At 39.7% G+C, this 72,089-nt stretch overlaps 2 protein-coding genes and 1 long non-coding RNA gene across 6 annotated transcripts in view; 2 read left to right on the top strand and 1 right to left on the bottom strand.

Annotated features, from left to right (window-relative positions):
• The window catches only part of sec63 (SEC63 homolog, protein translocation regulator), a 14,001-nt gene extending 2,563 nt beyond the window's left edge, over positions 1-11,438 (top strand). Inside the window, exons 4-20 of the mRNA XM_040017049.1 lie at positions 116-228; positions 338-399; positions 1,360-1,418; positions 1,617-1,667; positions 1,763-1,871; positions 2,014-2,108; positions 2,367-2,499; positions 2,792-2,881; positions 3,017-3,162; positions 3,286-3,433; positions 5,600-5,682; positions 5,862-5,930; positions 6,070-6,225; positions 6,355-6,540; positions 6,696-6,896; positions 8,179-8,283; positions 9,810-11,438. Of these exons, the coding sequence (XP_039872983.1) occupies positions 116-228; positions 338-399; positions 1,360-1,418; positions 1,617-1,667; positions 1,763-1,871; positions 2,014-2,108; positions 2,367-2,499; positions 2,792-2,881; positions 3,017-3,162; positions 3,286-3,433; positions 5,600-5,682; positions 5,862-5,930; positions 6,070-6,225; positions 6,355-6,540; positions 6,696-6,896; positions 8,179-8,283; positions 9,810-9,947 (1,944 nt within the window). The 3' untranslated portion in view covers positions 9,948-11,438. The remainder of the gene's footprint in view (positions 1-115; positions 229-337; positions 400-1,359; positions 1,419-1,616; positions 1,668-1,762; positions 1,872-2,013; positions 2,109-2,366; positions 2,500-2,791; positions 2,882-3,016; positions 3,163-3,285; positions 3,434-5,599; positions 5,683-5,861; positions 5,931-6,069; positions 6,226-6,354; positions 6,541-6,695; positions 6,897-8,178; positions 8,284-9,809) is intronic.
• A 2,045-nt stretch (positions 11,439-13,483) lies between these two features.
• On the top strand, positions 13,484-32,192 carry scml4 (Scm polycomb group protein like 4). Of its 3 annotated transcripts, XM_040017050.1 has the most exons (7): positions 13,484-13,594; positions 18,790-18,985; positions 22,847-23,049; positions 26,311-26,440; positions 28,612-28,824; positions 29,930-30,075; positions 30,443-32,192. In XM_040017050.1, the coding sequence occupies exons 2-7, from the start codon at positions 18,829-18,831 to the stop codon at positions 30,566-30,568; spliced, it is 975 nt and encodes a 324-aa protein (XP_039872984.1). In that variant the 5' UTR covers positions 13,484-13,594; positions 18,790-18,828; the 3' UTR covers positions 30,569-32,192. The 3 variants fall into 3 exon arrangements, with proteins under 3 accessions (XP_039872984.1, XP_039872986.1, XP_039872985.1); XM_040017052.1 differs by lacking the exons at positions 13,484-13,594; positions 18,790-18,985 and adding an exon at positions 21,787-21,958; XM_040017051.1 differs by lacking the exons at positions 13,484-13,594; positions 18,790-18,985 and adding an exon at positions 21,789-22,005.
• A 13,631-nt stretch (positions 32,193-45,823) lies between these two features.
• On the bottom strand, positions 45,824-54,074 carry LOC120725569. Of its 2 annotated transcripts, none has more exons than XR_005694144.1 (4): positions 53,907-54,074; positions 52,404-52,473; positions 48,743-48,822; positions 45,824-46,309 (listed from the first exon to the last, which is right to left on the bottom strand). It is a non-coding gene; the product is annotated as an uncharacterized LOC120725569 (long non-coding RNA). The 2 variants fall into 2 exon arrangements; XR_005694143.1 differs by having other exon boundaries at positions 48,743-48,795.
• Between the last annotated feature and the right edge of the window lie 18,015 nt (positions 54,075-72,089).

The following is a 72,089-nucleotide window of genomic DNA, read 5'->3' as shown; positions in this document are numbered from 1 at the left end:
ACATCTCACTCAAGCTCAAAACGTCTTTCTGGATTTCTGGGACTTCTCAGTCTTCTTTAAATTAGGGCTGATTGTCTTTGTTACCTACATTACATGTGGTGTATTTGTGTTTCAGGGTGCATCGCTGTCAGAAATCAAGAAGCAGTACCGTGTACTGTCACTCAAGTATCACCCCGACAAAGGTGGCGATGAGGCCACATTCATGAGAATTGCTAAGGCTTATGCTGCGTAAGTATCATTGTGGTTTTGACTTTGTTCATGCCAGCCAGATTACATCTTCTAGCCCAGAGTTCTGGGTTGATCAAATAATCTGTTTTTTGTTTTTTTCCCCCTGCAGTCTAACCAATGAACAGTCAAGGCAGAACTGGGAAATGTATGGAAACCCTGACGGCCCAGGAGGTAAGTGAAGCTTCTCTAATGCACACCAGTTTAATGCATTGGTGCACCTTCTCCACTGATGCTGGTGAAACAGTTACCTGTTAACTTGTAGTAAATCATTTGAAACAGCACAGTCCAGTAAGAGCAGGGATGATACGAAAAAGAGTTTGCTCCACTTTCACACACACTCTTTGTCTGTGCGGCTCCACTAATGGAATGAAAGCACACTTTTGGATTTCGTAAGTGGAGTTTTCTAGTTTTAGTTTTTTTGAGGAGGCTTGGCTGCATGCAGACAAACAGAGAGGAGAGCAAAAAAGAGACTTTGTGCTATCTTTAAACAGTCACATCATCTGAAAACAACTTGACTTTTTATTAGCTTTTTAAAACTGTATCCGCATTTGTACACAATCATGATGCACAGAACAGGAAGTCTTGATCCATTATCTATTCTCTAGACATTCCGGCCACACCTGAAGCCCCAGAAAATTAAACCGTTGCCTAGTCTGAGTCATCAGACTAGCTGATTACTTCGATACTGCCTTCAGTGAAGATCAATTTTCAACATGGTAGAACAAGATTGTGATTAGATTACAGGTTGTCCCAACAGATTCCCTGCCAACTTTGCATTCAGTTACTGAGCATCCAAATCATTTCCACACTGCAGAGTCATCTTCACCTGCCATTCTGTCTTCTGTTTGCTATTCAAGTTGCACATCAGGGATCAGTAGTGCACCCAGTGAGCATCACTCTCATTGTGTCACTACCAGCCATGGTAGACGTGGTGTAGAAAAGTTTAACTGAGCTGATTATACTGTTTCATATGCCAAATTTAGATCATCAACAACACAGTATCATTAGATTGCTCACCCTTACAAGTAATGTGCGACACAGAGGAGTGCTTTTGCAGAAAGGTTGCTTTCAGCATGTGTAAAGGGAATTTTCCTGTTTAATTCCATTGCCTCTTATGTCTCCCTTTTCTAGCAACCAGCTTTGGCATTGCCCTGCCTGCCTGGATTGTTGACCAGAAGAACTCAATGCTGGTATTTGTCCATTATTTCATTGTAGAGTTAACTGATAAATCTCATTTGTGATTTTTATTTTTTCTTAATAGCAGAGAGCCCCTATATTCCAAAAAAACAACAACCATACTTTATTAAAAAAAAACAACACTATGCGGGCTATTGTAGATCAAATTGAAAGACTTGGTTGGATCGAACTGCTTTATTTTCATTTTATAGGTGCTGTTGGTGTATGGACTTGCCTTTATGGTTATCCTTCCTGTTGTTGTGGTAAGTGTTCATCATGATTTCATATAGAAATAGAAGCCTTGTATTGTTATAATCTGTGTTTCTCATACTGGTTGTTCTTTTTCTTTGTACTTTAGGGGACATGGTGGTACCGCTCAATCCGATACAGTGGAGACCAGATCCTCATTAACACTACCCAGCTCTTTATGCATTTCATGTGCAAGACACCGAATATGAACATGAAACGTGAGTTTCTGGTTCACATATTGGGACGTTCTGTAGCATTACACATGCTTTACTTTATTCAGCAAAGGTTATGTTGATATAAATTCGGTCTTCTTCCTGATTGCATTAACAAATTGTAATTTTGGCTGACTCTGGCCTCCAGGGTTAATCATGGTGTTGACGGCAGCACTCGAATTCGATCCTCGCAACAATAAAGAAGCAACCATAAGACCCACAGACAACGTTGAAGTGCCGCAGGTAAAAACAGAAGTTTGCTTGTGTGAAAGAAGCTTCATAAGAGAAGAAACTTGGTTTGAGGGGGGTGTTATGTCCAGATGTTGTTTTTGAGATGGCAGTTTTGGAGATGAGGAAGGAAAAGAGCGTTCTCATTGCGATTTCATTTCCTGTGTGATTGAAGTTCATTGCCAGTAACCCAGAATTCAGCACGCAACGTGGAAGATGATATTTTTGTACAATACAGTATGTTATAATGACTGCCTCCCAACTCTCCCATAGTTGATCCGTGAATTAGGAAATATCAATGTGAAGAAGAAGGAGCCTCCGTTCTACTATCCCTACAGTCTGAAGGCCAGGGTGTTGGTGTTAGCTCACTTGGCCCGCATGGACGTGTCTGAGGAATTAGAGGAAGGTAGGACACATGCTGAATGATACTCACTGGAATTTACATTTTTACTAATTATGCTTGTTTAATTATTTTATTAAAAAAAGAAATCTTCAAGTAGATCTGGCCTAGTTGTTCAAAAGATTAATGAAGCCTCATTTATCAGGAGCTAATAAATGAGGCTTCATCTTAGAATAGAATATAACACAAATAATAATATATCCTTCTCTACATCAGATAAACAATGCAGCGCTTCATTCAGTGCTTTTGATAAATTTCACTGGCTCTTTAAATAAAATGTTGTATGTTTCTGTTCCAGATCAGAGGTTTGTGGTGAAAAAGACTCCAGCGCTTCTCCAGGAGATGATCAATGTGGGCTGTCAGCTTATTTTTATGGCCAACAGCAGAGGTTTGCATATATACTACACATTATTACAGCTCTTTGACTACTGTTATACATTTTTTTTTTTTTTATTTCTATTGGTGCTACCAACATCATGAAATCTTTGTATACTTTTCCATAAATGCTAATGTCTCTCCTCAGGTTTCAGTGCTCCTCGCTTGGTGACCATAGAGAACTGTATGAAATTGACCCAGATGATAGTGCAGGGCCTGAAGGAGTCAAAGTCACCGCTGCTGCAGCTGCCTCACTTTGAAGAGGAGCACCTCCGATACTGCATTTCTAAAAAGGTATCTAACGAGAGTTTGCATGTGCCCGCATACTGTGTGTAATATAATGGGAGATAAAGATGTTTTATGGTCGACAGGTCACGTATTCTCTCACTGCCATCCTCTTCCTCCTCCCTACTTTAGTATAAGGTGCGAACCCTCCAGGACTTGGTGAGTCTGAAGGACTCCGACAGACGAAACATGCTGCGTTTCCTTGGAGAGGAGAAGTACGACGAGGTCATGGCTGTGCTGGGCAGCTTCCCTCACATCACCATGGATATCAAACTGCAGGGTCAGTCCTTAAAAACACACTTTGTTTGTTCATAGCAGACCTTTGATAGTCTGATCTGCTGTTTTTTAACAGACTGTTCTCTGGCCATTAGTGCCGTAGATCCATTAACCTCCTAAGACCCGAACTCTTTCATGGCATGCATTTTTAATTTGTCTTTGCTATTTGGGCTGTTTGGGATCTGATGAATGTAAAAAACAAAGAATTGCATGTTTTTTTTTTTTTTTTTTTTTTTTTGTACCTTATTTTCGTTTCTGAGAAAAATGAGATCCACATATGAGGATATTCGCTTTAAATTTTGATAGAACAGTGACAGCATAATGTCCTGGTAAGTGGATATCAGGCCCTTGTAGAGTAACATTTAGTATTTTGGTCTAGACAACCCAAAATGCGATGTCCACATATGTGGACGCCAGGTCCTAGGAGGTTAATGTTGCTTTGGTGTGAGTTGCTCATTTTTTTTAAATTTATTTATTTATTGGATGTGTTGGATGTAAATATGGAACTGTGCACAGCCCAAGTGTGAGGAAATGCCATTGACATCATGACATTGTTACTGAACAAATCTTGTTGTGAGGAGTTTCATGTAGGAACCTTTTCTTTCTACCAAACTACAACTGCCAACAGTATCACTGTGCAGAGTCAAGCATCTGTCTACCTGTGACAAGAGGCTCATGCTTGTGGCAGTGTGACAGGCTGTAGATGTTGTCATGTCTTGTGGGGGCCTCAGGGGAATGGGAAGCTGTAACCGGAAAGGGAGGGGGGGGGGGAGTGTAACATAAACTCACTGACCACTTTAATAGAGACATCTTGTGAGCATTGTTTTGGACTCCTTCGTCCTTTAGAACTGACTTAACGCTTCATGTCATTGACTCAATGCTGGGCTGCACATTCATGATGCTCCTTTTCACAATCTCAAAGGTGTTCTGTTGGTTTTAGATCTGCTCAGTCAACTCATTGTCATACTTAGTAAAGAAATCTGAGATTATTTAACCTTTGTGACATGGTGTGTTGTCCTGCTTGGAAGTAGACGTCAGGAGATGGGTACACTATGATCATACAGGGTGGACATGGTGAGCAACAATAGGAGGCTGTGGTGTCTAAACAATGTTCAGCTTGTACTAAGGGCCCTAAAGTGTGGCAAGAAAATATCCCCCTGCACCATTACACCACCACCAGCAGCAGCATGCATCCATACTTTTGTGTTATTTACAGCAAATCCCAACCCTAACATCTGCATTGCGCAGCAGAAGCAGAGGCGAATCAGGCCATGCAACATTTTTCCAATCTTCTATTAGCCCATTTTGCTGAGCCTGTGCAGGCTGTGTAGCTCCAGTTGTCTGTTTTTGGCTGACAAGAGTGGCACCCTCAGTCTTTTTTTTTTTTTGCTATCGCTCATCAGCTTCAAGCTTCAGCGTGTGTGGTGTGTTGAGAGAAGCTCTTCTGCATACCTTGCTTGTAACGGGTGCTTTATTTGAGTTACTGTTGCCATCCTATCAGCTCAAAGCAGTCTGGTTATTGTCCTCTGACCTCGGGCATCAACAAGGCAATTTCTCCAGGAGAACTGCCACTCACTGGATATTTCCTGTTTTTCAAACCATTCTCTGTAAATCCTAGAGAGTGCTGTGTTGGGCATCTGATCTGAAATACTCAGACTTGCCTGTCTGGCACTAACAAAGTCACTTAAATCACCTTTATTCACTAATTCTGATGCTCAGTTTGACCATACATGCCCAAATCTACTGAGTTGCTGCAATGTAATCAGCTGATAGAATATTTGCATTCATGTGCAGTTAAACAGGTGTAGCTAACAAAGTGGATATCGAATATTTGTATATTTTCTCATTTTGGTAAATGTTTCTAAAGCTGATGCTTACAAAACCGACATAGAAAACAAGGAAGACGCATAATTACACTACAGGGTAGGGGAAAAATATGTTACTTTGATTTCGACTTCAGTTTCATGTTACTGTAGATGTGGAAGATGGATTAATGAAGAAAAATTATGGTTGTTTCTGTATGGCTGTAAGAAGAAGTATTGTAAGCTTTAGTCCGGTTTGGCTGAACTGCTGATCATTTAGAGTTTTCTCTTGTGGCACAAGTGTGTACATTATGTTTTTCTGTGTTCAACTTTTAGACATTAATGTTTTTGGGTTTGTTTTTTTGCAGTCCTTGATGATGAAGACAGTAGTAACATCACGGCAGGCTCAATCGTCACAGTAACCGTCACCTTAAACAGGAAACGGATGGCGGTAAGAAATGTTTCCGTGTGACTCAACACCTACATAATACTTGACATAACAATAAGTTACTAGAAACCAGGTTCTGCTGCCTTGCACATGCACTACTGCGGATCACCATTAGAGTGCACTGTTGACTGAAAACATGGCTGGATAGCATCAGTTAACTCTGCTTGTTGATGTGTGTGTAGGACATGTTTGAACAAGAGCAAGAGCCAGTGCCGTGTCAAGGAGATGAGACTGCCACTACAGAGGAAGCGGTAAGATCACACATGCAGAAACCATTTTGGCTCAGATTAGTTTATGTTCAGTTTGCTTGGGCAACTTAAAAGCTGTAAAAGTTTAATGGTTCAAAGAATCATGTTCACGTTTTCTTTTTTTTGTGTGTCTGATCTGAAGCAAGGAGACACAAGTAAAGCCAAAACCAAAGTGTGGCAGAACAAGAATAAAGGGGCTAAAAAGACAGCCAAGTCCAAGAAGAAAAAGTTAACCAAGAAGAAAGCCACTCCTGCTCCTGCCAAAAACAAGCAGGCCAATGGCACCGTGGCAGGAAATGTAAGCAGCCACTCACTCAGTCAGTTACACCTGAATTAAACTAGCACCAGCATCCACCTGCTGTCAGATGATTATTTAAAACAACGGTGCTTTCAGCATAACTTTTCATTATTGATACTGGTGTCGCAGGAAGCCGCAACAACAACAACAACAGCAGCAACTGTGGCGACAAAGGAGGAAGATGATGATGGGTCAGACAAAGGCAGCGAGTCAGACGAGGGCGAAGCCAACAAGGATTCTCCGAGCGAAAGAGACGAAGACAGCGACAAACAGAGCGACACAGAAGTCGACGAGATGGCTGGCGACGACGAGGAGGTCAGAGAGCGTTAATCGGATGCATATGTCATTCGTAGGATTTAGCAGCAGGAGCTTTATCACTTAAAAGCCTATAGTGTTAAGGTCCAGCTGATAAATGGAAGGGAAAGGCTCTATCCAATCTAACCGTCACTCTTTTCTCCCCTGCCTGTCAGGAGTGGGAAGCGTTGCAACAAAGCATCCAGCGGCGAGAGCGGGCCCTGCTAGAAACCAAGTCAAAGGTGACACACCCGGTCTACAGTCTCTACTTTCCAGAGGAGAAGCAGGAGTGGTGGTGGCTCTACATTGCTGACCGCCGAGAGCATACCCTCGTCTCCATGCCCAGTCACGTGTGCACGCTAAAAGACACAGAGGAGGTGAGATTGCCGCACTAGAATTTTAACTGACACACAGGAAGTGAGTGTGTGCCTGTGCCAGATGACTCTTTGGAGAATTTGGGATCTTTTCATAGAAATAATTTGACGCGGTGACATCATGGTCGATAATTTACACTTAATTAATCAGCACAATTGTTATTTTAAATTGTATGATTTTATATTGTTATTGTTTTTAATTAAAAAAGTAGAAATGTACACGATCATCAGATCCAGCACTGTACAGTCAGTTCATTGTTTGTATCAAAATACTTTGTGAATATCGTTTGGATTACACAGTAATGCATGTGAGGTAAAAAGGTCTTAATAAGTTAGTGTGTGCTTATGTTTCTTGTAACCCCTTGCACATGCTGTTGCTAAGCAACCCTTTGCACTTGTGTCACTTGTCATTATTTCCTCAGAGTAGTGTGTGTCTGTGTTTGTTTTGCACAATTTGCACCACTGATCCTGGTGCTCAGCAGCACCAGCACAGATTGATGTGAAGGTAAAAGCTTAACAAGGCCGTTTTTAAGCGTGCATGACTGGCCACCCCCGCTCTCAAGGATGGTAATAAGAGGCGTTGCAGGTCACTGTCAAGAAATCCATTAGCCTGTCACTTCAGCAGTTCCTTCTGTTGTTTCTCGCTGCATGACTGTTAATACGCCGTGCTTTCATCTCTGGCCAGGACAGTTAATAGCGGCTATGATCACAGCTCATTCTCTGCTCGCACGCTGAATAATAATTAGGTTCATTGTGCTCGTAATGAGCTGTTTTCCATATGTAATTGCGCAACATAGTAATCATAGCCTGAGGCAATGTTGGTCTAATATTTACAGTTGGACCCCATCATCGTGCGGCAGTTCATTTGTAATTACCTACCACGCTGTGGCCCTCTGCTGCTAGATGATTGTACATCATTGGTGACAGCAGATTGCAGAAGTTTATAATATTCACAGCGTTTGTCCTTTGCCTCCTTTTGGTGCTTGCATTAGTGGTTTCTATGGGGATGGAAACAGGTCGGCTTTGTTTACATGGAGACTATTGTATTTTCGCATCAATCGCAGGATTTTGGCCACAATCCAGCATTGCAGCTATAATTAATACATAAAACAATAGTGCTCTGAGTCATACAGTTATACACTGCACATTGAATGCTTCTGTGATTAGATTTGGTTAAAGGGAGTTTTAATCTCTCTTTTACACCATCAAATCAAGAAACATGAAATTAACATGTTTATATGTGTGTGTGTGTGTGTGTGTGTCTCCATGGGTTTTTTTTTTCCAGGTGGAGCTCAAGTTTTCAGCCCCCTCCAAAACGGGCAACTACCAATATTCTGTTATCCTTCGTTCTGATTCCTACCTAGGACTGGACCAGATCAAACCACTCAAGGTGTGTATGTGTGTGCCTTTTATTAGTGTGTGTCTGTGTGTGTGTCTGTGTAAATAGAGGGGCCTTCCGTCAGCCAATCAGTTCAAATTGTCCTGGATATGATGGGTTTTCGCTACCAAAGTGGCTGGAATAATAAACCCACCAGCTGCAGCCAAATGTAGCTGAGGCTCACTGAACAATGGTATTGATTGCTGCCAAGATGTTAGGAATGAGGGTATTGACTGCTAGCCAGAAGCAATATGATTTGTATTGTTGTAAGCAGTGCACTTTAAGTGCACTTAAGGTTTGGTGTTTCTTCTACCGGTCAAGAATTTATTTATTTCATAGCTGCTCACCTTTATCTTAAAATGCAGAATCTTCAAATCAATGTTATTCAAATTAGACTTGAACCTAGTATGTGATTGGTTTCATTCTGAAAGCATGTGGTGCTTGCAGTGGAAAAAATGTCAATGCCAATGTCGTACAGACATACTATAAAATGACTTGTTTAGTACCTAATTTTCATCCAGTATTTGGATGTGTATTTAGATGTTCTACACAAAAAAATGTGTAGAACATCTTTGAATGGGGATTCTGGTTAGCGCTACATCTTTTATATATATTTTTCAATGACCTTGTGTTATATGAAAGTTTGTCAGCCATTGTCAGTGGCCAATAGCGCTTCTGCAGGCAGAGAGGAGGTTATCCATAATAACCATAAAGCACAACATGTGGGCCAAGCACTAAATGCATAAATTAAATGATGCACTGGCGAGAAAGAGTTAAAACACTTGCAGGCTCTTTACTAGAGCCTAACACAAAGAGAATTTTTAAGACTAATATATTTAAAAAATCAGATATATTGGAGAATATATACTCTATATTGCCAAAAGTATTAGCATGCGGACTTCTAACAACATTTTTTTAAAAACAACAAAAAAAAGGGGGTCACTCTCACGAGCTCACAGTGTTTTGATACAGTGATGGCACAAGTCCATTCGTGAAATTTAATCACTACTAAATATTCCAGTCAGCTGTTAGTGGTTTTATAACAAAGTGGAAACGACTGGGAAAGACAGCCACTTAAAATCAGAGCGAGGTCAGATAATTAGTTGGCTTGGTGTTAATTTACTTAACAGCAGATATAATACTGACTCTGATAGATCAGCAAATATTGGCTGATATACTTCATACATTACACCAATATTTTTAGCTGCTTACTTGCCACAAGGGGTCGCCACAGCAGGTAACTGGAATTAAACCAGCAACCTTTTGCTTAATTGACATTTTAAATGCCGTAAACCAGGAACCGCTGCTGTACATTTCCTAGATTCCCATGTGATCCTTAACATTTCATGTAGGTGCACAGGTCATTTTTCCCAGTATTGTATTACAATATTTCCTTATCGGTTTTCCAAGAGCATCTTAAGTCATATTGAGGCACATGCTAGCATTTGTAATAATCTACAAATCACCTTAAATAATATGCACAGACTCGAAAGTGTTAATTGCAATGATGATAACACAAGTGCTTTGTGTTTGTGCAGTTGGAGGTCCACGAGGCCAAGGCCATTCTGGACAACCACCCGCAGTGGGACATCCCCGACACAGAGGAGGAGGACGAGGAGCAAGAGGACAGCGACGGCATCGAGGAGAGTGAAGATGACGATGAGGACAACGACTGAGCGCGTGCGTACGCGCTCAGCCCTCCCCTCCCTCCTCCCTTTACCCTCTCATGGACTTGGCCACACATTCACTGCTGACCCCGCTCAAGCCAGAAAGCAGTCAGTGAGGAGCAGCGAAGCCACAAACACTCACAGAGTCACCGGGGACAGTTTCTACACACAGAGCCCTCCTCCATTTAACCTTTGCAAAGTCATGGACTGTGACCTGAACCCCGACACCCCGAAATTCTCTTTTCTACAGAGACTTGTTTATTCACTTTCCGCTGCTGGCGGAAGAGAATTCTGTGAATACTAACAGGCCTGTTGTGTGTGTGTGTGTGTGTGTGTGTGCGTGTGTGTTTGTGAGCGGGTGTGCGTGCGAGTGCGTCAATGGTATGTAACCTTGTGTCTTTGTACAGGTATGGCAAATGGACACACTGTGGACTGGAGGACCTATTGTTAGAATTCTAATTATTATTATTATTATTATTATTATTATTATTATATTGGCTCTTTTCTTCTTTTCTTGACAGGGAGTGGGGATGTATAACCGCCAATTCCATCTGCAAAATTAAAAATGCTGATCTCCGTATGGAAATCATTCTCAACACACTTTGCTCCTGTTTTTAATAATGCTCAGCACCGATGTTTTCCACAGCAGTGATGCTTTCTATTGTACATTTATACTGCAGAAGCGCGAAGTTCAGTCCTGCTTTTGGACATCGCAACCAAGTCAGCCATTTGGGATATTTACTTAGTTCCACTGTCAAATCAGCCATTCGTTTGTCCGTACACGTATTTTTGACCGAGATCTCCACAGATGGATGCTGATCTGCAGCCAGTCCTGTAAGTGATGCCCCTTCTCCCCGTGTGATTCACTTTAAAATGTTTTTTATTTTTCTGAAAGAGAAGATGGTTGATTGAAAGCAGGTGGAGCTCGAGTTGAAATGTGATCTCAAATGTAACTGGAGGGGAAGCTGAAAAAACTTGCAGTGTTAGGGTTTGTTTGAATGAGTCATCTTTTAGTTTAGCACTAAAAGGTGTGTCTTCGGTCTTTTTTGGAGATAAGATACTGATGTCAAAATATATATATATATAAATGTATTAGAGAGAGAGCGTTACATAGTTACTTACCTTATCTCAATCTTTTTTTCCTTTTTTTTTTTTTTTTTTTTTTTTTGCTGCACATTCCAGTGTGTACTCCTTGTCTGAAAAAGGCCTTACGAATACAACTAAAATACTGCAACATACAAGTCCTTGGGTGCTATGCACCACTGGTTCCTGAGAGAGAAGTAAAAAAAATTTCTTGTGTAAGAATCTTTAGTGTTGGTTTTCTTTTTCTTTCTTTTTTTTTGATAACCTGTAGCTCATAAGTATTGGGATACATATCACTGATTTTGTCATCACAATACCTCCCATAAGTACAGTTATTTTGCAGTTGTATGTGCATTGTGAGTGTAAAAGGGAGTATGATATCCCCGTTAGAGAGACACACACAGCACTCATCTGGGGAAAAAAAAACTGTTAAACTTGCGTTTTGTTTTTTTTCTTAAGCAGAACAGGCTTAGGTTTGCAGTTACTGCCGTGTCAGATTGAGTGGTTTGTTTTTGTTTTTTTTGGTTTTTTTTACCAAACCTGGGAGTTTTCCATTTTTCTGAGGCACACAGCAGCTCAGGCTCCCACTTTCATTGATAAATTTTCCGTTAATCATGTAATACATAAATGTGTGTTTGGTTTTGTTGTAATCTAACCTTGATTTTTACATGTGTTAGACTTTGGGAAGGAAAAAAAAAAAAGAACAGAGATACTTTGAGTAGTTCTGTGGGCTCTTGCTGTATCCTGGTAACTTGGCAGTTTCAGTAATGTGTAATCTATCACCACAAATATCCATACAGTTGGTTGTTTTTTGTTTTTTTGTTTTGTTTTTGTTGTTTTTTTTTACAGTGCTTACTAGTGTATCATGTCAGTGTGGGAGAGATGAAAGTTTAAGCATGCTCTCCTCACACCACATACGCATTCACACAATCTCACATGTGCAAACTATACCCATCTGTAGTTGTGTTCAGAGCAGGTGTACGCTAACAAGTAATATTGTAATCTGAGTATTTATCACTCTGCAATAGAATGTAGCATCAGTGATTTATGCTGTGGGGGGAGAATGCAGTGAGGTAAAATACGCCATCCCACCCATGACAGACCTTATCCAGGCAACTGGCCGGCAAGTTGCCTCAGTTTGGACAAATGACTACCCAATGATTATCTGCCACTTTTGTTTACAAAGGAACTGTCATTGTAAATGAAAAACTATATTATTTGTATTTAAAAATCATTTCAAATAAAATCTTTTAAATGAGCTGGTTTATTATTTTATGCATTGAACAGGATTTAATTTTGTATATATTTATATTTGTAGTATTTGGTCTTAAAAGGAATATTGCGTAACTTATTGCAGATTGACGGTGTTAGCTTTAGCTCAGGTTCTTAAATGAACCCGGTAGCTAGAAAGTGAACATGTGACCACTTTATATAACATCATCATTTGCATAATGAAGTGAATATGAGAAAAAAAATTATGTGAGAATAAAAAGAAGGTGGGCTGATAGTTTTGTATTTCTTAAGTAAATACAGAAATAAATATATTAATATTAAAACGAAAGTAAACCCAAATGAATTTGAAAGCCAGTTAAACCTAAAATGTCTATAATCAAATAAGGGCTTCATTTATTGTCAAACTGTGAATTTATTATGATAATTTTCGTACATTTGTCGGCAGTCTTGGTCCTCTATAAATACACTCCATTTTCAGTGAGTGCCACTTGTTTCTGGAAATGTAACTAGTTACTTTCATATCACTAAAGCACCGAATAGCTAAAATCCTGTGGCCTAAATAACACTTGATCACCAACTGCCACACATACTGGTTTCCTCCTCATAGGAACAGGTGGGAATTCCCTGTCAGTATAATTTGCAAATTTGGAGTCAGTTCTCTATGATAGCATCGTGATTTGGATAATATCAATATGTAGCCATGTGTAACGGCACTGTGGGGGTAAATTATGGTTACATCAACATGAGCCTGACAGAAGCCTTATGAATATTTAAAGCTACTCAGGCACGTGAAATGTTAATCAAATGACTCATTAGACCCGTGTCGGTTGTTTTTGTCTGGACTGGGCTCACACTCCCGCAGTCCATGCCCACCGAGGGTTGTTTTTGTGTTGTCAAAGGGGGCTGAACCTCTTCAGTTTGAGTGCTACTACTTTATTTACCATGCCATCTCTCCCGCTCTCCTGAACCCGGTGGAGATAAAACGCAATAGGCAACAGCTTTAAGGCCAGATAGGAAAATTATGCACACCACCAATTCAGTCGCACTTTCCCCCTCAGCTTCCGCCCTGCAGGATCTTTCAACTCCTGTCTCTGAAAAGCATCGGACGGCGCGTTAGGAAGGTGAAGTCTGCCGCTCTGCTTCCCGCCGGCAGCCCGCTGAGCTCGCTCGCCTCCCTGCCGCATCTGCAGGGGTGGAACCCGGACTCGTGCTCCCCCCTCCTCCTTCCCCGGTGTTTGTGCTGCATCTGATGCTCCGCGCACCACCTCTGCACTGTGTGCTCAGCCAGCCTGCTGTGGAAAAATTGATTCCCCGCTGATGAATCAACCGCTTCGACATAGGTAAATAAATCCTACCACAGACTCGACCCTCTCACATCTTGACGTTACTGGACTTAGAGCGCACAAACGCACGGGTGCTAATTTCATTAGTCTAACCTGCAAGGTCAAAATACACTCACACTGGGCCAACAGAGATCCGCTAATTATATTAAAGCATTGTTAATTACAGGATCATGCTCCTTTGATTGTCCTTGTATTGACAAGATAATGATAAACTATATATATATAGCCTGTGTGATATAGTAATGGCAAAGTAATTATTTTCCCATCATGCATCACAAAGGTTGATTGCAGTGGGGTGTGGGCCCCCATGTGCCCCCCCATGTGGGCCCCCATGTGCCCACCTTGCAGGCAAACAGCTTTTTTTTTTTAGTGTAAGTGGTAACACAGCATAGCTGTTCATTTGAATATGCTTTCAGTTATCTGTTAATCCCTTCATCAACTAAAGGAAAGAAGTAAGGATGACTGGAGGGAAAGCGTCCAGTAATGAAGGCTTCACCTCTGCTGTCATGACTGCCTGAACATCTTGGAGTTTTTCTTTAGGGTTGAAGCCAGGTCAGCTTATCCGACTGAAAATAAAAGTTTAATACGTGGCAGCTTCACTTAGAGAAGCAAAGTCTACAGATTTTCTCGCGCTGTTCCCTTTTATAAACATGCTGACCCTGAGCTAAAAAAAAAACAACCTGTACAGCGGTGGGTGGAGAAGCCAGGGAAGCTAGGGTCTGCGATCAATGACAGAAAGTGTAATTAAAGTCGTCATTGTAGCAAATCTCCACTGTGGACTGCTCGAGCTCAGTCTGATGATTTAATGCCTAATTGTTAAAGATCACTTAGTGTTTTAATAGAGTACAGAAGGACATTAAACTCTCAGCTTTTTTAAAAAAAATAATGAAAAGATGGTCACCTGTGAAATGCGTTGGGAAATGTAGACATTGTGGTTCTTTAACATTAAATGCACTATTTTTTTCATATATACATATATACATATATATACACACACATACATATATATATTTATATAGGGCAGCACGGTGGCACAGTGGTTAGCACTGTTGCCGCACAGCAAGGAGGTCCTGAGTTCAATTCCATCATCAGGCCGGGGTCTTTCTGTGTGGAGTTTGCATGTTCTCCCCGTGTTTGCGTGGGTTAACTCCGGGTACTCCGGCTTCCTCCCACTGTCCAAAGACATGCAACTTGTGGGGATAGGTTAATTGGATAATCCAAATTGCCACTAGGTTTGAATGTGCGAGTGAATGTGAATGGTTGTCTGTCCCTGTGTGTTGGCCCTGCGACAGACTGGCGACCTGTCCAGGGTGTACCCCGCCTCTCACGGCTCCAGCACCCCCCGCGACCCTGAAAAGGATAAGCGAATGGATGGATATATTTTTATATATATATATTGTCCAAAATTCCACATTGGCTACCAAAAAAGCTGGCAACGCTTGGCAGAGCTGAAAATTATTTTAAAAAGTTATCTTTTGATTTGGTTTTTAAGCTTTTACATTTTCTAAGACAGCAAACCATTATTTAATACACAAACACAATAATCCAGTTCTGTTTCTTCTGTCTTATTTTCTGGTGAGATTCACTGGCAAATCAAATAAAATACAGATGCCTTCTTTGAAATTCCACACTCTTAATTTACATATTCAGTGTTCTTCTTTTGAATATCAAGGCTTTTTGTTCTACCATAACTCATAAGCAATAACGTATTTTGGTATCACAGGGATTCTTTACAAAAAAATATAATCTCAGGCTCCTTGTGTGAAAAAAGTAGTAATTATAATCTTTTTAACTTTTACGTATTAAGCAGCCTATTTATGGATGTCTTACTCTGTTAAAATGGATGGGGTGGATTTGCAGTGCAAAGGGATGGAGTGTGACACTCGTAAAGCACGAGCAGCACGTTTGATGATTATGTGCGTGAGCAAAGCCGCAGCCTTTAATCAAAAAAGACCTTTTTTAAAAAAAAATCAGAGCCTTTCTGGTGCTTTTTCCATCGCTACATGTGTCTCGCTCATGGCTTACCTGAATAAGAACAGCTGTGTGTGTGTGTGTGTGTGTGGTTCTGTCTGTGAGTGTATGATTTAAAAAATAAAATAAAATAAACCCAGCAGCTACACTCCTGGCGAAGCTCCAAAACACAATGTTTTGATAGAGTGACAAGGTAAAGGAGCCTGCTGCTCTTATGGGACCCAGATCCTGTAGACAGAAACAGAAGCATTCCCCTGTGTGTGTGTGTGTGTGTGTGTGTGTGTGTGTGTGTGTGTGTGTGTGTGTGTGTGTGTGTGCGTGTGTGTGTGTCGGTTGCACTGCATTTCATCAAATCTGAAGGTTTTTTTTCCATTCGAGTTGTTTCATGGTGCATGATTTGTGTGTGTGTGTGTGTTTGTGTGTTTTTACAATAACTATTTGATGTTTCACATTTTTTTTTGTAAATGGGAATTTTGAGGTTCAGGGCAGATTTTTTTCATCTGCAGCCTGATTGAATCCGACAGTCTGACACTGAAGAGTGTTTTATCGTCTCCCACTCCTTTTTTTTGTTACTCTCTTCCTCCCCCCCTCCCTTGTTGTTTTTCTACATTTTTCCTTTGTTTTTTATTCATTAATTTAAAAAACTAAACAAAAAAACATTAAATAGCTGGAATTTGTTTGTGCTTTTTCAATGCTCCTATAACATTCATATCACTTTTTAACCCTTTACCCCTTACTTGGAGTAACCCCTGAATCTCTTTTCTGAGCCAAGCAGTTTCTATCACATTTCAGACCTGCTGCCTTTGGAAAAACCCAGAAACTATTCCAATGGTTTTCAAACTACCTCTTTATTAAATATATAGTGAGGTGTCAAAACCCACCATTAAGGGTACAGGTTAGGCTGTCAGACGCCATCTTTATGGAGGAAAGAGTTAAAGAGTTCAATCATTTGAATGTGCCTCTCTCTCCTCCCTCTCTCATTTCCTTGTCCAGTTTTTATCTGGTCTCCTCCTTTAACTGCCACCTCTCACTTCTCTTTTTATTTTCTCTCATTTCCACTCAGTCCAAACTGCGCTCTTAAACCCTAAATTAGATGAACCCCATTACTGACTTTAGTGATCTGGTCAAATCTTCATCCAGCGCTACGTGACCTTTTTCATGTCATCTCATTTTTTTACCCCTTTTGCTTATGTTTTCATGAGAAATGTTTGACAGATGCTGAGGATGTATTAGTGTGAGCACTCATACAAACACACACGGTGTACCCTAATGCTTCCCTTTATATTTATGGTTTTAAGTCAAACATCTTGACAGCTACTGGACTGAAAATCTTTTTGTCCAAAGTGCCATCATTGGGTCATTTTTCAGTTGATGCTCTATTTTTGGTAAAAGCGTCAGCTGTACTTTGTGTTCAGTGCTCATTAGCAAATATAAGCATGCTGTAATGTACACGTCAGCATGTCAAGATGATTGTCGGGAGGAGTCCTGTATAACCTCGTAGCATGGCTGGAATGGCTGTTTCAGTTGCTCCTGTTTTTTCCCCCTTTCCCTGCACTTTAAACTTTTTTCTTACTTTCTGATTGTTTAAATAGCTTTAACTCAAACATGTTTGTCGAGAGAGTTTTTGTCCTTCTTGTTGCCATGGAATTTTTTTCACATAATTTCCTCTGGGAATAATTCATTACAGATCCTATAAAGCATGGATATCAAACATAAAGTCCGGGGGCTGGAACATGCCCAGCAAAGACTTGAATCCCCACACCTATGGCTTTAGAAAATGTGAAGGAATGCATAAATTTCAGACTTTCAGCAGTGTTTTCACATGTAGTTTTTCCCTTCTGATTAAGACTTTTCTATTAATACTGCCCCCCCACCCACACACACACACTTAGTATCAAATTGATTCCCATATGTTCCATGACATCCCTATTATAGAGGGTTCAATTCAATACAGTTTTATTTATATAACTTTATATTTCAAGGACAGACCTACAACAATAGAGAGAAACCCCCACCAATCAGACAATACCCCTTTTGAGCACTTGGCGACAGTGGGAAGGCAAAACTCTCTTTTGACAGGAAGAAACCTGCTGCCACCTGCTGTGACTGTTGGGAGTTAGTGGAGGGAGAGAGACAGGATATGAGTGAAATGCGAAGAAAAGAATTTTACAAGGACTGTACACAAAAATCTTTTTTGCTGATGTTCCTTATCTCGTTTTGTTTGTGTCTGAAGGAAATGACTTTCCTCTCTGTCTTCTCCTTCCCGTCGAATCGCTTGAGGACGACAGGGAAGATTAATTACAATATGTTTATTTAGCAAACACAGTCACCTTGTAATATCTGATTGCAATTTAAATAAGTTAATTTTGTCACCAGGCTTAGGATATTTATGACACTGTGACGCTCCCTTCTTCCTCATCAAATTGTATTTGCTGATAATCCATAGAGCTTTGCAGTGCCAGTCTTTGTATAAGCATAAGCTGCATATAATTAATATATTTTTGTGATTAGACTGATTGGTTTAGAATCCCTGCTAAATTTCCATTGGTGGAAGTCCATATGGAGCCTTCAGGAAAGCAAAAGCAGCTAAAAATTGCAAGGATTATTTAATCTAAGCCTGAGAGCGATAAATATAACCAGGTCCTCTGTAAACTTGAAATAGCAATTAACAAACAACACACAGAAAACAAGATCTGCTCCCAGCGTGGGGTGATAATACGAACATTTCCATTAAGTCTACAAGTTCTCGGCTCCGCTCTTCCCTCTCATTCGCTTTTGTTCCATTCAGTACAAAGAAGACTAAAGCCACGTTAGTTCACATTAATCAGTAATCCAGCACCCCGGAGGCCGAATTGCATTCGCTTTACAGCATAAAAGACAAATTGTTCCACATACTTTTATCATTAGCTAAGCCATATTCTCCCATTAACTTCCAGTTTATTCCTTTGACCTCTGAGCGTGCACTAGTATAATTACCCAACCGGCATCCCAATTAATTTTTGTGCTTCTTCTGCTCACCCTGTCCATTTCTGTCTTACTCCATCTGTCCTTACGTTGCTTGCTTTTTTTTTCCATTTCCACACTCATTTTTGGATTCAAAGGTCTAAAATTAATTTTCAGAAGACTTGATTAATGCTGACAAATGGAATAATGGAAAAACTAAGCGTATCAGCCACATGTACACATGATTATTTCTGTGCGTTTTCTTTCTGCCGTTCCAGTGTGGTGCATTTTGCCCTCACGCGGTTGACTTTGAGGGCATGAGACTGCCTGGCACCCTCAGCAAAGGTGTGCGTCTGCGCCTGCGTCAAGATCGGCGTGACCACAGGGGGCGCAGTTGCTGGCATCTGGTTAACTTGGATCCAGAGTCAGAGCCAGCCGTGCAGAGTATGAAGATCCAGGACTCCGACACACAAAGTACGAGTTTAACAGTAATGTTATGATTAGCTAGAGTGGAAATCAGTACAAGATCTCAGTAGATCAGCAGTTTCTGAAATACACAGACCAACTTGTCTGGTACCAACAATCATGCCACATTTACAGCACTGAGTCAGTACCATGTGATTTCTTATTTACATAAAATGTTATGTTAACAAGCAGGTGAAAAGGTATACCTAACAAAGTGGCAGATGATTGTATATCAAAGACAAATATGGATGCTAAATACATAGAGATTCAACTCCAGCCATTGCAACAAAAATAAAATGAAAAAATTTGATATTATTCATAAAATCTAGAATTTTATATAATAGAAATGCATTTTATAATATAATATATAATATCATTAAGGACACACAAAGTAGACAGACATGACTGGGAGTATGTTTTACATTCTCCTATTACCTTGTGAAGCAGAAATGCATAAAAAAGCAAATTTGTAACAATAAGAAGGATATTGGAAAGATGTCCTGTCAGTTTGTGTCACATGTTATAAATAATTCAACATCTACAAATATTTTTGAGACCACAGACCACATCTAAGCCTAGTTTTACATACAGATGTGTGTGTACAGGTGTGTGGCTTAGTCTATGTCAGAGAGCTCCCCCCTCCAAGACCACCGCCATGACCCATAGTTGGTGCAAAGAGCAACACTCCCCACCTCCACTTTTCTCTCTGAAGTGTGCTGTGTAGTTAGAAGGGCTCAGCAGAGATAAGGAGGGGCAGGCGGAGTGTGAGAGCTCGCCTATTTAATACACGCATTGTTGTTTATCCTTTTATTTATTCCCACCTTATCACACGACGCTGGTGCAGAATCCGATTTCACTGTCTGTTACCATGGTGACGCCCTGCCTGAGCTGTAAATAAATTCAGGGGGGGGGGGGGTTATATTGTTACACTGATTAGAAAACACATACACACATATACATAGACAAAAACACACGTATACTAATCTATTCTGCTGCCAAGCAAGGGTATGTTGTCTTACTGCACTTATTATATGCATGCATTTAGGTTTGTGTGTGTCTGTAAGGCCGTGATTAGACTGTTTATGTGTGTGTCTAGGTGTGCAGTTTAGTGAGGCATAACTATAACTCACTTTATTGCTGTGTCCCCTCTGCGTAAGTGAAAGCGGATACAAATCTCCATCCCCCGAAGCCAGTGATTATGTTATGCTAATCACTGCTGATCGTCGCTGCATGACTGAGTCTGTAACACCGGGCTCCCTCCAACATTTGACTTCCGATGTCCCTCAGCAGGAAAATAAAATCGCATGCAGGGGTTCACTGATTGCTTAATTGTTTTATTAGCCATAAACAAATTAGGCTGCGATCCCAACCGTATTGTGTTTGGGGGTCTGGGTGGGAGTGGTGGGTCCCGTGCAATGCTGAAAATCTTTCTGCTTGCCTGCAAAAACCCCCCCAAAAACTGGCGCTGTCTCATATTGACTCGGTGAGTGTTAATGGGCTCCCACCCCTCATATCCAATTCTTTTTTAAGTAAAAGATGATTATCTGTTCTGTCTCAGTCTGTCTATGTCTTTAATGTGATGTGCCGTAATGAGACAGGACTGATTGAAGAGGGACATCAGGATTAATCTCACCGCGTAATTACTTTTATGATTTATGGCTCTCACTTCTGCGCACTCAGGCCATTACAGTGCGTGTATGTGTACAGTTTTACAGAGTATTTGTCCTGACCTTGCTGTTTACTGTCGTTGTTGTTTTTTATTATCACGTAGGCTTCACCTGGCACCTAATATTCACTGTTAAAACATCCCGTGAGCGAAGCTTTGCAGCCGACTCTTGACAAATCTCTTTACACGCTCGCAGAGGCCGCGAATGCAGGCGCCCTGCGTGCGTCAGGGATTGAGGCTCCTTCTTGAAAGGTTAACCTGCTTCTGATTGAGTGTTAAAACCCCACAAATACAGCTTGGAACGGGAACCGGCATTGCAACCAGGGCGTAACTAATCGATATGCAGTGAGGGGAAAAGCCCGAGTTGGTACACTTGTAACCTTTAAGAGCAAATAAGCCCTCTCGAGCCTGCTTTCTTCTTCTTTTCTTTTTTACTTTAGAGACACAGACAAGCCTTTGGCTGGCCCCTTTTCTTTGTCTTTCCATGTTTGTTTTCTTTTTCATTACAGATAAAACAAGAAATGCGTTACATTAGCTGACATAGAAGCCAAAGAAGACTATAAATGAAAGGAAGAGTGTTGAGTTTCTGACAGCAGTGTGATCTTTTATCGCAACCAAAAGGGGCTGTGGGGCTTCTGCTGGAACCGTTTGATGTTTACAGGGAAAACTGATCTCTTTACCTTAAAGCCAGTCTGCATAAGCTTCATGGATTCAAAAGTAATCAGGCAAAGGAAAAACAAATAGCGAGATATTCCAATTTTGGTCTGGACTCTTTAAGAAAATAATCTTCCTGTGCAGAAATTTCTTCTCCAAAAATGAAAAAACAGACATTTTACTGTGTGTAACTCATACGCTTGTAGCACAAAACAGTGCACAGCTTGAATCCCTTGTCACCCGCTCTAAGCCTTCTTTTTTGTTGTTTTTTTCTGAAGACAGGCAAGAAGAACCCCGAGATGCAGCAACTGTAATTACATTACTGTCCCACACTGCCACACACACTGCCACACACACACACACACACACACACACACACACACGCAGCGCTTTGAGCTCAGCACGTCTGCCGGCTGCCGCGGGATGTTAGAGGCGTGTTGCTATGGCGACTGAAAGGGGACACACAGGAAGGGGGTTAGGGTAGAAGAGAAAGAGGAGGGGGTTGTGTCGGAGATTGAGGAAGAGAGAGAGAGAGGCACGCGGAGTTGCCGGTGTCTTGACAGTCAGTGTGTGGCAGCGGAGGACAGCAGCGGCAGACTGCTGGAGCAAGCGAGATCTGTCAGAGGAGAAGGGGGGGGGACATCCATAAATCTGCTGCTGAGGTGAGGCATCACAGAGACGGCAATTAGCACAGACAGCTGTGTGCATGGTAAGTAACGCTCAGCAGGTCATTTTGAAGCTTTTTCTATTTGAGGAAAAGAGAGAGAGAGAGAGGATGAAAGGCATCGTACCTATTCACGTGGTCTGTCTGCCTCTGTTCCTGTTTCTCTCTCTCTCTCTCTCTCTCTCTCCCTCTGCAGTGGCAAATACTTTGCAGACTGCTGTCTGTCTGCACTGGAGTCAAGTTGCATCAAGGCGTTGTTTAGCCATTTACAGAAATGAAAGAGTAATGTGCCGCTGACCGGGTAAATTGGCAGGAGAGCTCTGAGAAGTAAAGCACAGAGCTTCATGTTCAAAGGCAAACTCAGCTGATTCTTTTGCATAATTAAAAAAAACCCCAAACAAAATAATATGGATTGATTGATTGAGATAGATTGAGAGAGGCAGTGTGGATTAATGGCACTCAATCAAACACTTGAAAGTACTGCCTGTGCGTGTGTAAATGCGTGTGTGTCTGTGTGACAGCGCACTTCATTGATTGTTTGATAGTGTGTGTGGGTGTTGTGGGTTTCATTTCCTATGTTTGTGTGTCTGCCTGCTTGCGGGGCTTTGTCTCTCTCTCTCTCCCTCTGTCTCGTAGTGCAGTAATGATATTTATTGCAATCTTTGCAGCTGGAGGGTTGGGGGGGGGGGGGTGGAGTAAAGTACAAAGCTTTATGTGGCTTTGTTTCTACTACTTCCTATATTTTTGGTGTGTTTCGAAGGAGGGGGGCGGTGAGTGTGTGTGAGTGAGCCTCTGAGTTTCCACTGTGATTTGCAGCTGAGCAGTGTTGCACGCTTTTTTAAAAGCTGCCACTTTGAGTTTGATAATCTCTCCCGCTGTCTCTCAGGTCTGATGAGTTCCTTGTCCGCCGGCTCGGAGATGCAGGCTTCCGCTCTCGACCCCCAGTTCATACCGGGGCCCCAAGGTAAGGTGCCTGGCAGGAAGCGAGGACGCCCTCCTATCCGAAAGCTGGAGTTCCAGAGCCACTATGTTGAAACTCTGTCACCTCTTAAGGTCCCGAAGAAAAGAGGCAGGAAGCCTGGCTTTAAGGTCAGTTTAATTTTTTAGTTTAATCATGTAGATGGGCATTCCTTTCATAGAAGAGGGAAACCGTGTCTACACAGCAGTGCAGGAGTCTTTGTTGGTACAGCATACGATCATATACAGTACTGAGTATAGGTCATCTGTGTTTTGAGGCTGCTAATCTATACGTATTTCCCTGAACCCTTGGTGGTTATACATACAAACCACTTCCCTCACATATGTGATCAACAACTGAAAATGCTTTTAATGCATTTTTCTTTTTACACAGAGTGCACTCCGTTGAGTCTTCCTGTGAGCAAACACAGTTGAATTTTCACACAGTTTTCATGTTGTCATGTTGTGTTTTCATTCCTTTGAATGACTAAGGCATTTTCTTCCTTGTGAAACATATACTTAACCTAGCTTTCATTCTTTATTTTGCTCGAATGTCTGTATTCATGATGGCCCACTATTTTCATCACCTACAGCGCTGGGTAGTCTTAAGGCAGCCCTCATTCCTTGCTATCAGCTGAAAACTTGGCATATGTCATCGTGGTGTGCAGTTAATCCTTAAAAAACTGTGAAAACTGGACAAGTGGATGACATAAGAAGCAGTGGTAGGCCTAAAAAACTATCTGCAGCTGATGAACAGCATCTGAAAGTGATGTCTTTAAGAAATACGAAAAATTCCAGCCAATGACACTGGACCTGAGAGATGCATCTGGCACTTCAGCTGCACCATCTGTTGTGGAAGGATTGCTGTCATGAAGTTATCCTTAAGGAAAGGAAACAGGTAGAAAAGGCTGAGGTATGCTGACTGGCAGCCAGTGGTAACAGGTCTTATGTAGACATTGATCCAGATGTCTTGAAAGACAATGATCTCAAACGTTCTGCAAATGTAGTAAAAGCATACCTGGATAGATAAACAATCAACAGAACACCATGAGTCATGGATTGGCCTCCCCAGAGCCTGGACCTCAAAATCTTTGAAGCAGTGTGGGATCATCTTGGCTGGGAACGCATCAAAAAGCAGCCAACATCCAAAGAAGAGCTTTGAATGTCTTTCAGGAAGCCGGGAGAATTATTCCTGAAGACTTCTTAAAGAAATGAAAAGAAAGCTTGCATATGAGAGTTGAAGGCTGTGTTGAAGAATAAAGGTGGGATTATAAGCTTATCAGAATAGTAGAGAATCAATATTTTCCTTTATATACTATTTCCATTTGTATTTCCAAAGTTTTAAATAAATCGTTGCACCTATAGTTTCCATGTTCCTAGCAAACTATTAAGAAATTATGGTTGGCTCAGTACTATATAGTACGTGAATGAATGGAATACCGTATCCCATGCTCATGAATGAGGTGTCTAAGGAACATCTTAAGGGAACTTCTTAAACTTTGGCATAAACATTCAACACGCATAACCATCAGTAATAAATTTGCCAAATTGACTGTGAGCTCACAAAACACGTTTTTGGGCATAAATTGAGAGTTTTCATAGAATTTCAAAAAGGATAAAATGATGAAGTGATGACATCCATCCATCCATCTATCCATTTTCTTCCGCTTATCTGGGGCCGGGTTGCGGGGGCAGCAGCCCAAGCAGAGAAGCCCAGACCTCCCTCTCCCCAGCCACCTCCTCCAGCTTATCCGGGGGAACAACAAAGTGTTCCCAGGCCAGCCGAGAGATATAATCTCTCCAGTGTGTCCTGGGTCTGCCCTGGGGCCTCCTCCCGGTGGGACATGTCCGGAAAACCTCGCCCAGGGGGCATCCTTATCAGATGCCCGAACTACCTCAACTGGCTTCTTTCGATGTGGAGGAGCAGCGGCTCTACTCTGAGCCCCTCTCGGATGGCCGAACTTCTCACCCTATCTCTAAGAGAGAGCCCAGCCACCCTTCGGAGGAAGGGTATTCGTAGTCTCATTCTTTCGGTCACTACCCACAGCTCGTGACCATAGGTGAGGGTAGGGGCGTAGATCGACCGGTAAATTGAGAGCTTCGCTTTTACACTCTGCTCTCTCTTCACCACGACAGGCCGGTACAGCGTCCGCATCACTGCGGCCGCTGCACCAATCCGTCTGTCGATCTCCCGCTCCCTTCTCCCATCACTCGTGAACAAGACCCCGAGATACTTAAGCTCCTCCACTTGGGGCAGAAGTGATGACATTTTGTATGAAAAAAGTTAAAGCTGGTAAATGTATCTCGGTATTGTAAGTTGTGATTTTTCTACACTCACTAGCCATTTTAGCAGGTATAATTCAGTTGTTTGTTAAGGAAATATTCAATCAACCAATCGCTCAACACTAGCTCCGTGCTTTTAGCCATGTAGACATGGTTACGCCAGTGTGAATGTTTGCACCAAAATTTGGTGTAAACAACATAAAAGCATGGATCCATGCTATCTTGTATCAGCATTTCAGCTTGTTTTTGGTGATGGAATGGTATAGTGCAGGGGTGGGCAATTCCAGGCCTCGAGGGCCGGTGTCCTGCAGGTTTTAGATCTCACATTGGGTCAACACACCTGAATCACATGGTTAGTTTGTTACCAGGCCTCTGGAGAACTTCAGGACACGTTGAGGAGCTAATTTAGCCATTTAACTCAGCTGTGTTGGTTCAAGGACACATCTAAAACCTGCAGGGACACCGGCTCTCGAGGCCTGGAGTTGCCCACCCCTGGTATAGTGGATATTTTCTTTGCAAACTTTTGGCCCCTTAATATCAACACAGCCTACCTGATTGTTGTTGGTGACCATCCCTATCCCTTTATGACCTGCTGGCTGCTCTGGGCACCATGTCACAAAGCTCAGATAATCTCTAACTGGTTTCGTGAACATGACAGTGAGTTCACTGTACTGTAATGTGGTGGAGCAGGAGATCCACGTCATAGATGTGCAGCTGACAAGTCTGCAGCAACTGTCTGATGCTCTCATGTCAGTATGGACACAAGTCTCAGAGGAATGTTTCCAACATTGCTGAATCCATGCAACAAGGAATTAAGGCAGCTCTGAAGGCAAAAAAGGGCTTAACCGAGACTGCATTTAATAAAGTGTTTGGTGAGTTTATCTGTTGTGGTTGCCTGCTTGCTTTTAAACAAAGCTCACAACAAGATGCTTTTGTCCTCAGCTGTAAATCTACAGTAATGTGCTTTAGCCTAGCCCATTAACCAGACTTTATAGTATGTGCTGCATTATAGGAACTCTACATCTATAGCTAAGGATTTTCTTTCACCCATGTCAGTTTTCAACATGCAGAACCTCTAATTAGCGACTGCATGTGTATGTTCCCCTGTAGCTGAAGCCCCGGATGGTGATGTCCCCTCTAGCCAATTCTCCTCCCAGCAGCACACCAGAGCCAGAGATGGGCTCCATCCCACAGGACGCTGCCATCGTCCCCCATTCTGCCACACCACAGGTCCTGACAGGTAAAAAGACACAAAGACAGGCACAGTTATAATGATCAGTTTTTCCATAAAGAAGCTTGGCCATTAATAATAACAATAGTGGAGAAATAAGCCATTCATTAAAGATAAACATACATATTCCAACATACACATAATCAACCATACGGTCTCACATTCATTCACACATATGCATGCAAACAGATGTGAACTATGGCCCAGAATAATAGGAAGAACGATTAAGGGAAAGCTAACCAATGGTGGTTTTTCAAAATGTGATTCTCATTGTGCATTCACTGGTTGAAGTGATGGTGTGACTTTGTGGCCTCCCCCTTCTTCTTTTTTGTTTTGTCTACTTCTTGTATTATCTCCCACCCCCACAACCCCCCATCCTTTACTACTCTGCCTTTGACTTTAATTGAGGGGCAAGATAAAATGCTTCTGTCTATTTTTTTTCCAGTGTGATGTTTCATTTTTGTTCTCTAAATACACTAGTGACTGGTTTTCCCTAATTTATTTATCTAATTTAAACCACAAGTATATGTGGTTTTATTTAGGATAAAGGGCTCACACCTTCACACATAACCCAGTTACATATTTTGTTTTCCCTTCCAATCTTCCCAGCCTCTTTTCCTTAGTTGCTTAGAAAATAAGATTTTTAGAAGTACGAATCTTAAATATTCTTTTAAATAGGAAACAAAAGTCATACAACCATGCTTTCTTTCATTTTAAAAACATCTTTCCCACCCTAAAGATTAGCCTTGCTTTGAATAAGCAAATATTTAAAGGCTGCCTTTAGCGTATTTAAGGTTAGAGGGGGGAATCTCATGCGTCAAGGACCAGCCGTTTGCTCTTTGTTCATGCAAATCATGAAAAGTGTTTGATGTCAGACTGTAGACACAGAGATGAAGTGCACATGCGCATATGCATGCAGACAAAAAAATCAGCACGATCCCCGTGGTGCCACCCAGACAGATATTGATATTTTTTTTCCTCCAGTGGAAAAAAAGCATTTCAGGAGCATCTATGTATATTGGAAGTATACATTTCCTTTTGAGTGACTAATCTTCTAAATCTTATTTTTAACACGCACATATATATAGTATGTGCCGCAGTAATACGTTATGATGTAAAGATCAAAGACGACTTTTTAGCTGTTGCAATGAACTCGTAGATATGCAGCAAAATACTGCTTATATATCTAACTGCTTATATTTGAAAAGTATCAAAATACATTCTGTAGGGCACGTGTGCCTTATTGTGTGCATGTGGGGGTGTGTAATCCTTCGAATTTGCATGCCCAGATCTTAATCATAATTGATTTTTCAGAACACAATAGCAGTACATTTAACCTTTGCATGAGCATAATGCAGAAGTAATGCAAAATCATCTTAGTAGCATATTTCGATGTTATAAATCTGTCATTAGGAAAATCTGTATCTGCCTGGTTCTGACTTAACTAGCAAGCATTTACATTATTGACAAGCTGAAAAGCCGGCACAAAGGGAGCAGACTCTGAGGAATTACTGACTATCTTTCATCCATTTCAGATCCATACAGTTACAGACCGCGGGGGCTTTAATGCAGCTTACCTAAAGATTAGCTTTGTATTTATTATACAGTTCTTTCTATATTATTCTAGTCTGGTGAAAGGAAGCTGTCTAATATACTATATACACCCAAAGGCTTTATACTGGTCTGAAAATATAGTACGATATTAAGAATCTTTTTTTCTTGACTCATTATAAATTTCATATGGTCATCACAGTCCTTCTACTTTTTGTATCTATCACCCAGTTTGAACAATACAGCCACACTTGCAGTGTTTTGAGGCTATACATTGAGCTTTATGCAATGATTTTTAAGCTATAATAGCTTGTACTATGTTCAGCATCTTTTTGCTTGTTAATATCAACTAGCGCCTAACACAGTCTAAAGCTAAGGCCAACAGGAAATGTCATTAGCTTTTTAATTTAACCTTGTTTTTTTGCCATTGCCTCAGTGCAACTCAGGCATATCAAGCTTTCATGATAATCCATGAAAGTCGTTTCATTCAGGGTTGTTAGGGTACATCCTCTGATAACCATGATGGGATATCTCACAGTATAATTGCAATGGTCATGTTAAAGAAAGCAACATTTTTTTTTTGTTGGGTTTGGCTTTAACAATGCCACTTCCTGTACTTCCCTCCCCAGCGGAGACGCCATTGGCTGATGATTTTTTATGTGACCCACCGGTGGACTCGAGGCGCTATGCTATAGATCCCAGTGACTCTGCATTCAGCGTCACGACGTCACAGTATCAGATGAAGCAGTCCTACGGTTACCGTGGCAGCAGTTGCTCTGCTACAGCAGGCATGTGCAGACAAGCGTCAAGCCCAGGAAGTCACCAGGAAGGAAACAGAAATGGTGAGGCTATAAATTATTGCCAGGTGCACTTCCATGCACATCACCTGTGCCATTAGTGTTGGTTTATACTTGCATTGTAATTATGTTATCCATATCTTTAGAGATGAAATTATTTAGACCAATGAAGGCCCAGATCACTCATCATTCAAGAGATGTTTGCATTTATTTTCATACGCATTTCTTTAACATCTGCCTACATCTATAGTTGTGCTAGTTTACAGCATAATAATGTCATTTGTGGTGTAAGTGGTTTGGGATGGGTGATGTTACAGTTTCCATCATAGATCTGCCCAAGTAAAGTCACACAGTCAGGTGTGCTGTAGCTTTAGTGTGAGAAACCCTGGAGTTTTTTTTTAGCTTCAATATAATTGAATTCTGTGCAATGCAAAAAGATTAACCTGAGACCTCTACCTAAATATGCTGAGATCAGCAATCTCTGGAAGACCCATGAGAAGAAGCTTGGCATAAGTAGTACACATGCTAATACTGCCTAAATTCAGTGTGACTTGAAGGTAACACTTTGTAAAATTGTAATATACAATTTTTAATTGTTGTTTTCCCTAATTGGTTAGCCTAGGAGGTGACAGTGTCTCTGTAATATTTCCTTCAGACAGAGCTAGGCCAGCTACTTCTAGCATTTTCCAAATCGTCATTATCACAAGCATTGTTTTGCCGACTTATTTTGAAACGATGAGTTGAGAATTTTGGCCGACGCCATCTACGTTATTCGAACAGGAAGTAAGGAAAGAGAGGGGTTGATTGGCTGAGAAACCAAGTATTCTGCTCAGTAACTTTTTACTCACAAGCTAAATTACACCCTCCTTCATCATCTATGTAAATCTAACTGGGTGAAATTTCAAAATAAAAGACTGCTGCGCTATTAATAAAACTCAAAACTAGCGATTGAGACGTTATCTCTTAAGTGTTTACAGAAGCCAAAAAAAAAAAAAAAAAACCCCAGATGAGCAGTAAAGGCTCTTTCGCATCACTTCAGAGTCTACAGACTGTGTTCTAAGTTCTTTTCAGGCAACATTATGAGATCATAAATTTTGTTTTTGTTTTTTAGAATAAAAATTCACCCTGCCTGTCCTCTTTTGCTATCTAGCCTACAGCCCGATGTCAGAAGCCGGAGAGTGCAAGCGTCCTGTTGGTAAGGACCCTTCCAGCTGGGGTGTGGAGGATGTGGTTTGGTTCATTAAAGATGCTGATCCCCAAGCTCTGGGACCCCATGCGGAAGCATTCAGGAAGCATGTAAGTCCGACCCACCTAATGCCGTGTAACTTAAATACTAAATGTACTGGAACTGAGCTCATTTCCCAACATGCACTGGGGCACAGCTTACAAGAAGCAGGGTATGCTTTCTATTTAAAAATCTCTTATATGACAGCTGTAGCTCAAATTATCTGTCACCCAGTGCCCTGTGGTCCTGAATGTAAATGAGCTGAAATGGAAACTGCATGAATATTATTAAAGAATTTTTAAAGCGCACGAAGGTTTGTCCCCGAGCCTTTTAAATAAGTCACTGTGCTGCCTCCATTTCTCACACAGCACTTGAGTGGAATATTTAAAGTAACCCTTTTTTTCTGTTGCTTTACAACTATATCTTGCTATATTCCAGGAAATAGATGGGGACGCCCTACTTCTTCTGAAAAGCGAGATGATGATGAAGTACCTGGGATTGAAGCTGGGACCAGCGCTCAAACTCTGCTACCACATCGACAGGCTCAAGCAGAGCCGGTTGTGAGCAGAGTCCTCGATCGCCTCGTTAATTTTTAAGAGCAACGAGTCGGTGCCGATTCCCGAAACCTGTCTAAGTCATCAGCAATACATCACGAACGTCTGATCCAAATATATGCTGGCTTTTACTACATTTACACCACACTTTGTCCACAGATTGGACACTGTGACTGTACATGTTAGGACATTTAAGAGCTCAAACAGTTATTTTACTTTTGTCTCTCTTTACTTTGTACCTGAACTGCTATAGATTGTAAATAGTTTGTCGCCAAACAGATGGCAGCTACGGTATATTGAAGTACGACCTGTAATAATAATTTTTGAGCTTGGGCATTGTTAATTTGTGCAGATCATAATCACTGGATACTGTATTATATCATTATAAACTTCTAGGGTGCTTTACCTCAGTAACACATTTAAACTTTACAAAGTCTTGCTGCTGGACTTTTAAGATAGTCCATTTTATCCTCACTTGGTCACGTTTATCCAGGTTAAAGTTGGTGACATGACTTGTAATTAATAACTCAAACTGTTCATTAAGTCAATTTGGAAGTCTGTTGCAAGATAATCTAGAACAAAACAGCGCTGTTACTGAGCCATTCTGAGAGCACAGTTCTCAAACATCTCTGAACTTTAAGTGCACACTTGTTGGCCAAGCAAATGGTTTATGTGCCAAAGACTTGACAATACAAAGTGTACATTTATAATACTGGAATGTGTAAAACTTCATGAGAAAGGAGTGATAGAGCTCATATTTGGAAAAAGTTTTAAAAAATAAAGAAATAAAGAAAGAAGTGATTTGTTAACGTGAAGATTCTGACCACAAACCACACCGGAGCTCGAGTGGAGCGACCAAGATTTTTTACCAGTCGTAGATGTCTGTAATCACACAGTGCTCATAATGACAGGAAGGAAATATGACTTATTTTTTCCACTGGGGTTGCAATGTAGCATGAGACAAAGCGAATTTAATAAACCTCGTACAACTGGGTGCTCACCGAAACAGATACTACCACTACAATCACTACATTTTACAACATATCAACTCGCAAACTTCACCTCTGTGACTTCCTTCAGGTTACATTCTTCTCATACGTTACCTCTTCAGTCATTTAGAATGGAGCAGGATTTCATCCCTTAACTGTTAAAAAGGGAAACTGCTGTATGTAAAATGTCTCGAGCATTAACATTTGGGGTTTTTTTTTTTTGGTTTCTTTTAAACATTGCCATGTCAGAATCAGGGCTATGCAGCCACCAAATTCAGTTTTCTTGTGTGACATTGTACAAAAGGTAGTCATACACAGTATTTGTCAAACTTGGTTAAACAATGCCTTTTTTAATGTGTATAGTACTTGTTACTTACTTTTAATTTTGTTTTTTTTCAATGCTTAAATGCTTTGTTTGTACAACACAGACTGATTAGTATCTTTTATGATAAAAAAAACAGTTTCACTTTATCAAACTTGATTTTAAAGACATGCAAGAAATGAACACAAACATTTAGCACATGAGCTATTTCAACAAATTTAAGAATCTCTGGATGTTGTCAATTTTTGAGTTAGTGACCTATGTTAATTGAATTTTGATGTTCTTTACTGTTTGATACTTAAATAAACCTGGCTTTATTTTAATCCTGTCTCTTATTTAACTGGATTTTGTGCTGTTAGTTAACATAAAGGATGAAAGATAAAACTGTGTTTATTTATCTGAAATAGGAGCTGTATGGTAAAACAGACAAAGCAGGATGTATCATAGCCAAGGAACTGAGAATATGATATTTCTGGGATATCAGCATGTATAGAAAATTACCAATGACAGAAATAATACTATCAATTGAATTTATTTAATTGAATTTCTTCTCTTTTTGGAAAACCAATTGTAAGTATAAATGTACAAAGGTTTGCAAAAAGTACATTTACGGGATGAACTACTGTGAAGTGAGGCACCTATAATACATCCAGAGAAGCTACTCAGCCATGGAAACCCATGTCATGAGGTTCTTGGTGCACAGTTTTGTGTTGATAGTAATGCCACAGTTGGTTTGAAACTGCTTTTATTGAATCAGCAGAGCGTGGATGACTTTTACACACCTCAGCACCCGGTGACCCAGCTCTGTAACTTTATGTGGTCTGCCACGTGGTCTGGCTGACTTGCTGTGGTTCCTAAACACTTCCACTTTGCAATAATACATATTGCAAAGTAGACAGAACTGCACTTTGCAAATCAAATGATCATGTTCACATATGGTGCAAAGGCTAGAATGCACTGGTGCTGCAGGTTTTATCCCACAGTATCATAGAGCAGTTAGAATATCAGATTGCTTATCAGCCGTGTTGGTCAAGTTACTTGAAAAAAGTAATCAGTAGCTAATTACTTCCCCCAAAAAGTAATCCCGTTACTTTACTGATTATTTATTTTCAAAAGTAATTAATTACTTAGTTACTTTTTAAAAACACGATTTACAACCTGAATAGGTGATAAAGGAATAGATCTTTCAGCCCAATTCTACTTTTTCTGCATAATCCATCATATAAAATGTAATCAAATGGAAAAGTCTCTTTTTAAAACTTGTTTTATTAGTTTTAATCGTTTAACTTTATGCATCAAGCAAAACTTTAATTATATGCAACATTCTCTGACTGGAAGAAATAAGTTTAATATTTAAACCTATTTTCTGCACATTCCAGCACATAAAATAAAATATTTTTTTGTGTTTACACTCAGTCTTTCAAATAGATGCAAGTAAAACACAGCAGAAAATAAATAAAGTCAAAGACTAGTGGTCCTGTTGCTCTATTTTCACCTGTAAAGCAGGAGTGGGGTAGGCGGAGGTTTGCCCTGGTGCAGGTGAGCCGCAGCGGTCAGTTGAAGAATCCGCGAGTTTATGTTTTTGTCACTTTTTATGGAATCAAACTCAAAATAAGGTCAGTACTTCCACGCTTTAAACGCTGCACGCTCATACTCTCTCCCGCACTGGATATATTATCCATTGTTGATCTGCACACAGCTGTTGTCACCAACGTCGCACTTGTCACTGTCATGAGACATCCTCGCAAAAAACTCACGGCTTTAGTAACGCAGTAACGCAGCTTTCCTACGGGAAAGTAACGGTAATCTAATTACCGTTTTTGCAATAGTAATCCCTTACTTTACTTGTTACTTGAAAAAAGTAATTGGATTACAGAGATGGGCAGTAACGCGTTACTGCTTATCAGTATTTAGTAAAACCTTTCGCTGTGAAAACAAGCTACAACAAGCAACCACAAATTGCTTTCCAATTTTCAGATTTTTTCTTTGCACTTTCAATAACTAATATTACTATTATTACTATATTACTAATAAGTGTTCATTTAAGCTGTGATTTGATTGTTGATATAGAAACACATGATAAAAACTGAAAACCAAACAGGTCATTTACAGATTCAATTATAAAAAGAAAAGATTAATCAATTATAGCAGAGGCTAAAAGCATCACAAAGGGAAAAATTCACAAACCTCAGCGACACAGGAAGTGACTGCTACACTCACATGCCACTTTATTAGGTAAATCTTGCTATTGCTTTTAGCTTCGGAACAGCCTTAACAGTTCATTGCACAGATTCAATAAGGCGCTGAAAATTTGCCTCAAGATTTTGCTCCATGTTGACATGATAGCATGACAAGATTTGTTGGCTGTAGATCCATGATGCAAATGTCATACTCCACCACATTCCAAAAGTTGCATACCTTGGTTGTGACGACGAGTGGTTATTAGAGTTACAGTTACAGCTTGAAGCAGTCTGGCCATTCTTCTCTGACCTCTGGCATCAACTAGGCATTTTCACCCAAAGAACAGCCACTCACTGGATATTTTTTTCTTTCCAAACAGAGTAGCGGTGTCTAAAATACTCAGACCAACAACAATAGCACATTCAAAGTCACTTAAATCCCATTTCTTCCCCATTCTGATGCTCAGTTTGTACTTTACAATGTTGTTTTGACCATGCATACATACCTAAATCCATTCAGCTGCTATCCTGTGATTGGGTAATTAGAAATTTATATTAATGAGTAGCTAAACAGGTGTGCCTAATAAAGTAACCACGAGTCTATGATATTTTGAAAAACGTATCTAGAAATGAAAAGAAACACTGTAGTAAACACTTAGTCAGTATTCAACACTTATAAGAAGAATGGTCTTAATAAAGAATTTATTTATTTTGTTAATTAGGTATTTAGGTACTTAGTTGCTATTTTCTCAACTTTAGCTTGTCTGCTAACCTTCTGCTACACACTTCAGCCCAGTAGGTGGCACGCTTGAGCAGTTAGCTAATTGCTAGTAAACCCAGCACAAGAAGAAGAAAAAGACTCGCAGGAGTTCACTTCCTGTATTAAGATTTTCATGCTTCCACAAATGTGTGCATCTGTCAGACAGAGGTGAACATGGCAGACGTCTCGGAGAGGACACTACAGGTCGCCGTTGTGGTTTCTTTCGCTGCCGGCTTCTTGGCGGGGTGGCAGGCGAACAGAATGAGGAGAAGGTTTCTGGACTGGAGGAAAAAACGACTCCAGGAAAAGCTATCAGAAACACAGAAGAAACTGGATTTGGCTTGAATGGTAATGCCATATTTATGACGACACGCTGTTGAGTTACAGAGCTTAGGATATGTCGGTTAGTAAAGCTTCGAGTGGACCAAAGTGATGCGTATTATTTGCTGTTATTTGCACAGTATCGCTGTGATGAATTTATATACGTAATACAAGTCACTGTTGTCACAGTTTGTTTGTCTAAAAGTGTGTCTTTCCTGTAAGGTCTGCGGTATGAGGCTCTTGGATTCTGGATGTGGATCCTACACCATGTTTGTGACCGAGGGAAGGAAATCTGAAGATGACCTACCTGTATGCTGCACTACCTGTATTTGTCTGCCACGCCTTTCAATTTAAGACTCTAATTCACTCGAAACCAGTTCCATGAAAATGGAAGCAACAGCATTTTGTTGTTGTTGTTGTTCTGCTAACAAAAAGGGAGTGGTGGCCCTGTCCCCAGTGCTGTTCTCTGCCAACATGTCTCCATCTCTGTATTTGTCAAATCAGGTCAAATAAATTATTTTGTTCCTTTTTTTTTCCTATGTTGAAAGTCGTTATTCCACAATGATGTTCAGGACTTCAGATAATGTGGTGATATATTATTGAAGCTGGCACTACACTCTTACAACTTAAAAGTTACCTAAACTCTGTTACAAATAAGTGGGATTATAATTTTCTCCTTATAGCATAGGAACTCACAATGAAAGAAAAACACGCAGCATTCTTGCCTTCAGCCTAGTAAACTTTAACTGACGTTTCTATCGATAAAAATGTATTATGTGAATAACTGCGCCATCTGCTGGATGAACGCCAAAGTCACCTTAAACAGCTCCATTGGGAGCCATGATTACACTAATTGATTTTTTTGTGTGTGTGTCATTTTGTCCAAGACTCGGGAAAGGATCAAAAGGCAGAGGTTCATTTAAAATACAGTATTATGCAAAAATTTTTCAGGTACCTGTCAGTTCTTGATATTTTGCTAGTAAAATGGGAAAAGAGTGCAGCAGTTTATTAGCTAAAGCAGAATGTTTACAATTTTAATAACGTGGAAAATCAGTATTTGGTATTTGGTCTTTGTTCTTGTTCTTCCTAAAGAGCATTCAAGGCTTTTCTTTGGGCATTGGCTGCCTTTTGTTCTGTTCTCTGTCAAAATGAACCCCCACTGGTTCAATAATGTTAAGGTCCGGGCTCTGAGGAGGCCAATCCATGACCGATAGTGTTCCACTGTGTGTTTTTCTATCCAGGTATGCTTTCACTGTTTTGGCAGTGTGCCATTAATTTTTGACAACCTCTCCACAACACCACTGACTGAAATGCAGCCCCAAAGCCTCCACTATGTTTTACAGATAGCTGTTGCAACTCTATGTTGTACCTTTCTCATGACCTCCTACATAAATACTGACAACAACTTCAACCAAAAATTTTAGATTTGAAGGCATCTTTCTATAAGATACCACTGATGGCATAACTCAGCCTTTTCTCCCTCTTCCCCTTCCCTAAGAATGGCTTCTTGACAGCCACCCTTCCACTGAGACATTTCTGATGAGGCTTCAGTGAACAGTAGAGATGCCAGATGGATCTTTCAGGTGCTGTGTCACGACTTTGCTAGGTTTTGTCTTATTACTTTGGGACATAAAATTGCATGTGTGTGTATGTGAGATTATTTACGACATAATAGCGATGAACACTGGTTAAAGCAGCCCCAGAAAAAAAATTCTGGGGAATCACTTCTCATATATCTCCACATAACAAGCACTACTTGGATTTTACTGACTCGTTGTGTAATAACACAGATTTTTTTCTTCTTTCTTGTTTTTGCATTTTTCCCCCTGTTATTTGATACCAATCATGTATCAATGGATTACTCACAGAAAAGATGCAAGAATCCAGGATTTTTCCTGGATTGGGGAATCGAAATGGATTTGCATTTATATAGCAGTTCCTAGTCTAACTGACCACTCAAAGCACTTTAGACTACAAGCTGTTATTCTATTTGATAGAAATCTAAAGGCAAACTCATAACTGGGAAAAATACAAGAGTCGCTGTCTAGGCTGTAGACGTTGATGGCGATTCAGTAACACAATTGCTAAAACCAATTAAGTTGTCCAAAAGTATGACTATTACTGGGATAATATGGTTTACACACCTCAATACGGCACAATTAGCCATTTTTACAATTGTCATGGTACCGTACTGAGCCCCGGTGTCCCTGGGAGACATAAAACCTGGAGTAAGTACAAGCTAGTAAAACTAGCTCCTGTCTGGTGAACACCAGCATCTTCAAAGGTGCAAACTACCACAACCAGCCACAAAAAATTATATCTCACATCTGTACCTGTGTTTTGTATCTAAATACACATTTACACCCTTCATGTTGATTTGCCATGACTTCCATTGGCCTGAAGTTGTGCACCCTCACAGCTTATCTATAGGTGGTGCTAGTGATCTTTGTTAGTTCATGCTTACAAATCAAGTTTTTGCCTACAGCATTCCAGTCACTGGCTCTGAAATGAGATCTTGTGAGCAGATCTCTCTTTTTCATCATCACCAGTCTAGTGGGCCTATTACTATGTCTCAACAAGCTTTTGGCAAGACTTTAAGAAGTCCTTTTTTTCCTGAAGCACTTCATCAATGGCTTGATGAGAAAGAAGGTGGAGAGGATACTGAAGGGGGATCAGGAGAGGTTAAGCTGACAGATAAATGTTTAAAAAAAAGTGTTCTCTGGGTTTCAACTATTTGGATGTCTCGGTTTATTTATTTGTCTTATACAGAACTCAGAAAAAATATACTAAACATCAAAATCCTTCTGAATCTGCCAGGGCTCAGCATCAATTTGTTCTGTGTGGAGATTTTAAGAGATTCGTGTTAAAAGGGATACAATTAACGCTAATTTCTAAGGTTGGCTTTTAATTACCTTGATTACTTTAATTAACATGCTAACTCTAAAGTTAGGGTTTGGGTCATATACTATTAAGTTAATGTGAAGCTTTTAAATTAAGCTGTGTAAAACTATCAACACTCCCTGTATAAATTGTTTTTTAATGATTGCAGTGATTTGCAAATCTCACAAACCCATATTTTATTCACAATAGAACATAGGAAAGACATCAATCAATCAGCTGGCTGTTTAAACTGAGACATTTCACTATGGCAAAAAAAAACATTAGCTTATTACTTTGGTCATCTTTGTATCTGGACATCATACTTTTTGTTAATGTTGATTTATTAATCATTGTTGCCACTCCTGCCCATCAAGGATTAGGTCCACTACTTTATTGTGTGTTATCAGGGGATGAAATGTGTTAGTTTTTTCTTTCTTCTTAAGAAAAGAAGAATATTGTGCTATTTTTCTCTGACATAAGATGCTACCTCCTCCTTTCATTTCATGAGGCACCAAATGTTTTCAGTTGATGCAGGCAGGCCAGATCAGCACCTGCACTCTTCTACTGCAAAGCCATACTCTTGTAATAGATGCAGTTTAGCTCTGTTTTGCTAAAATCTGCAAGGTCTTCCCTGAAAAGACGTTTTCTGGATGGGAGCTTATATTGCTCTAAAACCTGTAGATATCTTTCAGCATTGATTGTGGCTTTCCACCAATACTCCTACATGACAAAGCTTTACACTACATTTGTACATGGCACAGACAGTGATTTTTTTGAAGTGTTCCTGACCCCATGAAGTGGTTTCCATGCCTGTTTATAAGGTTGGAAGATCACAGATGTCCACTACTGATGTTCAGCCATGTCCCTTACGCACAGAGATTTCTCCAGATTGCCTGAATCTTTTGTTGGTTTTATGCATTTTAGATGATGAGATATTCAGTGTCTTTAGAATTTCACATTTACAGGAAATTATCCTAATATTTACAGATGAAGACTGATGAAACTCTGCCTCTCTAAGATGCTCTTATTTTATATGCACTCAAGTGAATTAGTTGAAAATGGTTCCTCCAGCTGTTTCTTTGTTGTACCGCTTGATTTTCCAGCCTTATGTTTCCCCTGTAACAGTTTTTATTATAATGCACTGTGTGGCAGGCCAGGCAGGACCCAATAGCAGGACTCAGAGGGGAAAAGGATTAACTGAAAGATGCAGATGAATTTAGAAACTTAATTACACACAAACTCAGACAAAGAAGAAAAGTAGGAGCTAAGAACTAAGGAAACTGGGACCCTACAAGAAAATACAGAACTTACAGAAGACACAGGGACACACATACACACAGACTCAGGCAACATAAACACAGACTGATGAGAGAGGGGATGCAAAACTGAACATAATACATGAGATGGGAGACTATCAAAATAAAATAGGAAGTAACGCACACAGAGACTCAGACTAAGACACATAAACTTGACACTGGGACTGGACCACAAATGAATCAACATGAAAGGAAAGGGAAACCAGGTAGAACACAGAAAGACCAGACAGACACAGGAATATGACCGGGAACGCTACAGATGACAACAAGAGATGCTGATGACAAGACAGAGACGAGACCAGGAACAGACTAGACACGAAGGAAATCGTGTCTAGTCTGAATAATCACAAGACCGTAATAAACGCAAGAAAGGGGTTGACAACAGTTTCTCAGTTTAAACAGGTGATATGTTTTCTATTCTACTGTGAATAAAATGTGAGTTTATGAGAACTGAAAATCATGGCATTCTGTTTCATTTACATGTGATATAGCTTTCCAACGATTTGGAAATTGGGTTGAAAATACACAACTTACTGTGGCTACATTAAGTAATCTGGTTAAATAACACATTCATTGCCTTTAAAAATAAAAGCATATTTTTTTCCTTTAGTTTCACTGACTTTCAGTTTATATTCACTGAATGGTATAGCCTTGTTTTTAAGGGGACAAAAGATGGATGACAGTTTAGCCAGAATTAAAAAGTGTGAGAGACGGTAATGACAAATGGAGAGGAAAATGAGTGTCATGGAGGAGAAAGTGTGTGGCTGTGGGGTTTTTTTTCTTTTTTTGTTTAGTTCTTTTTTGGGGGGGGATGGTATTCTATTGAGGGTGTTATTGGCTCTCTTTGTCTAATGGTGTGGCTAAATTGTGATGAATAGCTTTCTGGAGTGTAGTAGTCTCTCTCTCTCTCTGTGTGTGTCTGCATGCCTGTGTAGACGGGGACTGTGTTTCCTTGTTTATTCTGTAGTGAGCTGTGCATGAATGTGTGCAACAGCAGTACTGGCATTTATGGTAGAGAATATTTTCAGTGAAGGCCAGAGGGTTTTGTGAGCACAGGAAATGAAGAAGCACAATGTGAGAAGAAGGGATGGAAAAAGTGGGAAAGAGTTTACATTGACTGCTATGATTGATTTTATTCTCCTAATTGGCAGGTAGACCTTACAGCCTATATCCTTCATCCATATAGAGTGCGCTCAGCGAGTGTCATGTTTAATAAGCTTCCTGATTGACTTTCTGGTTGTGTGATTGTGCCCTCTGGCTACTGGGAGACTGGAAAACAGGGAGAGGAAAAAAAGAAGACTAGGTAAAGTCCGAAAGATGCAGATGGGATTTGTGGTGTATTTTGAAAAAAGCAAAGAATCTGCAGCTGTACTACAGCAGCTGTTCACATCTCACATTTGTGTCATATGGGAGGAAGGGTAATGAGGGGAAAGACTTCTTTCTGGTTCCTGCCAGTCTTCTTGTACTTCTGCTTCTCACACATCGCTGGAGATATATTCAATAAACACTGACAGAACAAGGCAAAAAGACATAAAACGTTAGCCACATTTTTTCAAAAGGCAATGCCGAGATTGCAATATGAAAAAATGCAATAATCTTTAAAATTGCTATTTTTCAATCTAGCATATGTATTTATTGGATGTCAGCACTGAACTGCCTTCAGCATCACATCTGGTGTCATGTGTTTAGGTAAAAGTAGATAAATCCCATCTTTATGCTGAGTGTTTGACATTGCTGATATTTAACATCTAAAAAGGTTAATTAACCAATTTAGCATGCTAGTTGCTAGCATCTGCTAAAGAGCGCTAAACACTGAGGTTAATTAAAATAATCCTAACATGTTTTTTAAGAGTTTTTCAAAAGAAATATGTTTTATGCATTCTTTCATTCATTTACTATGGACAGAACCGTTGCGTGTGCATTTGTATGTAAATGAGCAGAAAAACATACTTTTTCTAATGCTTTTAAAAACAGCTCATAGAAATATAAACGCAACACGAGTACATAAAACATGAACAAACACCTGAGCTTCCAGGCTTTGCCAAGCCTTAATCCAATCCACCTCACACACCAGTGAGTGTTTGCATGTTTATGAATGACTAGGGCCATGTCTCAGATAAATACTCACACTGTGCGTTGGATGCTGCAAAGATTTCCATTTAAATTGTGTGATGTGATTATGTCTCACTTTATTTGATCAAGGCTTATTTGCTAACATCCTCTCCAGAAGGCTTTTATGTAAAGGGAGATAGCGGCAGTATCTCCATCCTGTTTGACAGTAGAGAAATGACTGTGTGCAGGGAGATTTCATACATCACATTTTGCCTTAAGTGTTTAAGCCATAAAAATAAATTAGCACTAATATATTTATTTATCACAGACATCAAGTACAGTAGTGTTTTCTCCACATTATTAGTTCTTTTCTTTCTTTAGCTTTTTAGCTCTGTGAACTGAAACTAATTTCTTTATCCACATAAAGTTAACTTTAAAGATAATAATAATTGATAGTCTTTTGATAACATTGATAATTTTTCAACACATTTGTGACACTAATACAAAGGTTCATAATTTAACAATTAGCTAATAAAAACAACAGTCGTGTTTATGATTTTCAAAGCTGGTGTATAGTAGCAGAGCATTAGTTACATTAAAAAACCATTAGCTATTTATATAAATTGTAACAATTTAGTATTCAAGATTCAAGATTTAGGATCTTGAATCTTGAATATTAAATTGTTACAATATTTCACCTTTTAACTGCTTTACAGATGAAACATTTATTTATTTATTGCCACTGTGATGCCACATATTACCTGTAAACTGAGGAAAACTGCACACAAGGTAAAGACACCCTAAAACAGAGCCTACTTTATTATCTATTTTACTTACTTACTTTTTTCTGACACTGCTGGAAGAAAAAAAGCTGATGCGAGCAGTGTAAGTGAGACAACCTTAAATATCAAGTGTTAATATGATGGGTCTGTTATTGTTACACGTGGATTTTATATCACACGCAGTCATTAATTTGCACACATTAATACGGTAAGCACTTTCTAGCTGTGGTGTGAACAGGTGCATGTGAAATGAGCGCTGGCTCCATTACTTTGAGATTTTGACTTCACCAAAGAGCAAGCACAAACAGCGAGAAAGAATACAAACTGGAAACAATTTGAATTTTTGTTTTAGATGGTAGGACGAGGCAGCAGGTATTATTGTTGTTGGAGGACTGCTTGTTTGAAATGAATCCTAGCAGGATCTTTTGTTTTTCCTGTCAACTTACTGTTGGCAGGAAAGTGTAGTTGTAATGGAAGGAGAGAAGTGGTCGTGGCACTCAAGGTTTAGACCTTCATTTCCCACTAGAAGTGCCCATATTAAATGGATGCACTCAAGATGCTCTGGTAAAAGCATTAAATGAATGACGGATGTTTTATTAAACTATATATGGGCTTGGTTTGAGTTGTCCACCCATTCACAGCCTCTCAGCTTTCTATTTTACTTCTGAATAAACCTGAACAATTTGGACACAGTCAGCAGAGCGTTCGTTGTTTGTGCTTTTTCAGAAGAAAACATTTTGCTTTTTGCTTTTCTTTTGTGACTTTAAAGCATGAGCCACCACCTCTCCAAAAAAGTAATTTACATCTACTTCAGAACAGCATCAATGATAGAAGATCTAAATGAAAAAGCAGTGAATGAACCATACATTTTGTTGTATAAATCAATGGGCCAAAGTTCCCAAACTGTTGTAGAGTGAGCATGCAAATTTCACATTGCTGAATTCAATATGAGCCCGATCTTTTTTAATGGCTTGGATCAAGGCTGTTTCGCTCTGAGAGAAAACATATTCATCTATGAAAGCCATTAGGCACCGTATTCTTAAAGCGATAGTAAGAAAAATACAGGCAGCCATGAATTATTGCAAAAATACAAGCGCCGATGAAGGACACAAGGTTTTGAGGGTGACTTCATAAAAGGCCAATACAAACTGACAACATGACCGAGTTTCATTCATATACTGCTGAGTTGCTTCCTGTCTAAGGCGCCCGTTCTTATTCCTGGGGTGTCAAATAATACTCTTTTGCCAAAGCCACTGGCCTGTCTCAGTTGTGTGCAGAGAGCATGACACAACAGTTTATGGTATTACTGAGACCAGTCTGTCACTCCCAACTTGACATTTTTCAATGTGCAGGGCTTCTGTTGTGAAGGTGTATACTTCATAGCACTAAACAAGTTGTTCACTCACTCCAACCAGTGACTGAGCAAAAATTTAAAATTGAGTCAAAAGCAACCAAAGAAGTGAAAAAATATCCAGATGGGACTCAAACTACGGTGTCCTAGCGACAACACTGACGATGAGTATATGTCAGCTCATGCGGTGTGAGGCTAACTCTTAAACAATAATTTATGTAACAGTCCATGAAATGAAGGCAAACTCCTTTTTCTAACTATACATGCAAGTGTGATGTGAGGACAGCTTGACAACAGCAGGTACTGTCCTTATGTACTCACAGCTGGCCAGAGACAGTGTGCCATCCAACTGTGGCTTAATTGAAATTAATGTGGTAGGATCTAAACACACTGACACTCCCAAAGGAGAATCCATCACTTTTAATGTATTCAGTTTTTTTTTTTTTGTCACATTTTCACACATTTGACAGAGACTCCCTTTTTTTTGGGAAAGTCACATTTTGACTCACACGGTATCTTTTGTTCGGTGACTGTAGGCCAGAAAAAATTAACCTTATAATGTGGCAAAGTGCACATCCCAGTGTGAAAGCTGGTGTTTTCAGAATTACACACACATACATATGCACACACACACACACACACACACACACACACACACACACACACACACACACACACACACACACACACACACACACAGTTTCAAAAAGGCCAATACACAGAGTCAGCTTGTCGGTGGAAACTGCTTATTCCAGCCGATGGAGTGTATAATTCCAGCATTGGAATAATAATGATGGCATTGTAATTCAGATGGATAGTGAAGAAATTAGATTCTGGGGCTTTTTGCATATTGTCATTATTGAGTTCTGCACCATTCTCTTCGTGAAAGTGAAATGAATTGAGAGATGGGATGGGTTCACATGTCTAACTTACTGATGCGACCCACAGGTCTCACCTTGCAGCAATTTGCGGCTCTGAAATGAATCTAAAGTGCATCTTAATCGTGTTCTGAAACGAGACGGTAACACACACATACACACACACACACACACACTCACAGACTGGTGTACATGCACATGCTCAGAACGAGCTTGTTGGTATGCACCTTGAGAATACATGGCTGCTATCATATTAAACAACCCGGCAATTACAGAGAGAACAAACAGCATTTCTTTACAACATTTCTCATAATGCCACTTCAGAGTTCCCTAATTGTACTCTCTTTTCTCCAGAAAATAATCGTCACTTTTTTTCTTTGCTTTGCCCAAAAAGCTGAATTTCTCAGTCTCTTCAGCAGTCAGAACTGTCAAGCGTCTTTAAACACTGAAAATCTAAGCGTCATCTAAAGCCCAGAAAGAGAGGAATTATTCTCTTTTACGATTCCCTTTTCTTTCACTCGAGGCTATGGGATGGCCTGTGGCGAGGGTTTAGCTAAAAGAGAGTTTCCCAGCATGGATCAATAAAGTTTTGTGTTATGATTATTATTACTTAAGGAAGTTTGCTACCCTTTTTATTTTTATTGCGGAAGAGGGAAGTAAAGGCTCCTTGTCAATAATTGATCTCAGCTTTGAAGGAGCAAAAAGGATTCTTGTGGTTAAGGTATTTATTAACCATGGTACTATTCTGAGGGCACATATAGTATCTAAAAGCTCTACGCTGTGTATCACGGAAACGCTAACTTTTATGACCTTGGATTTGGTAAATTTAGTTTATTAACATCACCTGGAAAATTTAAGAAAAGTTCCTAAAAAAAAAAGAAAAGAAAAATAACTTCTGTCTCTTTGAGCTGAAACTCTCAATCCTGCTGGATAAGCTTAAAAAGTACATTGCACCATGTCTAGGTTTAACACTTACATATTGTTTGGGTCAAATTTAATTCATTTTAGCATTTAGCAAAAGTGCCCTAAAGCCTAAAAATTAATTACTTTTTCTAAATTGACCCATAATACAAAAAAGAAAATATTTTAAACTAGTGTACAGGTGCTACATTTTTCTTTTACACTGAAGCTTTCCGAGTCAAATTTGATCTGTATCTGTTGTGATGGACAGATAATGTGGGTCATATCAAGAAAAACTGTGCACGCCATGTCTGTGTGCATTTTTGACACTGACACTTGACAGTGACACAAGAACTGTTTGTGTTCCCATCATATTCGCCCAGGTTCCCACAGGAACAAGCATCTGCTGGTCTTTGAAAGAGGGAAGTTGTAAAACAGTACAGTGGAGGAAATAAGTATTTGATCTCCTGCTGAATTTGTACATTTGCTCGCTTACAAAGAAATGAAGAGTCTCTAATTTTTATGGTAGTTTTATTTTAATAGGGAAAAAAACAGAATATAAACAAAAACTCCAGAAAAAAAACATTACATAAATGCTATGAATTGATTTGCATGTAAATGAGTGAAATATGCATAGTGAAATATCCCCAAGCAGAACATGACTTGGTATTTCTTGGCAAGAGCAGCAGATAGATGTTTCTTGTAGTTGGTCACCAGATTTGCACACATCTCAGGAGGCATTTTAGCCCCCTCCTCTTTATAGGAACCCTCATAATCCTTTAGGTTTCTTGGCTGCTGCTTGGCAACTCAAAGTTTCAACTCCCTACACTGATTTTCTGGAAGTCTGGAGACTGGGTAGGTCATTCAATCATTTGAATGCTTCTTCTTTAGTCACTTGTTTATTGCCTATGTGGAAGAACCATCTATGACCCATCTTCAGTGCTTTGGCTGAAGGAAGGAAGTTCCAATCCAAGATTTCATGGTTCACGTCCATTGGATCCTCAATGTGATGAAGTCATCCTGTACCACAGAAAAACCTAACATAGATTTGTTCTGAGATTCATATGGTCAAACAGAACACAATATCATGCTATAACAGATGTTTTCTCTAAAACACAGTGTTGTAAAGCCTAGAAAATACATATTCTTCCTCTTCTTATGAACATAATCATCCATTCATTTGTGTCCGATGGGTTAGTTATGTATCCTAAATGGATCCGTAGTTCAAAATTTAATTTAAACACTTATTATGACGAAATTGTTGGTCTGGATGAAAATCCAACCAGACCACTGTCAAGACATGAAATATGAAGAGCATGTCAGGGTTAAACCAATGAATTTTATCTTTTAACAGTAGCATAGGAAGCATAAACGATTCACAATAGCCCTTGAATCATGCAGCCTCTTTTTAGATTGTAGAGCCCCTTCCTTAGTCACTGACATCAGCATCGCCAATTTTACAAGCCATTTGAGGACCCACTCTGCTGCCAGCTTTCTGACAAATGATTTTGTAAGTGAAAATGTGTGGAAGTAGTTTTAGAATAGGCACTGGAACTGGCACCTTGTCGACGGGTGTCATTTACCGCTGTCGTACAATACATAGAATATTCCAAAGTTGCTCATTGTACCCCATAATTGATCAGTTACAGGGCCACGAAGACTGTAATAATCTGCAATAACTGTAGTGTTTACTGTTGTGTTGTGGACCAGCAATGGGCAGAAAAAACCCCACACATGCTGTCCAGTGTTCAGAGGTCTTGGCACATCTCTGAAGCACCATCAAAATGCATCTGCTACACAAAATCAGAGTGCAACAGGCAGAATGGTTGGGCCATGTCTCTCATATATCCCCAGACTGCCTTCTAAACATAGCACATTTTGGCTTTGTGCCTGGTAAACAATACCGAGGACACCCACCAAAGCATTGGATGATGAATATTTTGTCTAGCCTTTCTGTATCTCTGGAAACTCACAAAAGACAGACTTTATTTTAAAATCTCCAGGTCAGGGACTTTATGTCTACATGCCAAGGGTTCATCCACTCGATCTTTTTACACCTCTCTGCCTCCCGAAATGGCAATGTTCTGTATCAAGCCTTCTTTCGAAGTCTGTTAACTTATGCCACCGTTCTCTGTAATCAAGTCACAGAAAAGAAAATTGAGTCGGTGCTGCATAAGTATCGACAAATGAGTGAAAGGGAGATTGGTCCCAATTTTTCTGCTTTGGCAGCGTCTGTTTTTTCCGATCCGTGCGTGCCAAAGGTCGTGACAAATCAAAACGTAGTTTGCGCTGATTAATTCTAACAAAGAACTAAATTGGAAGCTGCACAAAAAAGCCGCAGCAAAGCAATCAGCTGGGCATTCGGTTAGGTGTTAATTGAAATAGAGTAGGCAGGACGGTATTCAGTTTACAACCTCGAAATCACTGGAAATCCATCACCTGTCACCATATATGCTATGTTAAATAAGTGTGAGGTACTAAGGTAGTTTTTTTTTAACGTATTAAAACTCAACTCATTTTTTTGGAACTTTTTAATAACAGTGAGAGAAAGGATGAATTTTGCCCCTTTAACTTAATTTCATTTAGTTTCCATTTAGCATCCAGAGCCCATTGCCTTGTTTTGTCTTGCCACTTGTTTAAGGCACTGTTTAGTTGGATCAGTCGTGCATACAGAGGGAGAAAATAGAATTAATGACCCTAGGGGTAAATAAATGAATTTTGGCATTCACCTCTCTCTTTTTCTTGCTCTCTATTTTGCCACACTGCTGACAGTTTAATCAGTTCTTCATTGAATGATTTAATCAACCTTTAAAAAGGTTTTTTTTTAACTTCCCAACCCACTCCACTCAGTGAACCCTCTGATGGTACTGACTGTAATAAAATAAAGCACCCTCAGTTTGTTGAGGGAATATGGCAAAATGACTTTGAGCAAGGATACATTTGAGAAAGTGATGAATAATACCAGCCTAATGAAATTCTTACAAAACCATTTGCATCCCTACCCCGCATTCACACATTGACAGGGAACACCTCTCAAGTACGTTTCCTTCATTTGGGAAATTTGTAAAGCCGAAACTCTCTCAACTTGGACCTTGAGGGCAATCCATTTTGAAGCGATAAAAGGTTGATCGTAATCAGCGTTGCCCATTTATCCACAAAGAGTCGCAGTTTAATCAGATCTGTAATCATACTCAGACATAATTGTGTTTGCCAGGGGGGATGAAGACACTTTGCGCCCACTTTGGTTTCTCAAAGTAGAACTCTTAATGGTGTTTTGCAAGAAAAAAAAAGAAAAGAAAAGTTGACAGTTGCCTTCACACCTTTCCTGCTGGAGGATAGACACGGAAGCAAAAAGATGATGTTTCCTCACAGCGGCATAAAGCAATGCTAAAAGCCATTCATTTCAGCTGCAGCCAGCCTTATTGCCCTCTTTAATCTTCTGCCCCTTTTTACCTTTGATCTTACATTTCTGACTTTCCAATCCTGTTCTGGTGCAGCACTTACACCTGCAGACAAAAGAGGGGAGACAGAAACTGTTTGGCTTTTAGTGAAAAATTCTAGACATATGCACACCAAAAAGCACAAACACAAGTTGTGTACACACACGGAGCAGTGCACTATCATCTGCAGAACATCTGCTCGCCATCAAATGTGGCATCAAAGGCTGCTTGTTACTAGGATTGCATTAGCTCCCTGATGTTTCAGCTTTGATATGGCATAGCGTTACTTCAGCAAACAACAAATCCTCCTGCTGCAGTTCCTGAATGTCTGTGAGGCTCAGTCCTTCATGTCCCAACAATACAAGTCTCTTTCTGGCTGTCTGGATAATCAAATGAAGACAGATGATATGCCAGAACTCCTGCAAACATTGCCTCTTACAAAACTCTAAAGTTAAGGCTGTATCGGCACGCTCAGTACTGCATGCATTTATAGCTGGTCGTGATTTTCCTAAGAGTAGGTGAGCTATGGCATGCTTATCAATACTGTCACTTGAGCAGCAGAAATGTTCTGTTTGCCTCCTCACTCAAGGCGCTTAAAGGTGTTCGAGTGAGATAAGTGGAGCTGGAGTTTTGTTTTCTTGGGGGAATATCGCATGTCTCCTTGTGTAGAAGAATCGTCGCTCTCATCCCGTCACTATTATCTAAAGTAACTTAGTAGTTATATATTTAATATGAAATTAGCAAGCGATATCACTTTCATTGTCTTAAATGAAAGCAGTTACCCATTAGATTATTAGTTTTTCATAAAATATATGCACCTGGACATTGCGTTTGTTTGCATAACGGTGAGTTTGGTTTTATAGCTTAACTTTAATTTTTAGTGTCTGTGGGGAAAAAAAAAAGTGTCTTTCTCGTGCAGTTAAATGTAAGCGTTTCTCTAAATATGATTGAAAAGTTAAAGATTGGTCTGCTGAAACTCAGACTTCAAGTATGTCGAATGCCTTGAGACGTCTGCATTACTCAGATCTGTTTTAATGTCCTTAATTTTGCTAAGTGTGCCATAATTTTAATAGGACAAACTTGAGAGCCTTTAATTCACAGTCATGATCTCCACCGTATATATATTTCCATGCACACGGACCACATCACATCAATTTATGTGATGCAATCAATATGAAAGCCAGCTGACTTATCTTGAGGTCCTTAAGGATTCTCGTAAAAAAAAAAAAAAAAAACACTTATTGAAAACGAACTGAGTCAAATTCTCACATAAAAGCACTTTTCTTCTTTAAAAGCCAAAAACATCTTGGGTGTGAGTTAAGCTTTTATTATGAGGCTTAAATGCGACGAAAGTTTAGGTTTAAAACCAGAGCAGGAAAGTAAAACGTTCATCATCTAATTGATTATTTTAGAAGAGAAAGTCTGTCTTCATTTGACTCTAGCTCCTTCAAAGTAAAATAACTATTTACTAATTCATAATATTATTGTCATGGTCCTGGGTCATTTTGACCAAGCGTTCTTAGTTTTCTTGTGTTTTTTGTATCTTGTTAGTTCATTATTTATTCTAAGATCCCTAGGTTGTTCCGTTTAGTTTATTGGATTCCCCTTGTGTCTCTGCCCTCTGTGTCTGTGTTTATATTGTGGTGTGGGTTCTCGTGTCGTGTTTCCCTTTGTGTTTTATTCTGTCGTGTTTTCCACGTTTCCCCAGCGGGTCATGTCTGTGCTCTCCCTTGTGTTCCCTAGCTTCCTCGTCTGCCTCTCCTCCACTCCCACTTCATGTTTCCTGTTTTATTGTGAAGGTCCCGCGTTTTCATGTTTATTCTGCTCAGTCCAGCCTCCCCTGTCTCATTATGGTTATTCGTATCAGCTGTGTTCCTCGTGTGTTCTCACTTCCTTGTTATCCCTCTGTATTTAGCGTCTCCCTTAGTCCTCTGTCGCTTCCTCCCTCATGCTGTGTGTTTCCCAGAGTCTCCCAGTTTTGTTCTGTATTGCTTCCGAGCCTGCAATAAAGCAGTGTTTTTGAGTTCACATTTTGCCCCTGTGAAGTCTGCGTTTGGGTACTCTTCTCCTGCCTGCACACAGCGATTCATGACAAATTATTATTATTATTTAATCCAAAAATAAACAGGTACAAACTAATATATGTTTATTTATTCTGTATTATACCTTCATGCAACTGTTTTTCTTAATTTACAGTGTACATATTATTTTATTAAGGTAATTTGCACTACTCGTACACAATCTCAATCTTGCTTTTGTTTTTGTAATCAATTTAATTTTTTATTTTCTTTGATTTTTTTTTTTTTATCACTGTTGTACATATAATTTTTTAGATCATCATGATTTTGTCCACAATCACTTCCCTGTTCATTTCTGCATTTAGATTTTTGTAAGAACTGAACAAACAGGTGGTGAACGCTTAGCTTTGCAGCTTTTCATTTAAGCTACATAAGTGAACTTCTCCCTTCCAACAGCAGATAATAGTCATAAAGGTAAAATTGAGGGAACAAAATGGGACTTCACAAGTCACCGTCTATGCATTCACTCTATGAAAAATGTTGATTTTCATCTCTCTCTTAGCTATAAATAAAAATTAACAATGATATGCATGACTGCATTTAGAAAAATGTGTTCATGTGAATTCAGAGGACAAGGATTTTTGGATTTTACTAACCTCATATTTCTTTAAATGGTTATTATTTATCACTTTGCATGCTTGTGGTTTTAGCAATTTAATCTATTTGTGTGTGTGTGTGTGTGTGTGTGTGTGTGTGTGTGTGTGTGTGTGTGTGTGTGTTCTTGCATTAGCTGTTCATATTGAGTTGGTGGGTGACTCACAGTATGAAGAGAAGCTGTCGTATTATGACTGTCTCACACACACACACACACACACACAGAGCGGATATGTGAGCACATCAAACACCAGTGCCCTCCAGGATCTCTTTCGGAATTATGTATGGTAATTACACGGCTCACTATGTCCTTTATCATGTGTTCATTTTTGCATTCATATTTCAGTATTGACATACAGTAGGCTAGCCACGGTAGAGCCAGATTCATTTTTTGTGAGGCTGTCAAACATGGATTACCAGCATGTCTTCATTATAACACATGAATCTTCTACTAGCCGTCACACTCAGGGTGTTTGGTCTGTCACACCGCTGCCACCAGCGTATGATGCTTGTATGCGCATGTGCACACATGGAGCAAAAAAAAGCATGTGGGGGATTTGTTTTTCTTACATGTTCGTTCTGAGATGCTTCCCAGCATGATTTTCATATCTGGAAAACGAGCTCGTGACAAGATGAGGTCGGACTGATCATTGCAGTGCTGGGAGGTACGATTGCAAATGTAGCACTAGGCGTAAACATTCAAAACTTTGAACATTTTTTTTGTTTTTGTCTTTTCTGCCTTTAACTTCTAATAAATTGTGCAATATTAGACTGACAATTTTTGTGAATTTGCCATAAAAGAAATTCGTTTCAAAGATGGGATCATTAAACTTCCCTAACACACCATCATCAGGCACTTTCAAGTAGTTTTCACTCCATTTTTTTTCTTTTTTACTCTTTGGCTATTTTGTATTTCATTCCTAAAAATATCTAATATGTCAATAGGCACTTTTCAGCTCTCCACAAACAAATTGTACCAATGAGGCAGAACAAAATATTCACCAACGCATCGCAGACTATTCTTCTCCCTAGAGGTGGGAGCTGCTGCCTGCATCAAGCACCGGAGCAGCACCTAAAAGAGACAGACGAAAGCAAAAATGATGGATGCAACACAGAAACGGGGGGTCTAATTTTCCCTCAGCGTGCACTTTGTTTGCCCAATTAATTTGCTGTGGTTCAGACATTTTGCTGCAGTTAGAAAGACAGTATATCAGGAGGGGAAAAGGAGGTGACAGACCACTATATTTTGTTATACTTTGTTTTTGTTTTGAATATTATAACATGTGAGTCTGCATGCGACTGTGTCTGGACTTTACACGCTTCGCTGGGTTTGCTTTTTGATCTTGCAATTCACTGTCAACGAAATGCATGGATTACCTGGTAAAATTTTGGTTTTAATTTTAATCTGCTTTAATTTTTGTTATGAAATGAAACAGGCAGGCTGCCACTGCTGCCTCAGTGAGTGCGCTTTCTAGATTTATGCTGTTTGATTCCTTGTGTGAAAACAATGATTATTTCCGTTTGATCGAAACTGGCTTGGGTCCAATGTCTTTTGACTGCAAGAGAAAAACAAAGAGGCAGATCAAACTATATTTAAATATATATGTGTGTGTATATATCAAAAACAAATGCAATCATGCATAATTGTCCTTCCCACAGGACACAGTGTAAATTACTTTTTAACATCCATTTAATGAGGCTGTAAAACGAAAATTTGTTTTAATGTCATAAGAAGAACTGTCAGTTTTAAACATCATTAAGTGTTGCCTATTTGGATTGTACTGTCCATCCATCCATCCATCCTTTTAACCACCTTTCCATTTCAGTCATGGAAGTCTGCCTTTGTAAAGAAGCAGGGCACACCTGGGACAGGTCATCATCACAGATTAAAGAATCCACTGAAGAAAACATGAGCAGCAGTCTTTGCAGGCTGAGTGTCTCTGGGCGTTTGTGAGCCTTGAATTGAATGTTTTAGTGATTTTAATAGCTGAATGAATCATTTAATTTCTCTTGACAAATCAAGAGACCTTAAAGCCACCCGGTTATCAGTATAATGCACCTGAGCAAATGAACAGTTTCTAATGTATTAAAAATACTTTTAATTAACATTCTTACAAGTAGAATTACAATCATTCATATTTTGTAATTGCTAACAATTATGATGCATTTAATGGTAGCTGGACAGAGTTTTAGACCCTCTAGAGAAATATCTAAGAACTGTCACCAAAAGTCATAAGATTTATCAACACAGACATGCAAATGTTACATGATTCCTGAAAAATGGCACCCAAAACAGTGTCTTCTTTTAATGATTTTGGATGCACAACAGTCCATTAAATCCATTAGCTCTACTTTCAAATTACATTAATATTTCCAACCTTAAATAAGGTGAATTCCCTGGTGACATTTGCTTAAAGCTGATCACACATTTCAATAAATGCAATCATTTTAAACAAATACAGACAACGTCCTAAAACATGAATACAGCTGATGAGAGATGCAAACCTGAATGCAGCATCAGGCAGTAACACGAAGAAGTCTTGGACAAATGAAGATCTATGTAGCTAGAGAGTGTGCTGTCAGAGAAGACATCTCGCATGAGAAAATCTTACTAATTAGCTGCTGATTCTACACACCTGCACGAAAGAAAGAGGCGAGCAGTTAAGTGCCAAACTCTGTTAAACATTGCTGAAAACATTATTTTTAGATGTTGGGAAAAACTTTTAAATATTCCCAGTAGTGTTTTATTTTTTGTTACTGTTTATGGACATGAGACAAAATAGAGTTTGTACATCAATATTTGGTATGACCACCTGTATTCTTCAACATAGGCTGAACTCTCTTGGGCAGGTTTTCTTATTATTTCTTTAAGTAGTTTTCAGGAATAGTTTTCCAGGCTACTTGAAGGACATTCAAAGCTCTTCTTTGGCTGTTGGTTGCCTTATGGTCAATTCTCTGTTAAGATGATCCTACACTGTTTTAATAATGATGAGGTTGGGCCTCTGAGCAGGTCAATCCATGACTGATAGCGTTTTGGGCATCATTGCAATAATGAAAAAGAAGCCGTTGCCAATCAGATGCTTTCCAGATGGTAATGCATGGTGGATCATTCTACATTAATAAATCCATCCATTATGACAACATCCCCTACACCACTGGCTAAAATCCGGCCCCAAACTGCCATCGTGTTTAGGAGATGGCTAACGACATTCACTGACGTACCTCTCTCCTCCAACAAGTTGAACCAAAAATTTTAAATTTGGACTCATCAGGCCATAAGACCTGTTTCCACTATTTTTTTTAGGCCTGCCGCTTCTTTTTTCATCCTCCACTTGTCCAGTTTCCTCAGATTTTTGAGGACAGACTGCACACCATGCTGTGATATGCCAAGTTTTCAGCTAATAGCTCTTTTCTATTTTATGCCTGTCAAACTGTGTTATCCTTGGCATTTTTTGTAGATTTATATGAAGAAATTGGAATTGAACAAATTATGTGTTTTTGTGGCAGACTGCTAGTGCACAGCACTGGCCTTTCTTATACTTGAATGATTCATATGTCAGTGTTAAGTTGCTTAACACACATTTCTCTGAAAAAGGGTCAGGTGCAAAGACTGAAAATGATTAACCGAGCAGCCAATGTCCAGAAATAATCTTTAAAAGGCCTGACACCTGGAGACCTGCTGCTGAAGAGCAAATGCAATATCTAAGGAAATGATGGGTAACTTGAAGCTTTTGCTCAACAATTTATTAGTTTGTTCTTTTTAAGTGACATAATTTGCACTTTTGCTTTTTTGATTTATGACATAAATATATTCATTCAAATAACTGCAGACTCAAGACTGTATAGCAAACTAAAAAAAATAAGTTCCATGAGGATAACATCAAGCCAGTTGATGACTTGCTCAGTAATAGTAAAACCATGGCCTCCCACAACCTGAATACGCTCAACACATCTCTTTTTCTTTATTGCATTTGTGGTATGTTCAAAGGGCAAATGTAAATAAAGTTGTTTTGACAGTACTTCAAAAGCTAGTGGTACAGAAGTTTAGCGAGCAGAAAACGAAGGACGCTTTTTTAAGGCATGTAATTTAAAATACAACTTTTCAAATAGCTCAATAAAAATCAGCAAACACAAAATAGTTTCTGTGCACTTGGTCGTACAGTGTGTCTGCTGGTTAATGTGCAGTTGCTGTAGTTCTCAGGAAGAGGAAAAAAATGGTTAATGTGTGGAAGTCGTTCAATAACTACAGGAGAGGAGGTCGAGAGATTATTTTCAAATGTATGAACCACTCAGGAAGGGAAATTTGATTAACTTTTAAGGGTATGAATTAGCCTTTTAACATCTTAGGTCTAAAAATTTATTTGAATGTATCAACAAGGAATGCTGAAATTACTCACATCAGTAACTAAAACATTAAATAATTTGGTATAAGTCTATATGAAAATGTGCCTTGCAAAAATGTCATCAGTATTAAGCAATACTTTTAATAAGCATGCTATTCTAAAACTGCCAACATGCTTTAACAACACCTTGTGTTTTTTATATATATATCAGCCTCCCTTCTCCTGCTTTCTTCTTTTCCTCCAGGCCCATCCCAGTGAATTGTGCTGGCTATTGATTCCCCCGCAGAGGATGATTAGCCCTAACCTCTGTCAGAGCGCCAAGTCAGGGCAATGATAATACCTTCACTCAATGCACAATAACAACTCAGGTGCCCCAGGAGCAACTGCTAGCAGCTCAGTGCACGCTAGCATGTTAATTTGCAGAGACTTGTGATAAATGCATGCTGTCATTCTCCCTGAACAGAGTTAGCCTCTCAGCAGTGCTGCAGTACCGTCGATCCGATAAGCTACATCAAACAAGGGGATTTGTTTATGCAGCACTCAGTTATATCGTGCTGGCTACACATAACATTACATTCCTATATGAACCATTCTAAACAATCAGACAGCAGTCATAATCTTTATTTTTCATTTGAAAGTCCCACTAAATTTTTACCCCTAGATTTGTACATGCCAAAACATAAGCAAGACTAATCATAAGGGGGGGGGGGGGGCAGATATTTTATTTTAAACATTCTATCTTTCTCCTCTCTCCTTCTCTTCCTCCTCACTTTACAGGAAAGCTGAGCAGTAGATGTGTCACAGTGTAGAAATGCGTTCACTGTAACTGCAATAAAGACGCTTGCTGCTGGTGCATCAGCCTATCCATCATAATGAGCAGACTTATGAAGACCTACACTGCATATAGACACAGTGGCTCCCACCAGGTATTAGTTGTCTAGACATCACATATCCAGACAAGTGACATGTTCAGACCTTCCCACACTTCATCCTTTTATTCAGAGGTCACCGACTGATTTGATAAGCACGGAAATCATTTCAATAGCATTTTATTGCTTTCGCAGAAGATATCCACAAAGTAGAGCATTTAAGAGTGAGGCGATAGACTACTAATCTACTATAGTCAGTACTTTTTTTTTTGAATGAATGAATGAACACATTGTGTTTTTATTCCCCTTATTGTCACCGTTTTGTGTCAAAGCTACTCTCAGTAGCCCCTATCATCCACAAGACGACTGCTGCAAACGGCAGCAAAACACAGGGCTTCAACATTTACTGAATTTGGACAAATGTGCTACATGCTGCGCATTGAAGTTGCAGTGTAATGGGCAAATGCAGGGTGTTGGTTTCTACACAAAGACATACAGTACAAAGCGGATCTGCTGGCAGCGCTGGCACTCGGCGTCAAAACGAGGCTGCAAAAAGAAGAGAGGGAGGGAAGCTTTTGAGAGGAATTTTTGATCCTCTTGCTCTTACAAAACACCACAAATACCCAAGCGAGCTCGCAACACAACAGCACGCATGAGGGCTTTATTTACTTAAGCTGAGTGACACACATACACCCCCCAAAAATGGTGACACCGTGGCAAGAAAGGCACCTATTTCTCAACCTTGTCCTTCTCTTTCTGTGAAAGAGAAAAGCACCTACACACACGCACCCCCTAATCAGTGATTCTCTCTTGGAAGGGCTCAAACATCTAAAAAGGAGACAATGAGATGATAGAGGAGGAAATAAAATGGGGGGGGGGATATAAAAGCAGATTTACAAGGCCTGTTCCAGCACCAGTCAGCAACTTCATTTTTTCTGAGCCACTACAGCAGCGACACAAACATGCACACGTACACACATAGTCTATCTCGCCGTGTCACAAACACACACTTTGATGTATTTTTCCCCAGATGTATAAATAAAAAAAGATCTATGGATGTTGGTTCCCTGTTTCTGGTGAAGAGGACTTTTCCCCACCTCTCTCCCCAACACTATGAGGACATGTGAGAGGACTGAGTGGCTGTGTTTAGAGGGGCATCTGCAGGAGAATGCAGCAAGATACAGAGAAATGATACCAAGTGTGGGTTTTTTCGCCCCTGATGCACATCATTATTCAAATGCACAAGCTGAGGGTAAATACACAATACGGGTACAGCATAGTCGGAACATCCACCTTAACGATTGCGCATCTTGATCCGTGACAAAGTTTGTTGATTTTATCCGCAAGTTGACCTTTTAAAGGAAATGTGTTTTTAATTCACTGCACTGCAGAGGCTTTACTCTGACCAATAAAGAGATTTTAGCAGAAAACTTCTCTGACATGTTTCATTAATTCAGAAATCTGTCTGTATTGACATAAGGAGCTATGCGTTTTTCTCTGCAGAAAACTCAAATAGTGCTTATTTATTGTACAGACACACAGGCCTGATAAAAAAGAAATATATATATACGTACATATATCTTATTTCTTTCCCAGCGTTTTCATCTCTGAGGCCAGGCATGTGCTTCTGTCTGATCTTTGCAGTTTTCAGAGATATAGGGATCAGATGGTTTGCAATTTTTTATTGTGTGTGTGTGTGTGTGTGTGCTACATTTTAGTTTCCAGTGTTGAGATTACCAGTCCCTTTTGAAATGAAAGATTGAATCTCCTTTCTTTGAAATGAGTTTGCAAATCACTTTCTTAAAAGGGTCAAGACATGTTTCAGGAGACGTTCATGAATAAATAATAGGTGTTTATACTAGCATCACTCTTATCCAATATTTATGCAGCATGCTCCTCGTGTCAAAATAAAAGTCCCGTGGACAAAGGCAATTTGTGATTCAATCTGCAATATTTAGCACGTGGCACTGGATGCTGTAAATTTGCTGAGGGAGTGGCCAACACGAAATACAAATCAATCGCACAGTTGTCTCGGGATCATGTAGGTTAAAACTGTGCTGTGTTGGGCTGAATAACAAAATGATTTCAGCCCTCACAACTGTCACGCCACGCATCGACAGTATGTGTGCTTGGAGAGAAAAGAAGCGAAAACTCCTCAGACATCAAGTGTAAATGCATAAATTTACAAGTCTCTGTAATGCTTGTTACGATGCACACTTCTTAAGTTTAATTGAAGACGGGTGGGTAATGGTAGCTGTGCTTGCATCTCATGGAGATATAATCTTATTATGATAGCTGAGGCCAGCTGTCAAGAATTATTCTTGGATATGATAATCGCTGCAGGCTCAAAGTTTACATGGCTCGAAAAGTTTTAATCCTTGTTAGAAATGGTCCAAGTACAGGATTTATCACAGTGGGGATTCCATCACGGAAATGGGTGTCAGAAAGGTATAAAGTGAAAACAGTACGCAGCTCACAGAGAAACGTCTCATTATTCGAGTGTGGTCTGAAGTTTATTCCTGAAATCATCAAAACTACTCTGTAGACATATAGTTATTCACAGTGATGATCTGAAATATCAGGATGTCTGCTGCATTGCTACATTGTTAACATAATATACTAATGCTTCACAGGCATAATGTTTCACACAGTTTACCGAGGCCTCTGAAACAGCAGTGACTCTAAAAGACGGCTACTTTTAGCTACTCCTTCACTCACAAGGGGTCGTCAACTTCAGGTAGCTCTGCATCAATGATTTGGTAGATTCTAGTGGCTACAGAGTCAGTAGATGCCTGCCGGACATCACCTTCGCTAATTTAAGTAAGTGAACTTTCGACTGTGTTTGTGACAGAGCATTTGAATCCAGTTATATCATAGATCATATGGTTTGCTATGCTGCTAATGGACTGAAACCTGCCAACTAGCATTTTATTTGTACGTTATTTGCATGTATTCGTAGGTATCCATACAGTTTATGGTTATAGGCCTGAATGATCTGGAATGGCATTTCGGGACTTTCAAGTACTGAGCAGTTAAATTTGACAGGTTAATGCATATTACTGTTGAGTTAATTTTCAGCACCCTGCAGCCTGGCGTTGCTTGCAGTTGATGACTTGCTCAGTAATAGGAAAACCATGTCCTCCAACAGCCTGGACACCTTCAACACATGCCCTTTTCCTTATTGTCCCTCTGGTATGTTCAAGGGGCAAATGTAAATAAAGTTCTGGTCACAGTACTTCAGAAACTAGTGGTATAGAAGAGCATAAACTGAGGTTGAGATATTATTTTCAAAAGTAAGGACCACTTAACAATTGAAATTTGAAACTCGAGGGTTAAAGCTTAGTTGTAATGTATGATTTTGAGAGGTTTTGTTTTCTAGTTGGAGTGGATCTTATAGGCTAGATCAGCATTCCCTAACCTATTTTGTGCCACGAACCAGTTTATGTCTGACAATATTTTCACGGACCAGCCTTTAAGGTGTCACGGATAAATACAACAAAATAAAGCCAATACCAAAAAAAAAGAAGATTTATTCATAACACACAGGAAAAGACGCAGGGAAACAGAGTTAACAATAAAAATGATTACAAAAAATAACAATTAAAAACCCTGAAAACCATAAATTTCACACCCAAACCTCAACTCTCACGGCCCGGTACCAAACAACTCACGGAGCCGGTACTGGTCCGTGGCCCGGGGGTTGGGGACTGCTGGGCTAAATAATTGCTGATATTTGCTAATTTTGTATTATCCAGAGGTTGCATGAAAATGCTGCACGCTGCAGTTTAATAGTGCAGGCTTAACTGGTTAGTTATAAGTACTGAGGTGATATTTGAATTAGATTGGTGCAAAGCAGACTGCAGTTTCGGTGTGAGGTTACATCAAAATTAGCAGATGATGACTAATATTCACCACCTGAATGCTATCTCTTATTCTAGCTTTGTGCTGTCTGGGAGTTGCAAGTAATGATAGCTCATGTAATGTCTGTTTCTTGTTGAATTCTGTTGGCCAAATCCACAAAAAGGATAGAATATCGGAGTGGCAGCACAGGTCAGCAGATTACAGCCTGTAGTTTTAATGTGACTTATTTCTAAGCAATTCTTTTCCACATACTGCACCGCTACACCCGATCTTAGGGTTCCCCCACCTGCCAAATCCCACTTTAATCCCTTCTCAGAACCTAGCACCCCAACAAATAAATTACAGCACTATACATAAGTATAAATCCGGCAACTTTTTAACCATATAGAAATGTTGAAAACTAAAGGAGATGCTGCTGAATCAGATCCACTTGTACATAACATTCAAGCACAAGACTTTTTCTGTATTTTGGCTGGGAAGTACTTGGCACTGAAGCCCTGCCAAGTTCACCATTATTTAGTCCAGACTATTATTTAGTTGAGAATACAGCTCAGATGGTCTCCCGGTGGCTCTCCTTCGGCTTGTTCAATGTCTTTTCCCACCCCCTCTCCAGCTGATTTGGCCTGTAGTTGTTGCAGGCCTGCGTGAGTGAATAGACCCTCGCCTCGTCAATAAAACAATCATTAGAAGCAGATTGAGTTTGTGTTTGTGTACCGACAACACATTGGATTTGGGGGAATGGAGGAGAGGAGTGAGGGAGAGAAGGTCGCCGATGGTGAGATTTGCTATTTTGATGCATGTTGCCTGAATATGTCTCATCCAATTTAAATACACTCATTTCTTTTCACACATAAACAGAGAAGATGATGTATCAAAAGCACAGTATATTCTCAGAATTAACAGCGCACATGTCTCAAGCAGACAGTCTTTCTCCTCAGTTTTCTTTTCCTGCAACAAATGTATCCGTATCAGCAGTCTGTTATGATTTGAATAAAGTAGAGGCAAGCCTGCCCACTCCTCAATCCTTCTCCGTTTGAGACTGAGCTGCGAGCTGCAGAACAAGACTTAGTCAGTGTTTAACTGTGACTTTGCAGTGCTTGAAATGCAATCAGTTCCACTTCCCTGTGCACTCTGATCCTCAAACAGGTAGCCAGCCTCACTACAGCTACTGACACTCATTGTTAGGGAGCAACAGCACAGACAGGAAAGACTAGACGGGGTATTGCAAGAGTATTCCTCTCTCCAGAACTATGCTTGTTATAAAACACAACATGCTGTTAGGGATGGGACTTGAGAACAATTTATCGATTCCATTATCAATATCTCTTATCGATTTGATTCTTTATCAGTTCTCTTATAAATTCTCATTATATTCTCATTGGCTCTGAGAGTTACCACCATCACGAAGCAGCATATCAAAGACATTACATTTGTGCAAAGTGATTGCATGCTGTGTGGTCAAACCTTTGTGGATGTTAGAAGTATTTCCCTTCTTTGTTTTGATCAGTGTTGGGGTCATGTATTATACAAATGACACAGAATGCTTTTCTTCTAAGTAATGCATTATGTTACTTAATTAATCCCACAAGAAAGTAATTCATTACATATACTTGTCAAATTACTTTTGCATTTCTCTATAAAATGACCTGGAACGCATTGTCTCCTAATTACCATTCAAACAATACAAACTTAAAGGCTACAGGTCCCCACACCAACACAAATCCCTATCCTTATGAGGACAGGATATGTTCTTTCTCTTAGTATTTAGGTAAGAACACGACACCAGCAAAGTTGGAAACCAGCCAACAGAGATTGTAAAGCAATCTCCACAGTGATTCTACTGTAGAAATGAAAGCACTTTACACAACTTGCCTCATTCACCCATTCACACCCGCTTTTTTGTATGGTCTTTCTATGTAAGTGTATTAGACAATCAAAGTATTAGACAATGCTATCAACATGGCTCTACACTTCATCCTGCAGCATCTGGACTCCCCAGGAACCTACGCCAGGATCCTGTTTGTGGACTTCAGTTCTGCCTTCAACACCATCCTTCCAGACCATCTCCAAGGCAAGCTTTCCCAGATGAATGTGCCTGATCCCATCTGCCGGTGGATCACTGACTTCCTGACGGACAGGAAGCAGCATGTGAGGCTGGGAAAGAATGTCTCGGAGTCAGACTCCCGGACCATCAGCACTGGCTCCCCTCAGATTCTCCTCTGCTCTTCTCCCTGTACACTAACTGCTACCCACCAGTCTGTCAAGCTAATCAAGTTTGCAGGTGACACCACCGTTATTGGACTTGGATGGGAATGAGTCTGCCGACAGGAGGGAGGTTGAACGTCTGGTGTCCTGGTGCAGCCACAACAACCTGGTGCTGAATGCCCAGAAGACAGTGGAGATTATTGTGGACTTCAGGAAGTCATCATCTTGACTAACACCCTCATCACCACTGTGGACTCATTCTGCTTCCTGGGTACCACCATCACCCAGGACCTGAAGTGGGAGCCCACCATCACCTCCATCATAAAGAAAGCCCAGCAGAAGATGTACTTCCTGAGGCAGCTGAAGAAATTCAACCTGCCAACACGGACGATGTTGCAATTCTACACTGCAGTCATCTAGTCCATCCTCACCTCCTCCATCACCGTGTGGTACGCTGGAGCCACTATCAGGGTCAAACAGAGACTGCAGCGTGTTGTGCACTCTGCTGAGAAGGTGATTGGCTGCAGACTCCCATCTCTGCAGGACCTGTACACCTCCAGGACACTGGGGCGTGCAGCTCGGATCACAGCTGACCCTTCTCACCCTGGACACAGTCTGTTTGACCTGCTCCCCTCAGGCAGGAGGCTCCAGTCCATTCGCACCAGAACCTCTCGCCATAAGAACAGTTTCTTCCCCTCTGCTGTTGGACTCATGAACAATAACCATATGACTGTTCACACCACAAACACATGACCCTACACTGTGTTCACTGCAATCATTCCATTTTTGCACTGCTCACCACCTGCATTCATGTATATATCTATCTACTTAGCACTTTTAATTTTAATTTTTATGTTTATTAAGCGTTGTCTGACAGTATGTTTTGCACTAAGTACCGCAGCAATTTCCTAATGTTGTAACCTGCTCAACATTTGGCAATAAAACCCTTTCTGATTCTGATTCTGAAGTGCTTTTTATCTTACATTTTATCTTATCTTCATACTCAGATGGATGTACTGGAGAGCAACTTGTGGTTAGTATCTTGCCCTAAGATGCCCCAGAATATTTGGTATACAGACTGTATCATCCTTCCGATTAGCAGGTGACTCCTGACACTGAACCAGCTCCACTGATATCTGAAGGAGGAGGTGAATCCTTCTATGTCAAAAATGTGTGTAATGGCAGGAGGCCTCTTGGAAAATTGACTGTTTTTGTACTAATATTACATTATCATTATAACCCACATAAACAAAGCCTGTATTGCTCTGCATATATTTAACACACTGCCTATGTCTGGTAGTGTGGTAAGAGCTTTCAGTAAGCTAAATCAGATTAATGAGACATATTTTAGTTGCCTATGCTTTGGTTGAAGTTTGGTAAAGTCATATAAGCTAATTCTTTATATTATAAATATGATATATTACAAATAAAAGTGTTCAAGCAGCAAAGACTTCTTGTGATATTGTGTTAAAACACAGCTGAATGCTCCAGACCAGCAAACTGCCAAAAAGTCTGTTTTTATAGAGGTGCTCAAACTTGCTGATGGTCACTTAATCAAATGCATTTGATTAGCAGCAGCTGGCTGCTACTTATCCTCTACATTTCTGTGGAGGCAGCATAAGTGTACTTAGTTGTCCTGTGAAAAGTCACTTTTTCACATTTGTTTCTTGGTCTTCGTGACTTTTTAAACATTTTTACATAAAAGAAACTAGTTTATATTAGCGGAACCTCACAAACTCATAGAAAATATAAGCATCTAACTTGAATTAGCATAACACTAACACAAGTCAAGTTTTTATGTGGCTCTTGAGCATTTAAATGTTTCATTATAAATTTATCTGTCTGCCATCGGATGCCGGGTCGACTCCAAAGAGCTTTTTATGCTGAAAAAACTAATGAGAGTGCTGACACCCGACTAAAAACTTACAGGCTGTAAAACCCAGAACAATGAGCTGAAGGGCACTACTAATGCAACCGAGGTGTGCAAAATTGCTGAGTGGGTCGGGTTTATCACTACAAACGACACCTTTCACATTATTTGATCTGTGGTTAATATAAAAATATTGATTACTGAAGCTTGAAAGCACCTCCAAGGCTTTCCTGGGAGAACATGTTTAATCATGCAGTGTGGTGAAATGTATATCACAAATCAAATCAACCTGCACTAATCCATACAGTGTCTAAATGTCAGAATTGATAGACATTTAATTTTATTTTTGAAAAATGCTTCAGCGTTGATGTCATTCTGTAGGCTGTCTAAACGAGGATCTGGGGGTATTTAACCTTGTTCAAGTTACATAACAAATCTGACTTTTTTTATCTGAGTAGGTGAACCAGCCTTAGGAGGAAGGTTGTAACTGTTGTAATGTTTTATTCATGGGCATACATCATAAAAAAAATGTTCTGCTAGAAAGTGCTTTATACATACACAAGATACCTGTATTTCTTGCAAACGATCTCCCCTTGTTTTAGGGCATCTGCCATGTTAAATCATTGAGTGAATGTTGATTTTTACTTTGTCCCCAAGCAGACTTTCTATTTCATTCTCGAGCATGCTTCTCTTCTTTTTTAGGCCAACAAAAGTAGACCAAATAGGGCAGAGAGCATACTCCACTTGAGATATGAAGCTGTCTACAGTGAGCATTTCTGACGCTCCTGTTACTGCAGTGCAACACAGTCAATGGTATGTGTCCAATATCAGTGTTTGGACGAGTGCCATTTCTCCCTGTTGCCTCTTTCTCATGTCCCATTTAACGCGAATCCAATTTTCACACTTAAAACCATCTTGTGGACATGACTAATGTGTGTCCTCAAACTAAGTAATATATGTCTGTGCGGATGTAATGGGCTTCAGGGAGAAGACATCCAGTGCATAACGGCAGTCCCGAGCGAAGATGTACATTAAACATGTTCATTTATTTCCTTTACGAATTGTGCTATCTGTTCTGCAGTGTGAGCAGGGAAGCTGGGAACATCTGTTCATTTTTGGAATTTATTCACTGACAAGAAGCACCACTAGCCTGTGGCCATGTTTGTCTGCGTCTTATGGTGGTGACTGCAAAGCTCTTGGTGACACAGATGTACACATTTACTGTCATGAAGACTTTGAAGTTGAAATTAGTTACAAAGCACAAAGAATGGTGTATTTTTACTTATTTATTTATTTTTTCCACCTTCACACCGTTTTAAATTGTTACCCTTCAGCTGTAAAAGGCTGATGTGGAATTGTTGTCTCCCCGCCGGGTGGGTGGGCGGCATGGACATCCAGGTTTCTGAATGCAGTAACTTGAGAATGAGGGTACAAAGGATGTTCAAATTGAAACCATAGGTACATGTACTAAAAATCTTGAATTTTAGTCTCAGTGACCTTGACCTAAAGCAGCGGTCCCCAATTTTTTTTGCGCCACGGTTTATCTCCGACAATATTTTAAAGGTGTCACGGATAAATACAATAAAATAAAACCAGTACCGGTACCAAAAAAAGGAGATTTATTCATAACACATGGAAAAAGACCCAGGGAAACAGAGTTAACGATAAAAACGGTAAAAAATAATAATAGGTCTGAAGTCAAGTTTTCTGAAAATCCTGTGATGTGTGTATTTTGAAATTGATCCAATAGGTAAGTGTACTAGTAAGCTAAGGCATAGCACTGCTGGCCGCAAGTATTTTTTATGATTTCATTTAAAAAAAAATCCTTCTCCAATATAAGATCCACAGACTTAAGTGATATACAACCCAACCATATATGATTTTGGTAGAAGATACCTTATATTGGTACAGATATACAAGACCATTTGGCAAGCAGCACCACTCGCTTCCCATCTAATCTGAAAATGCTGACTGAAAGTGTGCATTTGTCAGTGGTTTTATCAAATGAGTACATTCCTTCACCAGTATTTCACTGAGATATGCCTGTGACACAAACAGCAAGCTCAGTTATTATATGTTGCAGTATCCCAGAAAAGCCCCCTTTTTGAGTTATCAAACACGACCCTGCACTTTATCTTCCGGCCTGTTCGCACAAAACTCAATAATTTCCAAAGTCACTATTAGCCTCAACAACGAGCTAATTGGAGGCTGACCTGCTGATTGAAAAAGCGTACTCAGCGGTTTCAAACCAAATTCTGACAGGAAATACAAAGCTTAATTATTAGCTGTCAGCTGTCAATAATTTACAGATGGGTGACGTATTAAAGGACAAACTTGGCAAGTTGCTGTTCCGTGCACTCAAACAACATGAACCGTGGCCCTAATTAACATGAAGCAATGGTTTTGAATACAATGTAACTGAAATATCAGACCACAGATATATTCTGCGATTACACAGTATTAACATGTAATCAAACCAGTATATCTGAAAACACTGCCTACCATATTCATGTGCTTATAGCTCCAGATATCTTTGAACAAAGATACCAGTCCTATTTTTCTCTGGTATCTCATTGTCTCCCATATGACTTCTTTATCTGCTATTGTAGATGACTTTTGCCACAAACCAAATCCACCACACAATATTGTACATTTCAGACCATGCTGCTTCAGCAGACTCACTATAGCTAAGAATTTTCTTTTATATATAGCTGGTCTTTTATGTCCTTTCACGCTACAGTGATCTCTGAAAAATATCCAGTCTGCTGCATTTCTGATCACAACAAGGAAAAAAACTCTGTCTTTAAGGTGGTGCTCACTATTTCCTGTGGGATTTTGTGGCTTTATTCCACCAGTCTACCTATGTCTGCCATCTACCACTGAGCTCAAGTTTATTAAAAATATCCAGAAACATCTCATTATGCGGTTAAAATACTGTTAAGCAACAGTATTTCCTGTTTTAACATTACAAGCATACTTGTCTCAAAAACATGCAAATCAAAGCGGTTTTACAGCATCAACTAACTAAAAGTGTTTGTTAAAATACATTTTTTTCAGATTTTCTAAAACACCAAATGCCATTCAACATCCTAAATCTATTTATTTGAATTGATCTTATGTCAAACCCTTAAACAATTTTGACCTAATTTGATACAATTTGCAAATGTCATTTGTTGTTTTTGCAAACCTCTAAACACATTCACACTCAGTTAAACACACTTTCACCGAAATGCATAATGGTAACCACAGATGGCACAAGTTAAACATAATTACAGCACACATGTCATTGCTTGCATAAAACAGAGCAAAATTGTTCAGACTTGTTGCAAATGATGTGATGAAACAATTATATAAGCCAGTTCAGGGCACACAGACAGCAGGGGTGAGGAGAAGACTGATTCTAACGAAGGATGGGAATATTCTTAGAAACAGAGGAGGAAAAGGAACGTGTAAGAGGGGGGATGACAAAAAGAAGAGGATGAGGGGAAAAGTGCAAGATCTATTTTAAGTCACATTTGATTGACCATGTTCATGTCAATGCAATGACAAATAAGTAAAACCTGAGCACTACAAACACAAAAGACTCAATTTGTGTAACCTCTTGCAAGTATGAAGCACGCTTTTGACAGATGACATGCAACGGCAGTGAGAAACATGATAATATCTGGCAATGAAACTAAACCTCCTTATATCTATATATCTATATATATATATACACATATATATATATATACACACACACGTATATGTGTGTGTGTATACACGTATATGTGTGTGTGTGTGTGTATATATATATATATATATATATATATATATATATATATATATATATATATATATATATATATATATATATATTATATATGTGTATATATATATATATATACACGTATATGTGTATATATAACTCCAATGGTCTTCCTATATAACGATACGGTGCTACGTCTAAACCCTCCTTTCTAGCAGTTTGTTACAGTTGCGTGTAATTTGCATGGAGAAGGTAAATTTGTCTAAAACTACTTGCCAATTTCTCAACAAGTAGCAGTGAAAGTGTGAACAGTGTGATGCAAGGCTTGCATTTTACTTGACCTTCAAAGTAAAAGTTGAAATGTGTCGGTGCAGCTTTTATTTTAAATGGAAGGGAAATGTCCTACTTTTACAGATTACATGTAAAATGGACTGTTGCATACTGGGAGGTGTGGAAGCTAAAACACTGGCATGAGGGCCTCATTAAATTTGAAGTGGCTCAGAAAGAGAAATTAGTTTTCTTTTAAATGTCATCAAAATGAAAGAAAAAAAACCCTGAATTCTCTTTGTGTTTTCACCATTTTTTTCTACAACTCAAACAGGATGAAGGTTGGTTCTTTTAAAGAGAACTTTTTGTTAAAAACTCTACACTGAACTCTCTTTACATGTGCTCATTTAGAAAGCGTAGGCATTCAGTTCACTGACTCAGTAATCACTGCTGGAACCCAATTACATAGAATTCCCCAGGTGGTAATACAGAGTCAAAAGTTCACACACAGAGATCTCAGGATAGATGGATAGATAAAAGCCCTATGAGTTGGTTCACTTTGTTTTGGAATATTTTCCCTGCTGCCCTGGGTGCCATAAATGTAGCCTGTGATATGAAAGAGCATATCTGCCTTGACCCATACCAGAGACAGGTTGGTGAAACAGAATAAATATAATTTATTTATTGTTATTCATCTTAAATTAAATTAATTATATTAGAGAACCTATAATTCCATTTGATAGTGCCTTTAGTCATGATCCCACACCATGGACTCTTTTCACCCAGTTTCCTTGGAGGATGTTTCTGAAATGCTAATTCAAAAGAAACCTTCAATGAACCCATTTGTGAAAATGTTTACTCTGTTGCTCCTTCTGTGGTATCAGTGTTAAATTTGACAGCAAATTTTGATTCTTGTTTCAGTCATAGTCTTTTGTTACAGTTTTTTTCAATCGCTAACAAGCGCCTACCCATACTTCAGATACTTTTTTCCAAACTCTTAACACAGACTCACACCTACAAAACACAATTGGCCAAATGGATAATTTTCTTCTCAAAAATACATTTTGTTAAATATATACTAACTCTTCATTTCAAAATAGAACACATCTTTCTCTGCACACGCTAACTGTACAAAAACACTATAAATCTGACTCAAAATGAAATTAGTCTGTCAAAGAATAACACTTGTTTTCACTTCACAAGGTACATGCAGTCAAAGTACACCAGGTTTCAAAATACTGGCTATTATTGACATTACAAAAACTGCATAGACTTTTATGTTTCAGTTTTATAGGTATTTGCATGCGAAACATGCAATCCACCATTTTGACACCAGAAATGTCTTGGTTGGTAACTGTATGTCCACATGTACAGTAATGTTCACATTCAAAAGCATTCCAGTAAAAAGCAAACAAGTTTTTGTTTCTTTACTGTTTACTACAGGAGGTACAGTAGAAACACGGTATGATAGGACAGAGAAAGTTTTACAGTATTGCTTACAGTGAACAAAATATCCATGAAACACACAAGAGCATTCTGAACAAAAAAACAACAGCAAAAAGCCAAGATAAAAAGGGGGGGAGAGGGGGCTAAAAAAAGGCAAAAAATTTGCATCTAATCTCTGCTATCTTCAGGGTTAGGCCACATGTTTTTATCAACATCACATCTGATGTTATCCAAGTCGATGCACCTGGGATAAAACCGCCTGGTATGTCGGATCCACCCTTGGCAATCGTCAACTGTGATGTCCCTGGAGCCAGCATCCATGGCTTCAAGGAGGGACATCTGGTCATGTGGCTGATGGTCATAAACCTTCCACCGCCATGCAGAAAAGAACTCCTCTATGGGGTTGAGGAAAGGTGAATAGGGTGGAAGGAAGAGACTCACCAGTCTTGGGTGGACTTCAAACCATGTTGTTATTGCTTGCGAGTGATGGAAAGCCACATTGTCCCAGGTAATTACAAAGGTCCTCATGTTTTCACCCTCCTGACCCTGCTCTGGAACCAGGCGCTGGTGGAGATCATTGAGAAAGGCAAGCAAGCGCTCTGTATTATAGGGTCCAACCTGACATCTGTGAAGGAGTAATCCTGCATTTGCAATTGCTGCACACATGGTAATGTTTGCCCCTCTCTGTCCTGGCACATCAACTGTGGCCCTTTTTCCAATTACATTTCGTCCACGTCCACGCCTTTTGGCCAGATTGAATCCTGCCTCATCGATGTATATGAATTCATGAGGGGCCTGGTTGGCCTCCAATTCCATAACTCTCTGAAACAAAGTTTATGTAAGTCATGTTATTACTGTATACCATACTGTACTGTAACCTAGTATTGTGTAGGTTACCTACTTGCAAAGTGCAAAGCTTATAGAACTGGACATTGGATTGGATATACACTATACCTGGACATATTGTCATCGTAGCTCCTTGACCCTCTCACTGTTCCTCTCAAAGGGAACAGTGTAGAGCTGCTTCATCCGCACTCTGTGTTTGGACAATGTCCGCGTAATGGTTGTGAGGCTGATTCTATCGATATTGTCAAATATCTCATGGTCCGCCACAATTCTAGTTTGAATTTCACGCAGTTTTATTGCATTATTTGCAGTAACCATTTCTACAATGGCAAGCTCCTGATCATTACTGAGGAGCTTTCCTCTTCCCCCAGAGGGTGGTAGACGTTGCATTCTTTAGAAAGACAAAAAATTCAACATATGCATTACTGTATGACCATATTGACATGTCAAGTGAGAATAGAAACAATCCATGTAAAATGCAATACTTACCTGTTGGTTTGTTGAAAGATGCGTATAATGGAGGCAACCGTTGACCGCCTCAAATTGGGCTGCACTCTTTCACCAGCCTCTCTTAGTGAAAGACCATGGTTGATTACATGGTCAATGATAGTGGCACGAATTTCATCACTGACTACTGTTCTTGCAGCCCTTGGAATGCCACCACCACGCATTCTTACACCTCTACCTTGCCCTCTCCTTGGGCCTGCTCTTCTCCCTGGGCCCCTTGCTCTTACTCTTCCTCGACCAGACATTACAGTGTTTGTCTTTTTTTTGTTTCCAAAAACATCACTCCTCAAGGTCTTGCCTTATAAACCCCACTGAGTCTAAGCCAGAATGGAAGACGCTGTGGTTGGCCCAATTTACCCAACATAAATCAGCTGTGTGTCAATTATTCAATTGTTTGTTTATTATCAGCTGAGATATATTTTTGATATTGATATTGTTTTTGTACTGATATCATTGCAGAAGCAGAGGTTTTTATACTGTATCTAAGGTTTGGAATATTGTTTTTGCTATTGTGGGATGTTGTGTGTTAACATTCGTAGATACTACAAGAACAGTCCATAATTTTGTTGGGAGGTATAGCTTGTCTGTTAAGAAAATGTAAGCATTGTGGAAATGTGTTCACTGACTGCATATTGGGTGAACACGACATGAAATGTGTGAATGGTATGGCCACAACAGACCGATGCTGTGCTAATTGTGTTTAGAGTTTTGCAAATGTGACAACTG

The sequence above is a fragment of the Simochromis diagramma genome, unplaced genomic scaffold (genome assembly GCF_900408965.1).
Source record: "Simochromis diagramma unplaced genomic scaffold, fSimDia1.1 OVJJ01000802.1, whole genome shotgun sequence".
Taxonomy (NCBI): domain Eukaryota; kingdom Metazoa; phylum Chordata; class Actinopteri; order Cichliformes; family Cichlidae; genus Simochromis; species Simochromis diagramma.
Note: the sequence above shows the minus strand (reverse complement) of the source record. Positions and strands in the feature narration are given on the sequence as shown.

Excerpts from the sequence above, each read along its gene's own strand:
- scml4 (XM_040017050.1), top strand. The coding sequence starts at position 18,829 with ATGAGACTGCCTGGCACCCTCAGCAAAGGTGTGCGTCTGCGCCTGCGT. Across the intron at positions 23,050-26,310 it reads GCAGGAAGCCTGGCTTTAAG|CTGAAGCCCCGGATGGTGAT; the intron begins GTCAGTTTAATT and ends GTTCCCCTGTAG. Across the intron at positions 28,825-29,929 it reads CCAGGAAGGAAACAGAAATG|CCTACAGCCCGATGTCAGAA; the intron begins GTGAGGCTATAA and ends TTTGCTATCTAG.